At 33.5% G+C, this 69,662-nt stretch overlaps 6 protein-coding genes across 7 annotated transcripts; 4 read left to right on the top strand and 2 right to left on the bottom strand.

Moving 5' to 3' along the window:
• Nucleotides 1–9,805: 9,805 nt before the first annotated feature.
• Nucleotides 9,806–13,854, top strand: LOC120627397 (acyl-CoA Delta(11) desaturase-like). Its single transcript, XM_039895399.1, has 5 exons — nt 9,806–10,148; nt 10,330–10,460; nt 10,972–11,177; nt 11,884–12,066; nt 13,617–13,854. The coding sequence occupies exons 1-5, from the start codon at nt 9,806–9,808 to the stop codon at nt 13,852–13,854; spliced, it is 1,101 nt and encodes a 366-aa protein (XP_039751333.1).
• Nucleotides 13,855–20,607: 6,753 nt separating this feature from the next.
• On the top strand, nt 20,608–25,526 carry LOC120627396 (acyl-CoA Delta(11) desaturase-like). Its single transcript, XM_039895397.1, has 5 exons — nt 20,608–20,935; nt 22,540–22,670; nt 23,898–24,103; nt 24,319–24,501; nt 25,184–25,526. The coding sequence occupies exons 1-5, from the start codon at nt 20,608–20,610 to the stop codon at nt 25,419–25,421; spliced, it is 1,086 nt and encodes a 361-aa protein (XP_039751331.1). The 3' UTR covers nt 25,422–25,526.
• A 1,833-nt stretch (nt 25,527–27,359) lies between these two features.
• On the bottom strand, nt 27,360–30,378 carry LOC120627288. Its single transcript, XM_039895232.1, has 3 exons — nt 30,020–30,378; nt 29,502–29,608; nt 27,360–29,193 (listed from the first exon to the last, which is right to left on the bottom strand). Exons 1-3 carry the CDS (start codon nt 30,087–30,089, stop codon nt 28,681–28,683), a joined length of 690 nt encoding a protein of 229 aa, XP_039751166.1. The 5' UTR covers nt 30,090–30,378; the 3' UTR covers nt 27,360–28,680.
• Nucleotides 30,379–31,742: 1,364 nt separating this feature from the next.
• On the top strand, nt 31,743–42,250 carry LOC120627287 (E3 ubiquitin-protein ligase TRIM9). Of its 2 annotated transcripts, XM_039895229.1 has the most exons (10): nt 31,743–32,564; nt 33,562–33,657; nt 33,894–34,127; nt 34,457–34,604; nt 35,342–35,368; nt 37,207–37,349; nt 38,312–38,450; nt 39,525–39,755; nt 41,057–41,229; nt 41,827–42,250. In XM_039895229.1, exons 1-10 carry the CDS (start codon nt 31,884–31,886, stop codon nt 41,968–41,970), a joined length of 2,016 nt encoding a protein of 671 aa, XP_039751163.1. In that variant the 5' UTR covers nt 31,743–31,883; the 3' UTR covers nt 41,971–42,250. The 2 variants fall into 2 exon arrangements, with proteins under 2 accessions (XP_039751163.1, XP_039751165.1); XM_039895231.1 differs by lacking the exon at nt 35,342–35,368.
• A 7,688-nt stretch (nt 42,251–49,938) lies between these two features.
• Nucleotides 49,939–62,253, bottom strand: LOC120627224 (ATP-dependent RNA helicase me31b). Its single transcript, XM_039895102.1, has 8 exons — nt 62,174–62,253; nt 61,519–61,737; nt 61,365–61,449; nt 60,851–61,057; nt 60,142–60,313; nt 59,616–59,766; nt 58,962–59,157; nt 49,939–52,288 (listed from the first exon to the last, which is right to left on the bottom strand). The coding sequence occupies exons 2-8, from the start codon at nt 61,578–61,580 to the stop codon at nt 51,839–51,841; spliced, it is 1,323 nt and encodes a 440-aa protein (XP_039751036.1). The 5' UTR covers nt 61,581–61,737; nt 62,174–62,253; the 3' UTR covers nt 49,939–51,838.
• Nucleotides 62,254–63,451: 1,198 nt separating this feature from the next.
• Nucleotides 63,452–69,158, top strand: LOC120627625 (WW domain-binding protein 4). Its single transcript, XM_039895635.1, has 7 exons — nt 63,452–63,596; nt 64,153–64,225; nt 64,576–64,767; nt 65,978–66,122; nt 66,764–66,863; nt 67,252–67,416; nt 68,935–69,158. Coding segments are annotated over exons 1-7 (873 nt in total). The 5' UTR covers nt 63,452–63,594; the 3' UTR covers nt 69,131–69,158.
• Nucleotides 69,159–69,662: the final 504 nt, after the last annotated feature.

The following is a 69,662-nucleotide window of genomic DNA, read 5'->3' as shown; positions in this document are numbered from 1 at the left end:
AAGCAACCGGCGGTCAGGGTTCCAGAGTGAGGAACCTCCTCACTATACGTACCGTTTTTAGGACTACTGCCTTCTGTCTCCGACACTTGAACCAAAAACAAAGCGAAAGCTTCTTAAGATGTTGGTCCAAGCTTTTCGCGAGAAGACCATTGACTAAAACAATGATCGGAAAAATAAAGATCGACTCAACGGTATTATTATTTCAATACTTAACGGTCTGCTTGTTCGCGCATCACGCGGAAACTACTGAACGGATTTAAGTTCAATTTTATGCCGAAAAACAATTGGGTTCCTCAAGGCAGGGAATGAAAGATTTTTTTCGTTTCACACCAAAACAAAGATAGAGTATCTTAACCGATTTTAATAAATCTTATTTTTTTTAAAGATTATATTATCATCAATTTAGCTATGATTTAATGTTAAATATATAATTTGAGATAGAAAACAGAACCCCTCAGTACCGGGTTGGTATACTTAAGACTGAACGTCACTTAATACGTATACATGTCATATATATGAACGATGACCGCTAACACTTTATAAAAGAACTAGCTGACCCGCGCAACTTCGTCTGCACCAATTTTTTTTAATATCTTAAAAAACCCTAGAAACTAATTGCAGCGCTAGGTTTTATTGATGCCCGGACAGACAGACAGACAAAAATTAAATAAAAATCTGTTTTGGGCTCAGTGTCGATTATAAAGCATCCCCCGGTCAAAATTTTCAAAATAATAATAATAACAACTATCAAGATGTTGGTAATATAAGCAATATAGTTATTTTAGAGAGCATAACATTCTACTAAATTAATAGTGTGCAAATTTGGTTCATTGGATATTAAAAAGATCAACCTTATTTAAATGTTAAAATAATTTAAAATAAACACTACGAACACATAATAAAATTAAAAATGACAGTAAATAAATAAATAAATACCCAAATCGAAATAAATGATCCTTAATTTATATTTAAAATTATTTAGTTTATAATAAATATTCTTTTACATCATAATAACATTTTTCGAAAAGCATTTTACTTAATTTATTCTTAAACATATTAAGATTCATGTTTTTGAAATCGTTTGGTAGTTTATTATATATTTTTACCGCCATACCGCAAGCACATTTCATATATGTACTATTGCATCGTTTTGCAGAGCTTGTTGGAGTATCTGACAACTTTATACGTATTATATTCACAATTTCTTTTGAAATAATTTGGATATCTTTTAACAAATATACACATATCTCTTATATACATACAAGGCAGTGGTAGAATACCTAATTTCCTAAAAAGAGGTTTACAACTTTCTAATGGCCCTACGTTGCAAATAGCCCATATGCATTTCTTCTAAAGTGTAAATGCCCTTATAAAATCAACGGAGTTTCCCAACAGTTAAAAAAAATCATTAAATTATTAAAGCCGCACTTATTGATATCGTCTTGACTAGACGTCTTAACGCATAAATAAATTTGTCTTATTTTTCACATACATAATCAATGTGCGCTTTCCAATTACAGTTTTTGTCATGCATTATACCTAAAAAATTTAAAGCATCAACTTCTTGAACTTGCGTATCATCATATTTAATGTTCATTGGCAGAGTTTTAGCGTTATAGTAACTGAATTGTATTTTTGTTTTGCTTAAATTTATTTTTAAGCCATTATTACAAAGCCAATTAATTATATTTTCTAAAGTGTAATTGATGTCATTTTCGTGTGTCGTCTTATTGTTACATTTTATTAATACCGTCTTATCGCCCGCAAATAACACACAAGGATGGGTCGTTGCCTTTGGAATGTCATTAATATAAATTAGAAAAAGGAAAGGCCCTAATATACTTCCCTGTGGTACTCCACGCTTATTGTATTTTAATTGTGATCTATATTGTATCTTGGTATTATTTTCTATTTTAGCGAGTTCAGTGCATATTTTCCTGACTTTATCCACTGATATGCCTTCCCTCTGACACCATATTTTTCTAATTTGTCCAACAATATTTTATGATTCACAAAGTCAAAAGCTGTAGTCATATAAAAAAAATTGCGGTAATAGGTACTTTGTCATTAAAGCTATCATTAATTATTTTATTAAAATAAAAACAGGCATCTGTTGTAGACCTATTGTTCCTAAATCCAAACTGTTCTTTAACGAATAGATTTTTGGCGTCAAAAAATCTATTGAGACGTTTAAGCATAGCTTTTTCGAAAATTTTCGCTAAAACTGGTACCAGTGTTATTGGACGGTAATTATTAATGTCACAACGGTCGCCTTTTTTGAATAAGGGCTTCACAATGGAAACTGTAAGGTTGCAAGGGAACACTCCTTGTTCAAATGATTGATTTATGATATATTATTAGTGAATTCCGCATTTTTTTTGTAATGTCCTTATCTCATCGTAGCCTGCAGCCTTAGTGTTATTTAATGATTTAATTATAAGTAAAATTTCGTATGGATCAGTAGGGCTTATAAAGATCGAATGTTTATTAGTTGTGATGGAATTCATTTTATTACTTGATATGTCATTTGTATTATTGCCTAGATTACTAAAAAACTCATTAAATATGTCACATATGTCATGAGGATTATTACAATACGCCCCAGTTTCTGTCTTAATTAAAGAAATGTCTCCATATTCTTTTCAAAATATATTAAATGTACAGAAATCTTCCAGTTACAGTTTTATTTTAAGTATAGATGGTAGAATTTGCATACGAGTCAAATAGTTCGATGTTTGCTCGAAACGTATACTTACAATTCTTTGTTAGTGATGCACGCTGAAACAGCTATCCGCTAATTTCATCTTCAAACCTCCAAAGATGGTACCCAATCCATATATTGACTTTAGTCATCACAATCGTTCGATTATTAGCCGCCAGTCGTGAAAGGAAATAGAAAGAATAATAGGTAAGATGAAACTATAGAGGGTCCCCGGTACGGTCATTTGCTACCCAATGTTAATAGATCAACCTTCACCGATCTTGATGAAATTTTTCGGAGAGATAGCTTGCATCCTGAAGACGAGCATAGGAAAATCAGCTCAAACACTGATCTTGACAAAATTTTGTATAGATAAAATAGGTATAACTTACGTACGTAGAAGCCTTAGTACAAAATTTTCTCGCTCGCGATCGACGAGTCTTTTTCGAGTACGGAGTACTTAAACATCGAAGTAAAATGAATCTTATTTCCATTGCATTGAAGCTCAAATTTGTCTACAAATCCTTAGCTCGGGATTTCGACTGAAGTTTTGTAAAACAAATATAATAACATTATGTCCATTTTACTTTTACGATACAAAGTTTAATAATCGAATACGATTACTCGACTGCGAGCGAACAAATCCTGTTCAAAGGCTACTGGAGATGGGCATTGTATATTTCATAACCCGGGCAAATAAATAGCCCTTACGGGATTCTTTAAAAGCCTAAAAAAACGCGAACAAAGTTGCGGGCACCAACTAGTACATTATAATTATAAATAAGCTAAAGATAGACTTAGTTATTGACTGACTATTAATCTCTAAATCTCAGAAACAATTATCACTACAAACTTGATATTTAAAATACCTAATGTATTGGTATTGTTAAAGTTTAGACTCAATAAACACATTTTATCCATGTTCATATTGGCGGTGTTACGTTTAATCTTATGACAATTATTTATATATATGGATGTCTTCTTATGAAAACAAAAAAGCTTGTCTAACTTGCCATGTTAGGACGGGTAAAATCTTACAAATATGTTTCACTTATTATGCTATTTAGTATTTACAGTAGTAATCGACTTCCCGGCTCAGGGTTCTAGTCTAGTCTGCTTGATCATGAGGCATAACCTTCTTGCGAGGATTTTTTGTTTGATGCAAAAAGTATTTTAATATATACATTACGTTGTTTGATAATTTTGAATATACTTTTTTTTCTAGTATATTAAAATGTTTTCGTCCATTTGTTGTGAACATTAATTTATTCCTTCATGGTTTAAATATTCACATACCTAAAACAAATGAAAACAACGTCAAACAAAATTAAAACGTAGGTGTAGTCCGCTTAACATAACTTGACGCGTGGTACTCAAAGTATCTGCTAACAATATAAGCAATAATTGGCGGGAAATCTTACAACTAAGATGACGTAGTAATTTTTAATTTCATTTTTGTTTGTCAAATCTAATATGGCAGACTTACAATTAATTTAATCACCCCCAATATGATTAAATTAAAAGGTTGGCTGAGAATAGGAAAAGGTTGTTTGCAAATATCTTTTTAGTTAATTTTATATTTTGACTAACGATTGTTTAACACACTTACGATACCGTCAAAATTTAATAAAATAAACGAACCCTTTGAGTCATACAAATTGTGTTTTAATATGTAGGTACTTACTAGGTATTATAATAAGCGAATAAGTTAATTTTTTGCTTACCTACGCAAATGAGAATTTACCAAAAATACAGGTACTTATTAGCATACCTTATGCAAATTTTTGATCAATTTAGTTTTGAGGGACTATAACCGATATGGTGAAAAAAGAAACCATGTGGTAATAACTAAGTCAACGGTGGAAAAATATTAATTCGTCGTATATTAAAAAATAAAAAAAAATGTATAAAAGTATTTTTTTTAATTGGTTGGGTAAATAACACTCTTTGTCATATAAACGATAAAGGTAATCAAAATTATTAAGAAGAGCCAAATCACACAAACAGCAGTTTTGGCAACTCTGTCACCTTCCAATTAATTCCTCAGAGGATCATAAATTAAACCAGCTCAATTAGATAATATTCATTCCAAACTAAGTGCAATCAAGTCGAGAAATATTGAGAAGTAGAAGTGCGCAAAAGCCTGCACTTTCGCGAAGCACACGCAATGCATATTCTTCACCCACGCACCATTTGGCGCGCACAACACGACTAACTATCGACTCTTTAATGGAGAATGTTCGGAAGAGTTACTCGCATTAATACCTCCTTCCCAGTTTTCTGATCTCATCTTGCACCATAGAAATAAATTCCGTCCGCAGCACAACAGAATAAGCAAGGAAGGAGAGCCAGCTCTTGGAGGTCACTGCAATTCGAATTGCAGTTTGCTTTCGTAATAGTAAAAATATCTTCAGCAAAACATACCTAGTGATAAGCTTAAGTTAAGAAATAGGTAATTGCTTAAGTAATATTATTTCCACGTTTTCCTTTTCTTAGTAATTTATATTTATTTTATATTATTTTTATTTTTATTTATTTTTTAGCTGTTTACAGCCTTATGTACTCAGCGAATTTGCATGCTATGTTCACATCGAGGAGGCACAATTGTATACACGTGCCAAATAGTGATATAGTTTATATTAGAGTAAGCAGTTGATTGTCAGTTTTGCGAACTATAATAAAAAAAAAAGAATGTAATAGTAATAGTCGTAATAAGTTCCAATAAACGGTCTAATAAATTTATAATTTGAATTATAAAATATATTATTCATATAATATATATATATATATATTATTTGGTTTAAATTAAAAAAACAACATTAAATGCTTATGAATTTCTTAGGTATGGTGTCAACCCTAGCAGTACGTCTTAATTAAAATTAGTTAATTAAAATCACGGCCCAGCGGTTATTGTGTGTCGATGGGTCAAGAAGAACATTTTTTATAGGATTCTAACAAAAACTATTTATTTCCAAAAGATTCTTTTAACTTATAAAGTGGGAACTGGTACCCAACGCGGTCAATTTATCGATAAAGTGTTGCTTAATAATAAACTTAACTTTTTACTAATTTCTTTAATCCAATAACTTTAATAGTAAAAATATATCCAAAATATAGATAACAGCTTAATGGATGACAGCAGAGAAACAATAGTTTATTAGTGAGTTGATTGTGTTTTACATTTGATTAGTGATGTTGGAACCAATTAATTTTAGGCCTTCATAGTTTATTCATATAATTAAAAATTTATTAACGAAAAGGTTGAAACATGAAAATTAAATAAGGTATCGTATGAGAGGACCTTACTTGTACATTTCACGTAAATTCTAAATAGCAGTTTTTGATTTTCTTTGTCAACGTAAAGCTTCTATAAATTGCCTGGGTGTTTATCTGTATATTATAACAATTTATGTAAGTATTCATTCAAAAAAAGAACAGACTTTTTATACAAGTATAAGAAATAAATATTTTCTACAACTTTTTTAAGTCCGTGCCAAGTTAAATGTACAAAGTTGCTGCACATAGATCATATACTTCGTACCTTTTTATATAGTAGCAAGGAAAATACCATTAATTTTCTAAATTTTACTTGGCGAAAATGTTGTAGAAAATATTTATTTCTTGCTTTTTAGCTGATTTTGATTTTGTCCACATTTTGTTAAGATTTAGTCACTAATGTTGGAGATACAGCACTAAACCCCTCAGAGATCGAAATGTAAACTTCTCACTTAAGACGTAATAAGTACATGCAAACATGACAGGTGAATAATGGGGTGCGCGCTAAGAACCTGATAAAAAAAAAGTTTCTCACACATCCATTCACTCACTTAAGACAACTTGGCGTACCTAGCGCGCTTGACTAACATTTGATGCTTCTACGACCGTTGTCAATGTAATTGAAGCTCAGATAAGTATTTAATGCCCGCATCCCATAGTCGATTATAAAGTTGCATCGCTATCTTTACTATATACACTAAAACTTATCACTTTGTTTGTATGTCTGGAACAGTCGGTCGGAATGTAAAATCTGCGCTTGGTGGGCTATATTGAGGAAATCGTAGACTATGTAACACTACGCTCTGATCCGTAGGTGATGCGAGTGAAATCGCACAGGTAGTTTGAATTTCTTAATTAGATTCAGGCAGTAAGAAAATCTTTTTGAGTTTTTCCACGACTAATAAAAAAATGTGAATTTGACTTTGAAAAAGATTCTGATTCTTGGATTAGCATGGATTAGCGAAATGAGGCTTAACACCAGCTACGCCTCGGGTTGATGAATGCAATCCGGCACGATGCAGGACGTGTTCCTTGCATGACCTGTTTGATTGCTATAAAAAAACTGTGATTTCATGGATAAATTTGGTCATCCAGTAACATAAATATTTTACAGTCGTAATAATTTTCGAGGCTATATATTTTTTTGAAGAATATATTTTGAAATAGATTGGCTACGGTGTGATGGAAAGGCTGGCTTATTAAGTGCTTATTTTTCAAGGCCTATTATTATGTTGCCCACCAAAGTGGTTCAATTTAATTTCGGTTAACCGGTTTTGGTTTTGGGCCCTTTAGGCTAGTTCAGGATCATTATTTACCGCTAGTGAAACCGCAGGGAACAACTAGACTATTATATTTTTGGAATCTACACATTAAAATCTTTAAAACTATGATTTTAAATTTTTATGCAAGAGGTTAAATTTTTATGCGAGAGATGAGATCCCATTTATTAAAATTGGCCCAATAGGAGTAAGAAAAAAGATCTTTTATTTAATACCGTCATTTCCGCCATATTGGATCAATCGTCACAAAGTTTATGGGTTACAAGAACCCATTTATTAAAATCGCCCTAAACGGTAGGACAAGTAAAGTCTTTTTACCAAAACAGACCAACAGCGGTTTAACTTATTTTATACTTTTAGAATCTACACGTTGAAATCTTTCATTTGATAACAAATTCAGAACATAAAGGTATGTCATTTTATATGCGTATTTTGGTCTGTCATATCCACCTTAATTATTAGATTTATCAAGTCACCAATATGATAAAAAAACGGCTCAGTAGTTGAGTAAATCAACGAAACTGGAAAGTCAAAGTCAAAAATATCTTTATTCAAGTATGCCAATAGGTGGCACTTTTGATGCGTACATAAGAATTACACGGTAGTGAGATGATGGCGATAACCACATTCGTAATCTTAAAACTAAAGCTACGAGGGTTTCATACGCGTCCTGGTCTAAGAAGAAGCCCACAACAAACTTAGCCGGGTGTTTTTTTTTTGTTATCACCATCTCACAATGTCATTTAAAATTATTAGAAGAGCAACCTGTTTAGAGCAATAATTCACACCCGAACATTTTTATCGATTACGTAGTTCTTTATACTATAATAGGACTTTTCTATAAGCTTACGTTTAATACAAACTTTGAACTTTTTAAGAGACATCTCCTACACAGACAGAGTCTATATACCAGTGGCGTGCACTTCATACATGCACAAAAGCACTGCATACCCAAATATTTTTATATAACTCGTATTGGAGGTGATTTTTCCCAATTTATGCCATCTACCTGCTTTTTGCATACCCTGGTCGAAAACCCTATGCACGCAACTGCTATATACTTATATTGTTAACTCGGGTATAAACACACAAACCTCTTGTAGTCGTGCAACCAAATGATATGATATTTCAAGAGTTTGTTTCCCTAAAATAGCATAGTTAATTTAGACTTCAAGTGAGCTCATTGCAGTGATAGTTTGTACTTAGCACGGTCAGCTCCTAAAACAGTTATTACTTTATCGTACAACTTTTTTACTAATGAGTTTTAGTATAAATATTTATAAAATATATATAAATAAATATATAATAATAACAACTGAGTGAATAGCCTAATAATATTAAACAATTGTAATTTATATGAGTGAGTGCATAGTGATAAATTCATACTTTATAATCTTGAAGTGGTTACATCGTTGAATAGAAGTGATCTTATATATCCCAACTATTTTAATGCCAATAGTTATTTAAAAGAAGTCCTCCTTACACGCAACTTATCAGTATTTGGGTAATAAACGTTTATAAATAATTATTTTCAAAGTAAAAAAAATAATATAACTAACATAACATATAACTTAAACATAACTTAACATAACTTTGAAAATAATTATAACTAACATAAAAAAAATAAGTTGTGGCGCAATAGCAACGAAAACACACAGATATATTATTAACTTTAATTGAGAGTCTGTCTTTCTTTTTCTTCTTCTTCTTCTTTTGATTTATGGCCTTCGTAGTGCCAAAACAACACAATGTACTTTGCCAGTGTCAAGTAGCTTGGAAAAGGCACGAACTAGAGTGGTCAGTAAAGAAAAAGAAATGTCTATTTCATAACTTCATCCTGCAATAGTATTTGCTAGTAAAATGAACTAAGTACGCATGAATATAACAATCATTTGGAAATGAAATAAATGAAAAATTTTAATCCAAAATATAAAAATCATAGTTTTAATTAGTTAATTTTCGTAAATTTACATAGATATTTAACATTCCGCATATACACTGTCATTCACACACACACTCGACATTTAAGGGACGAGGAATTTTAGAAGGAAGTATACAGACAGACAAAAATTAAATAAAAATTTATTTTGGACTCTGTATCGATCGAAAAAAATGTATTCAATACTTTAAATAAATGTGCCCTACACGCTTTTGACGCCGAACGCGCAATCTAAAAATGTCCCGCGCAGAATTTCCTACTCTTTCAGAATCTTTTTTGAAAATTCTTAAATATTAATAGCTTATGAAATATTGGCAAAAAACGAAATACCATTTTTTTCATCTTTAATAACTTTTGCAAATTTTTATGTGCTAATACGTGTACGCACATAAAAATTTACTTAATTTTATATTTAGCTTTTGGCACATTTTTCTAGGCGCCATTCCGGATCCAAAGAGCTATCGCACATAATTTTAATAGCAGTATCTCTATTTTGTACCTCTTTCAACTCGACTCGACTACTATTCTTTGTAACTTTACATATGGGTGTGACTCCTGTTAATTTACCAGTTCTTAAAATAGTATAACTTCACTTTATATTTACAGGAAATGGCTCCAGCAGTCACCGTAACAAGAGTATTAGCAACACAAAAGCCGATTTATGACAACTACATTATTAGAGAACATAATATAAATAATATTTTGCGAGACAATTGCAAAAACAATGATGTTGCAGCACACAAAGTTTTAGATTATTACGATGAGGCCTTACCTAAAAATGACCCGAAATTTCTTGCACCCTTAAGAAAATGGGAAAAGCGGATGGGCTTCGTGACACCACTCCGATGGATAAACATTATTGGCGTATTGTTGTTCCACTTAATAACTTTATTATACTTATTATACCAATTTGTAATGGGAGAATGGCCTACATGGCAAAGTTATCTGCTTGGTAAGAAAATGCTGCTGGTTTTGAAACCAGTACGGTTTCACTTATTAACTATATACGCAAAAAATACATTTTTCTAAAGTATTTACGAAAATTGTTTAAAAAAATTTAATACATCATATCAAAAATCGTAGTTGTATCTTTATTTTTTCACGAGTTTTGACTTTTATTGATTTATTCACAGAATCTTTTCTTGGAGGAGTGAGCGGGTTTGGCGTAACTGCAGGTGCTCATCGGTACTGGACGCACAGATCATTTAAAGCTACTACACCACTAAGAATAATTCTCATGCTCTGTTTTTCCGTATCGGGTCAGGTATGATTTACTTATTCAACGATAATCACTATGTACGTCATTTCACTATCATCATTATCACTTCATGGTATTAAGCCTTAACGGTAAATTACATTCTAATCTAAACAAATTCATGTATGAATTTTTACAATACTTGCATTAAAGCGTCAAAATCTACGTCACACAATTCTATTCCTGGGCAAAAAATGGTACCAACTAGTTACCAGCTGAAAAAAGTCTAAAAGTAGTGTTTCACAGTGTTATGTGTATTTAGAGATTACTGTCCAATAAAATAGTATCTACCTTTATTTTGATTACATACAGATGCAGGACTCCGCTGCTTCCTCTATTTGTTTGAAATCGAGTTCCGTCATCATTTGTCTTTGTGCAGACATTTTTTAAATTAAGTGTTCTTGAAAAGTCATGTTGTATTCTTGCTTTCAAATCTACGACATGGTTACTCTTATTTCTCTAATATAAAAAATTATTTAATTTCAAATATAAATATAATGATAATCTTTGCTTATTTCAGAACCAGATATTTAATTGGGTAAGAGACCATCGCGTCCATCACAAAATGTCCGAGACGTTAGCAGATCCCCACAATGCGCAACGAGGGTTCTTCTTCGCCCATGTTGGCTGGTTTTTAATGAAAAAACATCCCATTACCGTCAATGAAGGAAATAAGCTGGATATGAGTGATATTCTCGACGACCCATTAGTCAAGTTCCATTCCAAGTAAGTCGATAGACTAACAATAATGTAAATGTCACACTGATAGTATTTGGATGAACGTTGTTAGGGAAAAATGTGCAGCGGTGGACCAAATGATTCTCATTAATGTATAAGACTATTAAGAAAAAATTGTTATAATGCGATATTTAAAGATACTAAAAGATTTCATATGCAAACCGGCTTAATCTATAGCTAATAATTGTAGTATTACCTATAACTCAATGTGGTATTTTCAAAAAGGTACTGTTATAAAAGAGGTGGAAGTCTACCAACCCAATTGGCGAATTTAATAGAATACGGCCAAAACCCCTTTAATTCGATTCGAGGATTGGAACCATTTCATTGACAGATTTAAATATCAAGTGGTTGCCCACTGGTTGGAATTTGTCCATAATTGATTTAAATTATGAGTTTGAACATTATTAAGGTTCTATTTAAAGATTATACTTCTTAAATCACAAATTTCGTCAAGTCTGTTAATATGCCTATTTTCTCAAACAAATCATAATGCAAAAAAATAATAAAAAATCTTTTATTTTGCTTCACATATTAATATTCTCATCTTTATCGCAACGTTCAGTGTATAAAATGAAAGAAATGGTTTTAGATTTGTAAATTTAGTTTTGTTAAGAGACTTGGGTACTACAAAATTGACACTAATGTTTGGCTAGCGAGGGGAACACCTTATTAATACACTTTTACCTTTCAGGTACTTCAATTTTTTTAAAATAACATTGTGTTTCATTCTACCTACTTTAACTAAAATTATATTATGGAACGAAACGTGGAAGGGCGCCATTGGTACTACGTTAATACGATATTTGTTGAGCGTCAACTTCACCTGGTCGGTGAACAGTTTTGCACATCTGTGGGGAAACAGACCCTATGACAGGTGAGTTTATAAGTTTTCAAAGTAAAACTAATTTTTCAGTAGACAGAGGAAATTGTGAATTATTGGAACAATAATTCACAATTTCCTCTGATTAATTATTGAAATGCACCTAAAAACCCTGATTGGTTGAACTATGGATCGTGTTTTTTAGACTTTAATATTAATAAAAAAATTATCAATTTAAGCCACTCAATACAATCATTATTAGTTTGTTCAAAGCCTTTTGTCAACCTTTTACACGGGATCCCTGTTGGCCAACTATACAAAGGCATCGGTCAACGCCCTACGAGTTCAGTATAATGATGGTTTCAGAATGCTGTTGGGCTTACCCCGTTATTGTAGTGCATCAGATATGTTCGCGAGGGCTCATACTGATGACTTTTTTGCCATCAGAAGAAAACGAATAGCATCCTTGATGAAAAGAACGTGGGTAAGCGGTAACGGCATTCTGAAAGCACTAATAAATCGATATGACTCTCCAATTTACAAGTTGTATATTAAACTCCACGTTGGGCTGCCTGGGCGCAGAAATTTTAATTTGTAACTTTTTTTATATTGCATATTAATATTGATTGTAAGTTTTTTTGATTTAGTTTAGTTTTTAATTATTCTATTTATGTGTAGTGTGTAGTGATGGGTCATAGATACCAAATAAATAAATAACAATTAGGTACCTACTCAAACATTCTACCCCTGACTTCCGAGTAAAAGTCAAATTTTCCTTTATTCACATAAGCCCATATGCGTGATGGCACTTTTGATGCGTACTTTACATAAAAAAATGCCAGTGATATGTGTATACAAACTATATCAATCGTGGTTACTACACGATTGGCGAATTCCTTAACGACAAAGCTGCTTGGAAGCTGGCCACAACGCTCTCATCTCTCACAAAACAGAAAAATTCTAAAGATTGTAAAACTATAAAATGATTCTATATGCTGTGTTTCTTGCCGGCTCTTCTCAGTGGAATCTGCCTTCCGAACTGGTGGTAGAGTCACTAAAAACAGACTTGACGTTTCAAAAGTGCTTATAAACTAGGCCTTGAAATAAATGAATTTATAAACTTGTATCTTGGAAGTCAGTTCCTTCCCTTATAATTTATACAGATTAGAAAAAGGTGAAAAATAAGAAAAGTTATACCTAATATTTAGGCGCCTAGCTAAATTAATACATGCATGCACATGCGTTGTGTGTAAAAAAATTTTTAAAGCGCTCTGGGAATGTACCTGTTTCAATAACCACTCAGACAGTAGGTGAATATAATAGAAAAATGAGATGAGATGAAAAGTCTTAATATATTAGTAGGCATATTATCCCTTCCAGAAGCACTACCAGACTTTCAAAATGATAATACTCAGTAGGTAGCATCACTATGGAATGTGTCTGTGTCATAAAGTGCCTTTATAGCTAAGCTAATGTTAGTTCCCTAGAGGAGAGACACATTTTTTGGCTGCCTTTTGTCTTAGGAATACGTAGAATGTTTTGTAAAATTATCAAAAGTACATTAACGGAGTATTGAAAAGTGTACATATATATTTCAATTTCAGAAATATAATGCCAGCTGAAAGTTGGAAAGTGTCATTTGTTGCAATGGGAGAAGGCTGGCACAACTATCACCACACCTTTCCATGGGACTACAAAGCGGCGGAGCTTTCTTATTTTCTGAACGTTACTACGATGTACATAGACTTGTTTGCGGCCCTGGGTTGGGCATATGACTTGAAGAAGGCGTCGCCATCCCTTATTGAAGCAATTGTAAGGAAAAGAGGACTTAAAAATAGATAGATTAAGAATGACTTATGTACATGTACTCATTTATACTGTAAAGTTTTTTATATCTATTTCGCCACTATATTATAACATTTTATTATACTGAAAACTTTTTATGTGGTGCATATTTGTTTTTGTGATGCCTTCTTTGAAAGCAAGGACGCAAACAAAAATTACACATAGCACCCGATAAAAAGAAATAATAAATCGAATATCTTCGTAATTACATATATTGTAACTTAAAATTATGTAATTAATACATCTAATTTTAGTAAATGCATCTAATTGTGAATGGTAAATTATATTTGCCAGTCTTAACCCAATTAGTTGTTACATTAAATGGTTTCGATGTTTACTACTGTTTTATTTTTTTTATTATTCGTTATCTAGCTTAAAGTTATGTACGAATTGAAAAACTGCTTAATCTTTTTTGTTTTATTTCTTATTGCAAATATCTGATTCTAGAGAAGACGCGCAAGCAAGGTCTTAAGGGTATTTCATGAGCCGGATGTAACTTTTTTAATGATTTTTATGTTATGCTGATTTAGTAGGTGTTCTTTGTTGATAATTTTGGTCGTTGGATAATCCTGTTTCAGGTTTTTTTGCTGAAATATTTTTTTTTAAGTAAATTAGAAAATTCCTTTAAAGTTGACCGAATGGTCAACCATAACATCACCTAGATAAACAAAGTAATTTTGTTGAATAGTTGAAAATTTGAAGAAGAGGTTTAGATTTAAATTATTTTAAAATCCTATAAATAAACATAAAATCATTTCAAAATGCATTAATTATAATTGAGTTTATCCATAAAATTTCAAATTGAAAATAATATTTTCGAAAACTTCGCAACGCGTTGCCCATTACAATTTACAATGGCGGCCGAACGACTAGTAACACTGGCAATTAAAACGCAATATTTATGTCTAATATATATTTATGTATAATTAATTGTATCTATATTTTTAGTATTTTAGTTTGTCTCAAAATATAGCACTTATACAAAGAAACATATAGTGGCGGGAAATCTTAATATTTACACTTAATGCTAGAAGTGGTCTACAACCGGGGCCTGGTCAACTATAGAGGGTCAAACACCCTACTCTTTGTTTATTTCATGATAAGGGGTTATGGTATGTGTGTTGCAGTATAATATTTAATAAAATGAATAAAAACTCATCAAATTTATTTCAAGCAAGCCTACTTTATAAACGTCAAGTATGTATGTTTGTAGTGACTCTACCACCGATTCGAAAAGCAGATTCTACGGAGAAGAGCCGGCAAGAAAATTTGTTAGTGATTATTAATTTATTTGTATTTCTTTGACATGTGCCCATATAAACTTAATTGTAATTTATTATTTTATTAATTGTATTGTGTTGTTATAAACATTGTAATTGCCAATATTTTAATTGGACCTAGTAGTAACAAATTAAAATTTTAAACACTACCCTGAAAACAATTTGCATGCCAATTTGGCGTGGTACAGTTAAGATCTGCATATATTTTTTTTCCTGTAACACCAATTTACCTGTATCAGCAAATAAATAAAATTGAATTGAAATTGAATTGAATTGAAATCATCAAATGTCAGAATTACCTTAGGAATCATGTTGTAAAAGCATATACTCAACCCCACAAAGGAGTTCTGCACCTTTCGCAGACGATATGCAGATTTCACTAATTTATGTCCGTTTCTGGTAAGTCGATTGTTACTTACTGATTTTGTCTCACTAAGACTTTTTTATTATAAATATATTACGAAGCTACTGTTAGTTTGAATTTTTCACAAAGCGATTCGCGTGATCCAAGTTTATATATTGGTCGTACAGCTCTTTTCTTTAGTACAAATAGACCCGCTGAGTGGGATAGAACAAGTATCTAACTGATAATTATTCAGATCTGTAAACTAAATTTTTTGGACATTTGTCGCTTGTGAACAATAAAAAATAAACGATAAGTATTTGAGACGATATCGTTATTTTCTCAGAATCTTTAGACAAACTTAAAGAGATGATAAACGAATAAAACAATGTCATCAAAAATAATACTAGAAATCCTTTTACAGTTCGAGGATCTGACATAGAGTACGTCGACAAATACATCTACGAGTACTTAGGAAAAGAAATATCTTTTAAAAAATCTAGACACGAAGACGAATATAACGTGAAATAAATTCTGGAGCCACAAAGAAGTATTAAAATCCACCCTGCCTTGCACTTTAAAATAAAGTTTTCGATTCCTGTCTACTTCCTTGCCTACATGCGGTTTCCAGACATCGTTATAGTGACCTAGAACAACCCAAGTCTCGATGGAATCGAAGACTTTTTCGTAGTCTAGTAACCCAAAATAGAATGGGAGATTGTATTCTTCGTTCTTCTGTATGCTCTGCTTTAGAGTATGAATATGGTCAAGGGGTGCTATATGTATAAGCCCAGCCTGTTCTGGAGGCTGAAACTCGTCAAATCTTCGAGCGAAGCGATTCGTTTATACCTGTATCTCTATATACTGATACTTATTTAAGATCGTTTCTAGTAAGTTTGGCTTTAAGAGTCGTAAAAAAAATTGCTTTAAAATGAAACTTGAGTAAAGCTAATTTGTATTTAACATGACGGTGATTAGTAATTTAAATAAACTTATTTGCATGCCGACGCAAGTAGTTTACCAATTGTACAGGTTCAATACTAACCATTAACCCACTAATATTATAGCAGTATAAGTATGTATGTTAAGATGTTTGTTATAAATTTTATTTTATTTAATTAAAAATATAATCCACGCCTAAAATCCGGATATATCTAACAGTCCACTGCTTACCTATCCTCTCGTACTGAGAGGTTTAGCCCATAATCACCAAGCTGGGCAGACGGGCGGTGATCCGTTATACTATTCCCTTAGTCGCCTCGTACTAGACATCGAGACAACTGTATTGCGATCTGCCGTCATCACATGACACAATACACAGTGATATTAGTTAAAGTTTATATTGCAGAAAAGATCCGTAATTTAACTCAATATAAACACTTAAATCACGCGATTCCTCCGTGAATTTTTTTAAGAAATAAGTTTTTTTTTATTCCATTACAAGTTAGCCTTTGACTGAAATCTTCGCTAGTAGTAAGTGATGATGCAGTCTAAGATAGTAGCGGGCTAACCTGTTAGGGAGTATGCTAGTCATATCAATCGGTTTCTAAGCGACATCTCACCGAAACACTAAATCGCTTAGCCGCACGTCTTTGTCGGTAGAGTGGTAACTAGCCACGGTCAAAGGCTCCCACCAGACAAAATAGTACTTACTGTAAATAGGTAGGTATAGGTACTTACAGGAGCTTCACAGTATATTTATGACAATATAGTATTTGTAAGACAGAACATTACTCTATTTATTGCTCGCGTCTCCGCCCGCGTTTGTTTTTGTTTTTGAAGCATACCGTAGGAACAGCTTATTCGAGTGCGTAAATTGTCTCCATCAGCTTCTGTTCGAAGCCATTTTGGCGATTGGATAGAAACGGTAGGACTTTTTAAACTGGTCAGCCCATCACGTTGGGGACAGTCCTCTTGGTCTTTTGCCTTCGGTGTTGCCTTTAACTATAATTTTTTCCCTTATAACATTCTGTGTTCAAAATACAAGAGCACCATGTCTACGGGTGGTATATTGGTGTTTATCAACTATCATTTTCTTGGTCTTACTCTTATTAATGCTCAGCCCAAGCTCCGAACTCCCCGCTTCCAGTCTTTGCAGGAGCTCTTTCATATCTATCATTGAGGTGGTAACGAGAACTGCATCATCAACGTATCATCAACATGGTTACAGTTCTTGAAATAAACGAATTTTTAATTTTGAGTTAGCATAATTAAAAATAAGTATTGTCTGACATAGTTTTACTGGTAGTGTGTAATGTGTAAGCTTAAAATTAAACGTGCGAATTAGTTCTGAAATATTTGATAGATAGTTGTATTGTAATGCAATACAATCAATCCAAAAAAATAACAAAGTAACACTTTTAACACAACACTAAAAAGAAAGAGTTAATTTTTTTTAATATTTTTAAGATGCTAAGTAAAAGAAACATTACTGCCTTGCTTGCTGCTAATATAACTGATTATGATCTTTTACAATTATTTTTTCCCTGGTCGTTAATCGTTGAAGAGTTCTCGTGGTTCTTCACCGTCTGCTCCTGAAGCATTTATTGCGTAGCAATCATAAGAAAGTAATAGAACGTATTATTGTGTAGTTCCGTTGGCCGTCCAAAATTTCCTCACCAGTTTGTCTATATAAAGAAAATAATTAATTAAAGAAAGATAAAAAGTTATAGCCTATAATTTTTGAAAAGTTACCTCAATTTCGATCTAAGGTCCCACCATTCGCCCAAAACATTGTCACCATGTTACCATGTCCCAAAACGATCTATTGTTCGTAACCTGAAGAAGGTTTTTTCAAAGACTGATTTGACATGACGAGTTCCAAGTTAAACAAACACAAAAAATACAATCTAACTGAGAACCGCCTTTTTTCTCACAGTCGAACATTCTTACCACTAGACCAAAACGGCATATTTTGTGTAATTTATTATTGAACAGCCCAATATTTTTTAACAAAAGTCATTAAAAATTTTCTCCAAGGCTGTATCACAGTTTATAGAATATATACAGTAGAACAACGCCTTCGCTCTCGTTATCAATGCCGTCAGCGTCAGACAGTATATGGAGGCTAATATTGTCATATAAACACTTACTTACTTACTACTATAATTAGATGAACATTGGCAATTAACAATTATAATTTTTACGAGTTCTTAAGTTCTAAATTCCAATCCCAGAACCTAGGTAAATTATGATCAAATGTTTGTATGCTCATATCTCCGGAGCGCAGGCAACAAAATTTTTACATTCAAACTTGTAATTTTCGTGGTGCTTATTATGGCCAAATGACCAGAGGTCGATTTGCCTATTAGGCCAGTTATTTATCATCATCATTGTCATGTCAACCAACGGACGTCCAGTGTTGGAAATAGATAGTGTTTGTATGGAGTTCTAAATACCGCGGTATTGTGCCGCTTGGGTCCAGCGGCTCCTTGCGACTCGCTTAATGTCATCCGTTCACCTCATGGCGGTCTACCAACGCTACGTTTACCGTAACAAGGTCGCCAATCAAACACCCTGGATCCCCAACTTCCATCTATTCTCCAAGCTGTGTGCCCCGCCCATTGGCACGTTAGCGGGAGGCACTGCACCGTATAATAATAATAACCATTCAAATTTTTTGTAATTTTTTTGAGAAATACAAATCTTTAACCGTAAGGCCAGTAGGTACAGGAAGTTACCTTCTTATCTTCGTACGCACGTTAGTTCTGTCTACTCATATAATCATACAGAGATCCGACGGCTTCGTCGGACCTCTGTATGATTATCTTCTCTCTGAAGTAAGACGGAACTTTACAGGTAATACGCACGAAGTCAGTTTATTTCCCTCATTGTTATTTATATAGGAGTAACGTATTGAGCAATAGCTTTGGTATTTAGGTAACTATTCTATCATTGGGTCATAAAAGAAAATTTTCATAAGTTTCTACAAAATAAATAATTATTAAGTGATCATTTTTACTTATAAAGTGGTAACTTGTACTAAAAGCTGCCAATTTCTAAAAAAGTGTTACATTATACCTAATACTTAACTTTTTGTTAATGCCTATTTACTAATTCTAATAATTTTAGTAGGAAATATTTGAATGGGTGACGGCAAAGGAAAAATAATTTATTGGTGAGTTTTTTTTGGACTGGTTCCAGACCTTAAAATATACGAGTAAACGTTCATCATCATCATCGTCATGTCAACCAATAGCTGTCCATTGCTGGACATAGGTCTTATGTAAGGAGTTATACGACGGTCTTGTGCCGCTTGGGTCCGTTCGTCGCATCCGTCCAACTCGTCGGGGGTATACCAACGCTGCGTTTACTGGTGATCTCCAGCACCTCTACTAACGCTTTGTTTACCGTAACGTGGTTGCCACTCCAGCACCTTCGGACGCCAACATCGATCGGTTCTCGTAGCTAAACATTCAGCTTTATAATATTAAGCAGTACAGAGAGTGAACTTCTTTCAACATATTTCAAGAATTGACCGAGGTGTGCGCTTCGCCGCGTAAACAAATTCGGAGGCAGCTTGAGTTCGAAATATTAGTAGGAGTGGTCAAAGTTCAAATATAAACTACTTGATGTTCCCGTTCGCGTTTATTACGGTTTTTATAAAATCCCGTGGGAACCGATTATTTTCCTGTGATAAGTGTGATAGACTATGTTACTCTCCGTCTTTACAACTTACTTTAAGCCAAAAATAAAGGTATTTGGTTGCATAGTTAGGGCTGTAAGGGCGTGCAGTCAAGGGCTAACTTGAAGTAGAATTTAAAAAAAAATCGTTTTTGTAACTTAAAATCGCAGAGCCTAAAATCATTTCTAATCTAATCTAATCTCTATCATTTGTATACAGTCATGTCTCCTTTTCTTATATACTTTACTTGTGGTTTTAAAAAATGTAATTTAACTTTGAAATGTAGTACTTATGGAAATAACATTGAAAGGTTGTTTATTTTTTCCTTTTGTACTAAAGAAATAACGATGGAATCATCATCATCATCATCACATAAAACCATTACTGGCCCACTACGGGGCACGTGTCGCCTCCCACAATGACCTTCTCATTATGGGAGGCGACCCGTGTCCTGTTTACTAGTTCCCAAAGTAAAAAAATATTTGCCTTTTAATTCCAGAAACATGGCACCAGCTATCACTGTCACTAAAGTGTTGACAAAACAAAAAATGCTTTATAACAACTACAGTCCTAAGGAACATGATGCAAAAGACTGCATAACCAACGGTTTTGAACCACACAAAACTATAGATTATTATGATGAAGCGCTACCGAAAAATGATCCAAAATTTCTTGCACCCGTAAGGAGATGGGAAAAGCGTGTGGGTTTCTTGACCCCACTGCGATGGATTAACATTATAGTTATATCGTTATTTCATATAATAACTTTGGCATACTGTGTACACCTATTATTATCGGGTGCACTACCTAAGTGGCAGACCGTTCTATTCGGTAAGTAGATTCTGCGGGTACTTTTACAAATAACTACTCCCTACCTCACCTTGATTATCTAATAGAAGTATGGGTGCTGCAAAAACAGACTTAAAATGTCTACAAATCATTCAAAATAAAATTATAAATTAACTATAAATTTCTAACACCAACAAAAAGTATTTATACCGAAACTAAATTAATGAACATACAACAACTATAATACATGTATTCTTATAAAAAAAATTAAATCCTACTACTAATTTACAACTAAAAAGGAGCATGGATCACAACTTCGTAGTGCTAATAACATTTGCTTAAACAAACCACGAACAAATTACGGTAAGTAAACATAAGCTTTGAAGGAGCATTAATGTATAATAAATTACCTAACGACATTAAAATAGAACAAAATTTCAATATTTTTAAGAAAAAAATTAAAACCTTTGTAATTGACAAAATCTGAGTGCGGTTCTGGCCATGTATGACAGTATAAGGTATTTATTTATAATTTTACTCTCACGTTTTTTATATAATTTCTGATTGTTTTGTACGTGCCGTTGTTTTTAGTTTTAATATTACCTACATAAAATAAGTAATCATAGAGTGAAATTGTAATTTCTTTTGAGAAAAATAAACGTCTTTAACCACAATAAGTTCTATACAATCGTTACGTTCTAATTTTTTGTTCTTACTAATCAATTAGAATTTTCTTAAATATTCACAAATCTTCTACCCATCGGCTGCGCTGTAAGAATGTATTCCTGACGTCTATTCAACCGTTGTATAATAAGGGCTATAAAATCGAATAACATGAGTGTTTTAATACCTAATTATCAACAGTTGCATACAAAACTTTATCTACACCCATAATTTGAATCCTCTGTAAAATAATCTGAAACAGTTAGCTTACTGGTAACATTAAAACAGCCAGTCTTATTAAACTAATATAGTCCATTACGTATATATATACTACTCAATGGATGAACGTGTGATTTACACTACGATATTAGCTACTGATTAATATACTTTATGACTATTCACCAATTATTATTACTCCTACCTGGGATAGGTCAGCATAGGTCATACTCTACCATCTTGCCAACACGCGTGTTACATTATAATATATACCGATGTTGGCAACACTTGTTTATTGGACGTTTAATTTAGCGCAAAATGATGAAAATCATTCGATGGGGGACGAATAAATAATAAACATATTTTTACGCGGACCAAAAACACTTACAGTGTTACAGCATACAATGAATGCGTTTATAATTTTCTAATTGTACTAGTGTTTTTAACAACACTTGAAGGAATTATCAAATTTTTATAACTTTAAAATGCATATACAAATTTACGGAAAGAAGCTACGGCTTTCTTATTATTATTTTAATTGGGAAAGCGCTCACGCCGCCATTGTCAGAGAGTCGTAAGTTCAAATCCTGTCGGTTCCCAACATTTTTATGGAGATTCTGTAGAAAATAATAATTGTGAGTAAAAGTGCCTCCGCTACGCTAGTACGTACCATCGCGTATGTCGTTAGGGTACCATTAAGTTTTAAAATCTACTCTTTTGATGTATATCAACGGTTTTGATGATGAGTTTTATCAATCTTTTGACAGAAACCTTTCTTGGAGGTGTGAGCGGGTTTGGCGTAACTGCAGGCGCTCATCGGTACTGGACGCACCGATCATTCAAAGCTACTACTCCACTTAAAATCATATTCATGCTCTGTTTTGCCTTATCGGGTCAGGTATGATTAACCACTATCTGCCTTACGTCACTTCACTAAAATCTTTAAATACAGTCAAAATTTTCCTTTAATGCTGAAAGAAATCATTTTGAAACATGTGATAAAATCGCTACTTACCGATACGGCCGCCTTTTGTATCCTGCTTCATTCTTCATCTGTTTGTTCTTTTTTTTGTCTCGTTTTTCTGAGTGGTGTTCAAATAAAGAGTAGAAATAAATAAATAAAATCGGGTTCAGTTACTGAACATGACTAAGAAGACATTTTCGCCAAGGGGAAAGGATTTTTTGTCCTTTCCCCGTTAATTTTCGTCCACTCCTAGAGCATGGACAAATGGGTAGTAAAAATAGCCTGCACGGCAGCATAGATTTTTTTCCTCTCTAGATTTTTTTTGGCACTGACGGCATAATTCCTTATAAAACCTAGGCAATGACCATATCTATAATGTCTGGTTTCCGATTGGGCAGAAATTTTAAATTCTTTCCATTTTTTTTTCTTTTTGTAAATCTAATGACAATGCATTGAACTCATAATTATAGAGCTGGTAAGTAGGCATGGGAACGCCGTAATAAAACGACACAACCCCTCTGAATAAGAACTCGTTTCAGTCGTATTGACAAGACTATATAATTCCATACTTTAAATTTTTAATTTTTTTCATGGCAAAGTCCCTTATTTTTAATTTGCAATGGTTGTATCGGACACTTACCGACTAAACCCCACGGTGTTCAAACACGTCGCCTAGTGACTGGGTGCAATGCCGGCAGATCAGAATTATCATCACCCTAAGGGAATACAACAGAGAATAGGCAGCAACGTTCTCTCTGCTACTACTACTATCTACTGCCATCACCAACCAGTCTGCCCATGTTATGGGCAAGCTTTTGTGACGGCCGACTGGCGCAGTGGGCAGCGACCCTGCTATGTGAGTCCAAGGCCGTGGGTTCGATTCCCACAACTGGAAAATGTTTGTGTGATGAAAATAAGTGTTTTTCAGTGTCTGGGTGTTTATCTGCATATTATAAGTATTTATTCATAAAAATATTCATCAGTCATCTTAGTACCCATAACCCAAGCTACGCTTACTTTGGGGCTAGATGGCGATGTGTGTATTGTCGTAGTATATTTATTTATTTAGTCCAGCAGCGAACTGTTATAGGCCATTGATTGTACCTGCTTGTTGAAGTTCACACAGAAATTGTGTGAACTGCTTACGCTTACACATTTCAGAACAATATGTTTAATTGGGTGAGAGACCATCGCGTCCATCACAAAAGGTCTGAGACGATAGCGGACCCGCACGATGCGCGACGAGGATTCTTTTTCGCCCATGTCGGCTGGCTTTTGATGAAAAAACACCCCCTTGTCGTCAAAGAAGGAAATCAACTTGACATGAGTGACATTCTCAACGATCCAGTGGTCCAGTTTCATTCTAAGTAAGTCTCCCAACTATAGACTAGATAGATAAATATTGCAGTAAATAGTATTGAAAATCATAATGTCTATGTCAGCAGCCAGTTTTTCACGACTTTACGTAACGATAAGAGTCTTGTATTTGGAACATTCGTATTTATTAGTGTATTACAAATAAGAGCGGCAGCAGAATACAAAGAAAATGCTTAATGTTAAAATGTTGTTGTTCTCGTTTCAGATACTTCTACTTTTTTAAACTAACGATGTGTATTATCCTACCTACTATACTTAAAGTGCTATTATGGAATGAAATCTGGAAGTTCGCCATAGCAACTACGTTTTTCCGATACCTATTAAGCGTCAACTTCACGTGGTCTGTGAACAGCTTTGCACATCTCTGGGGAAACAAGCCCTATGATAAGTAAGTTTACATGTGATAACCTTCATCCGCAGCCTTTTAACGGCCCACTGTTGGGCATAGGCCACCTCTCCATAGGAGAGACGGTTTTAGAGCATAGAACCACCGCTCCAATACGGTTTGTATGGGTACTTTAACGACTATTATCTAACAAGACTATTAAATAATAGTAAGTGATTATTATAAAGGGGACGTGCGGCGGAACCAGTTTCCTAACTGCGGGCTGGTACTGCTAATTCCTAGACAGGAAAACTCAAAACCTGACAATTACTGGCCCAACCTTCGAACCCAAGGCTTCGTGATCCGTATTCCGTAGTTCAGAGTGCCAACCAATAGACGGAAAATATTAGGAACTCCTGTTTAAGAATCTTAAACAGTGCATTTAATCGTAGCAGAGGACGTTGTCTAGACTTTTGTAAGACCACCTTTGTAATCGATTCCTACTATTTTTTTTTTTATTCCACAAGTTACACCTTGTACCTACTGCAATCTGACATCTGCTCGTATGTGAAGATGGTTGCGGAGTAACCTCATTTTGAAATATAAATTAAAATAAAATTCCATCTTGATATGATGATTATTTTATTTAGTTTTATTTTATTAAGTACAAAGGTTATTTTTGTTTATAAATATCAATAACTAATTTCTATTTTAATTTTTTTCATTTTATTAATTTATGTTTCAGAAATATAATGCCCGTTGAAAGTTGGAAAGTGTCATTTTTTGCAATGGGAGAAGGCTGGCACAACTATCACCACACCTTTCCATGGGACTACAAAGCGGCGGAGCTCTCTTATTTTCTGAACGTTACTACGATGTACATAGACTTGTTTGCAGCCCTGGGATGGGCATATGACTTGAAGAAGGCATCGCCATCTCTTATCGATGCTATTGTAAAGAAAAAAGGACAGAAAATTTATTAAATAAGAAATGTTTAAAATGTGAATATGGAATTGTTAATTTTCAACATTGATTTTTGTTATGTAGCTATCTTCTTTATGGGTGATATGGTTATTACCTATGGTAAAAGTCCATCAGTCGCAATCATAAGATATTCTTAAAAAAACCAAATAAAATTAGTTGTAAAAACGATGTTTTTTTTTTTAAACGGATTCAACCACTTTAAGGTTCTCTTGCTGATTTGTCAATAAATTATAAAATCAATGGATAATTACAAAAATCTAGGTACATATGTCTATAACCAAATTCTGTAGGCCCTACTGTACAGCGGATATTTTAAAATTTGTTTTTGGAGGGCACCAAATCCATAATCGATACTGAAGCCAAAACTGTAATTTTTCATTTTTCCCTGTCTGTATCTTGGCCGTAACTAAAGAGTGATTTCAAATTTTCATGCAGGTACTTATGTACTTAATGTAATTCATGTAGGTACACATTTTTTTTTAATTGGGTGAGGATTGTTAATAAATTAAAATGCGATTTTTAAATACGTAAGTATTTTTTGTGGAAATCACATACAATTTTGACATTTCATTTATCACAAAACGAAACTACATATTCTATATTTCCTAATCTAGACAACAGGCAAATCATCGAAGGACTTTTTACACATAAACGCGTAAGCGACGAGCTATGCAAGGCGCTAAAAAACGTTCATACCTCAAACAAAAACAAACTATATATACTTTTTATTTCCTAAACAGTCATAAAATTAGCTCATCTAAATTGTAAAGTATATTTTATACATAGAAAAAAATTATGTTAAAATAAATAAAAACAAATTAATAACGATTATCTTCATTTGGGTAGGTAGGTTTATATACATTTATTTCTTTTTAATATTTATAAAACACAATTTACAATAAAAATTGTTTTCATTGAAAACAGGTGAAACATAGACAAACGGTCGCAGTAAGCTTTAAATAATATGTGTTTATACTCTACTGTAACATATTGCAATTTCATTTATAATATAACTTATTCTCTAAGAAAAACATTTTTTTACACGTGGCCTTTAGTAACTATTTATTAATGACCTTTTAGAAGTAAAATGCTCTGACCTACCGTTTCCAGTGTGCGCGGGTCATTAGTCTACAGATCCTCCGCGAAACTTATCTAATTTTAATAACTTTATTCACAGAATTAAGATAATATGTTCTGTGACATTAAAATCTGTTTAGCACTTTTTTAAGAACATCACTAACTCAGGATTTCTTCCAAAATTTCAAATAGGCAGTCTTTATAAAACTTATATTTATATAAGAAAGTAAAATTTGTGCGAAAAAATACAAAATACAAAATAAAAACCATTGTAGATATTGAACGAAGAGATTGCAATATTTAACATCATAATAACACAACGTTAAAGCCTTTAATTTCTTTCAAATTATCGAAAAATCTGCCTCACTCCTCCTCACTCATCTTGCAATTAATTCGAGCAACGACAATTTTTCGATGTAAATACCTAATTAGGCAAATCGCCTACACAGTTTGGCTACCATTCAGTCTAGAATCGTGAAGCGGTCCTCGCACGGATTCCAGTCGCGCTTCGCGCATGTTTTTACAATAATACCTATGACACATACCTTCTAGAAATTCAGAGGAAATCATGTTTTTCTGGAGATAGTAATACTTGAATATAAATAAATCTAAATAGGTATCACGAAAAAAATCAGTCATCAGTTGTGTCTTTAACTGTTGATGCTTACTATAAATAGATAGGAATAATGGTTTAGAAAATATTACAGTTTACACCCTGCTTTCCGAGTCGCAGCCAAGTCGCGGTTTGATTCCCACAACTGGAAATTTTTGTGTGATGAACATGGCTGTTTTTCAGTGTCTGGGTGTTTATATGTATATTACAAGTATTTATGTATTATTCATTAAAAAATATTCATCAGTCAACTTAGTACCCATAACACAAGCTACGCTTACTTTGGTGCTAGACGGCGATGCGTATTGTCATAGTATATTTATTTATTAATTAATTATTTAACTGGTACTGTGCAAGTTAAGGGCTTTTTATGAAAATGTTAACATTTTATAACCGATCACCGAAAAGTACTTTGGCTCAATCTTTGCAATAATTAAATACTGGAATTAAATACTTTTGGCCTAATTAATTGCCATGAAGAACTTAGTTCACCTAAAATGGCACACAAGACTTTGGCACGCTAAACCCGTATTTTATGCTATAGGGCTGGATTCGATTTTATGGAAAGGAACAATCACTTCCTACACCTTTCCGGTTGTATTGATTTATTCACATTCAATTATTCAGACTTTGTTATTTAGATTAGCCAGCTTGACCCGACTCTGATCTAAGAAAGCCGTTTGAATATTTTTATATTAAGCCTTGTTTACCTACAGTCCTTCAGGTTTATTTTTTACAAAATAGGGGTAGCACGTAAAAGCTTTATTAATCAATAGCTGGCATCAATACAAATAAATATTATAAGTTAGTGTCATCATTATCATGAACACATCACGGGTTTCCTATTACAATGAGAAGGGGTTAAGGCCATAGTCCACCACGCTGGCCCAGTGCTGATTGGCGGACTCCACACACCCTTGAGAACATTATATTGGACTCTCAGGCAGCCAGGTTTTCTGACGATGTTATCCTTCACCATTGAAGCAAGAGATATTTTAATTAATAAAAACGCACATAACTTCGAAAAGTTAGCTGGGATTCGAACTCTGCCCTCTGAAAGCTGAAGTTGGGCTCCGACCCAATGTGCTATCACCGCTTGTTTTTAGGTAGTGTAGTAGACAAAAATCGTCAGGTTTCCTAGATATATGCCAATGTAGTTTAATGGTGGTATGAGCGTATGAATTGTCTTTAAAATATTGTTAGATGGTAATCCAGCATAGATCAACTAGCGATCAAAGTCAATTTTTATTGTTTATTCAAAGTAGGTGTGTCTGATTTCTTAGGTATAACTTTTCTTACCAACTTTAGGCTTTTAAGGTACCACTAACACAAAGGTACTACTAATTAGTACTATTAATTTATTATGTCAGCTGTAGATTTATAAAGGATATATATATATATATACTATATATTTTTTTTTAATTGGGGAGTTGCACCATGTTTTTCGGTCATGGTTGCTAAGATCCCAACAGATCCAAATGCTACCTTTCTCAGGAGTTTCTATTTGATTATAATAATATACACACATACACATAATATACATTAAATATCCTATACCTGGAACAGAATCAGTCATCAATTGAGTAGACATCATGAATATCTGATTCAGATTTATGTATTTCAATGATTTTGGCTTCTTTTAATGGTCTAACATTTTCATCTTTTGGAAATTTACGTTTTAAACTTAATCCTTTTTTTGTGATGGCAGCTTCATTTTGGTCATCACATGATATTTTCCTCCTCTTTGTTTTTGTAATTACTTGATCAAAATCAGAGGAATCTTCATCAAAGTCTGTATAAACTGGGACAGAGCGACCACTTCTTGTTGAGCGGAGTGGCTGCACTCTTGTTGATTCAATAATCTGTATTGGTAATGGCCAAGCGAGCAAATTGACAGACTGTCTTGCTTGTCGATAATTGTTTAATGACATTACTTTTATGTATGCTGCAAGTGTCCTCGCTTTTTCTGCTGGTGTTAGGGTGTTTGGTAAAAGACTCCAAGGCATTCGTCTATCTTTGACATTTAAATATCTTCTCTTCATTATAACCTTCGAAGGTGATTTGCAGGCACTATCATCTTCCTGTAACATTCAAATATAATGACAGTTATTTTAAGCTAGATGTAGTAAGAACCGTTCTTATTGGTTCTAAGACTGCGCCCCATACTTTTTGCTGGTTCTACTTTGGTAAATTAGCACCAGGTTTCAGATGTAATCAGAATTCTTTCATGGTAATGTATAATTTGGTTAGCAACAATTGTATTTAAAAATCTTACAAATCATATTTTGTTGTACTTAGTGTTGTAATTTATTATTTTGTTTTTCTAGATACATATTAAATTATAGCTTCCATATCATATCATACTAGAAATATATACTAAACAATTTACCAGCTTTAATGATTCATCATCTTGAACTGTTGTCTTTGAGAATTGGAGAGCTTTCAGTAAATCTACCATTTCTTGCTTACTTAAATTATCTTCGTCCAATCCATATTCTAAAAAAAATGCAATGTTAATGCATCTATAAAAACATTATAATTAAAGAGAAAACATCGAAAACACTTAATATTCTTGTATTTTGTGTTAATACCTAAATTTGACACCTTTTATTAGATTCTGATTTCAAAACTGATAATTGACTTTTCTCTAATATTTGTACACTATTTAGCATGTGTTAAATGTAAAATTATAATTAATGATAGTTATACTTGACAGCTCTTAAAATAGTGCCATCCTTTTCATTGTTTGAAAAGGGATTTAAGCACTGCTTGTGAACTACAGCATCAGCACCAATATTTTATTTACCATCCCCTAAATAAGAACAACGATTCTGACAAATAAATGAATATTTATTTATATTTATTGAGGCTGATGGGTGCCTTGACATGCAATTTAAACGTACTTACCGCCTAATTGATTTTTTAAAGTTTTGATTTCTTGATCGTAGCTATCGTCTGAAGATAATACCGATTCCATAATAGAATCAAGATTACTTTACTCTAAATAAAATTAATATACATTATTTAGGACAGACCATTAGAATTTCAAAACAAAGTAACCCAATTAATGTAATTTTAGTAGATATTTCGGAAAAATAAAAAAACAGCGAATAGAATATCTCCAATTGGATTAAATAAGTCCAACAAATAATATAAACTGAGGCCAGTACAGTATAGAAAATTTCTGATTATATTTAATACTTAAATGAAGGTAACTTATATTATTATTTTTTCTCTTTTGTAAATAATCAATTTGATTATTGACAACCTGTTAACTGTCAAACTGAGAAATTCATTTAAACAATAAACAACTTCGTGCTTTTTCCACAGATATTGCTGTAGCTCCTTTATAGAGTTTGTTTCTAAGAGCAATGAAAAATAAATAGAATCCGGACTTCATCTTATTCATTTTTTTAAGTTGTTTGACTATACATATGTGAGTGAAACAATAATTAATGTTAAAATTTTTTGAATTTGTTTGGCTAATATGAGGAACTGTTGTTTAGAATTGGATATATTTTTTTATTGGAAGTATCGCTATATAACTGTTGCAAAAAAATATTTTTTTTCACAAATTCCGATGCGTGCGTAGCGTGACCGCTAAACATTACGCCAAAACGATGCAAGTATGACGTAATAGTTTCTTAAAAGTTCTAAAAAACAGTCCGCGATAACATATGACTATTTTGTTAAGGTTGGATCATTCGCGGACGAAGTCGCGAGGGTCCACTAGTGCATTAATAAACCAATCTTAAACAGACTACATTGTACAAAACATCTTACGTACCTTCACTATTGTATATACCTACCGACATAAAATATGTTAAATAAATAAAGTGAAGTTAGAAACGCCTAATGTATTTAATTTCAGCTTTTTTTAGCTCATAGCTTCTTTTTCATCTTTAAATATTATGCATATTTAAAGATGAAAAAGAAGGAGAAAGGAAGTCTTTATTGCACATACAAATATAAAACCAGGTTAACAAAAAAATAAGCTTTTTGTAAGCTGATTAAAAATGATTACTGGTACATTATACTGTGGTATATAACAAAGGACTACCTCTACACTCCATACAAAGGACTCATCATTACTGTCAAAAAAGTTCAATTGAAAGTCAACGAAATATCTAACTAGACTTTCAATATCAAAATTGATATGTAATCTAATCTCTAATGTTTAGAAAGGTTTACTTAAAATCCTTAGTAATACTCGTGTGAATATTTGTTAATTTTGTTGAATGGAATGGTATTTTGCACAACGATAAAGCTGAACCTGGATACGACATATTTATATACTTTAATTTCGTTATCAAGATGTTAATCCCGTAGGATAATATCCAATGTAGTTTCATGTAAGGCAAACAATGTTGAGGGTGGAAGATAGGCTGGGAACTTAACACTACACCCACATAAAATGTCGTTGATATTCTTAGGTAATTGATTCCTTATTATCAATTAAAGCCATGACGGAAGTCAAAGAGGATACCAACACCTATGAGCCCTAGTGTCCAGCACAACGAATTGAAATAACACTATGTTTGACGTTGGAATAAAATTTATAAATAAAAAATAAAAATAGTCTATGGTACGGAGTTTGTCTGTGATGTGTGTATTTTGTAAATTTTTTCAATTTTTTTAATTTTTAGGAAATATGTATTTTCTGAATTAACTTTTTGTACAGGAATTTTCCTAAGACATATAAACATGACAACTACATTCAACAAATCGCCAGTATCAATAAATTAGGCTCCTAATTATTATCAAGTCCAAAATGGAAGAAGAGCTCAGGTGTATATGTAAAGAATTCTACAGGGAACCAGTTCTGCTTCCCTGTGGGCATGCATTGTGTCGCGTATGTGCCGTTTCCCTTCAGATTCATGTTAGTGATAGCGATAATGCGTCTGCATTGAATACAGACTACCAAGAAGCAGACAAAGCATCTGTGTCGAGTGAGACTGACAGTGGTGTAGTTTGTGGATCAAGGCCTAATAGTTACGCAGGGACCCCAGCCGCGGCAGTTTACCCCGCCGCAGTATTTAATATAACGTGTCCATTGTGCGGTAAGCAAGCATTTTTAGACGAGAATGGAGCTGAAGGGCTACCCCCTTTCCGTGTTATGCGAACTATCGTTGAACGCTTCGGTGGTGTTACTGTTGCCCCGGCTGCTGAGGAAGCGTGCCAAATGTGTGAAGGTGAAAAGCGAGTGGCCATAGTTCGTTGTGAGCAGTGTTCTGTGCGTTATTGTGCCAGCTGTAGAGATGCCTGGCATCCAATTAGAGGGCCGTTGGCTCAACACGAGCTTAGAGCTTTGGGGACTATATGCACTGACCATGGTTCACCGCCCGTCCTTTACTGCAACACTTGCCTACTTCCTATTTGTCAACGATGTCTAGCAGAGAGACACTCCTCACATGAAACACAACATCTATCTAGTGCAGCTAGAACACAAAAGGTATATATGACATGTTAAATTTAAGAAATGTATAAGTGTGTTAAATGGTCTATTATATTGGTAGTAAATAAAAATTAAATACATAATAATGATGATAAAATTAAATCAAAAATCAAAAAATCAAAATTGTTTATTACATTTCAAGATACTTGATACAACAGTTGTCGGAGCCCCCTTTTAAGCTTGTAATTGCCTGTACCAGGGGAAAAATTAAATAAATTTATCGAATAGTAAAATAATTACAGGGAGTTTACATCTTCCCTTTTCAACTTACATGCATAATATGAAGTTAAGTGAATATATGTAGTTAAATGAATATCTTAATGCGGGTTTATGACTTTTTCCTCTATCTAAGTCCATAAGTGGGGTGTCGATTTAGTTATATATAATCACTATCTTTGCCTATTAATGTCCTACCACTGGGCACAAGTCTCTTCTCTCTCTCTCTCCTACAGGAGTCTGGGACCTGTAGACCATATGTATAGCAGCAAGATAGACTCTAGATGCTGTTTGACGGCCGACTGGCACAGTGGGCAGCGACTGACTACTGAGTCCAAGGCTGTGGGTTCGATTCCCACAACTGGAAAATGATTCTGTGATGAACAGGAATGTTTTTCAGTGTCTGGGTGTTTTATATGTATATTACAAGTATTTATTTATATTATTCATAAAAAAAAAAACATCAGATATCTTAGTACCCATAACACAAGCTATGCTTACTTTGGGACTAGATGGCGGTGTGCGTATTGTTGTAGTATATTTATTTATTTATTTATTGTTATTCAAATTGGAAGAATTTAAAAATTATTATCACAGTTTAAGTGATCATAGCCCACCCGGCCGACAGTACATATCAATTTTGACAGCTTAACAGATTTGGTTTACACTAATTGAACAATAAAAGTGTGTTAATTAATATTCAATTATTTAAATACTCAAGATATCAGGATTTTACTTTATGTATTGTTGAATATTCATTTCTTATATACAATTGCAGACTGAATTATCACAAACCCTCCATCAACTCTCTGAAGAAGCCAAAGCAATGACTGAATGTATACAACTAGTCAAAGGATCAGGAGATAAAATTAACGTATGTACTACTTATAAAATTATATGGCTGTCCCAGGGCTATGCTAATCAAATTTAAAAAAAAAACATTAGAATTGTTACTAAATTACTATTTGGTAAAAAATTGGGTTGCAAAGTAATAAAATTTAAATTTCCTTATTTAACTGACCCAGGGCCTTTGGGGCAACAGGATGTCACTGCATCAGTGCATAAATAAGTGCAGTGTATAATCAATCTAGATCTTTATTTTACTTGCAGGAATCTTGCGAAGAATTAGAAAGGCAAATTGATCAAGCATGCTTGGAAATTACACGTGCTGTTGAAAGAAGGAGAGATGAGTTAATTAGAGCAGCACGAAACACAAAAACAGAAGCTGTAGCAAACATGAGATCATTTATGTCACAGGCTGCACAAAAAGTTCATGAAGCCACTGCATTATTACATTTTTCAATAGAAGCCTTAAAAGAATCGGACCATGCAGCATTTTTGCAGGTTGTTTTATTATACTAGTGTACTTTGTGTGATAAAAGAGTTCAATGTTACTAAAATATTAAAACCATCGCCTATGGCTCTAGCTTAATATTTACTCTTAAACCAAGCTAAAATACATTTGTTTGTCAAATTTATACCGCACAAATGTTTAAAATCAGCAGCAAAGATAAACAATTGAATTACTGTTTGTGAATAGACACTCTATATAAGTTCTTAGAATTAAAGTTCAAAAGATTCTGAATTACAATAATTCACTTATCAAGTCTGTTTTAAATTTAAACCATTTCAATAAATATTAGAATGTTTTTTAAATAAATTTTATTTTACAGGTGGGTAAAATTCTGACTGCTCGAGCACAAGACACAGCATCAGGACTAAGACTGTCGCTGGAGACACCCCCAGCTCCGCCTGCTCTAACACTTGACATTGAGCCTGTGCTACGAACCGTCAAAGTTATAAATTTTGTTGAATGCATACGTAAGTGTATTACCAATCTTACAAATCTATCACTCTCGTGTTGCTATGAACAGCAAGATAGGTTAATGGTGGTGGATATTTGGAGATGAGATGAAGATTTGTTTTGTATGAAATGTAGATACGGTAAACCAGAATACAGTTGACTAAGGGAATATAAAGGAAATGCGCAGTATCATACTCTGTACTACCAGAACCATCTATTGCAATCACCAATCTGTCTGGTCACTGTGGTGATTATGGACAGACCCTCCCCTTGAGAGAGGCCTATAATCAAGCAGTGGGCTGTTATTAACGTAACAGGGGGGGGTCACGGGTGGGCAGCCTGGAAATCTCACAGAAAATGAATCGATAAATACAGTTAAGACTTCAGTATCGATTATAGAGGGCCCTCTAAAAAAAACACAAAACAGGTCGGACAATTTGACCTAATAAAACCTCACTTACCCGACTAGACCAGAAGCTGGGTACGCCCATGTATTAGCTATTAATGATTCGTTGTCTACATACTACTGTACCTGCAGTATGCATTGTGTGTTAATAACAGCCAATGACTGTTTAGAACAATAGTTTCCCATGTGGTTTGTTCCAAAGACAAATTGATAGGACGATGGGTCAAGAAGTTTTTTTGTAAATTTACTTGGTTTTTATGAATTGATTTCTAACGTTATATGAAGAAAAACAACTTTATAAAAAATTCAATACATATATTTCTTTAATTAACCAACATTGGAATGCAGCTCCAGAAAAGGAAATGAAAACACCAGGTATACTATGGTAGATTTTTTCTTACAAAATCTTTATTGTGTAATTTATGGTCAATCCAATGACTTTTTTTATCCCATAAAATATGCATGAAAGGGTAGTTTGTTAAAATGAAGAAATATAGCATAGTGAAAAGCAAATTATTCAGATCTGTTATATAGAATTTTAGCTTATGCTTGCAACTTCAGCCGCGTTTTTAGCTCTTTTTTTACAAAGATCGCGGGAACCGTTAGTTTTCCCAGGTTACTTTAATCATGTATCACATAACTTTTATGTAGCTTTACTCAGTATTTTTGTTAAATAAAAAAGTCGAACTTAGGCCTTCTGATTTCGGGACCACCCGATTTCCCATCTGAGCAATTATAAAATTGTAATTATTATCTTGTGAAATTTACCTTTGTATTCTAATGATATTGTTTCATTGCAACACATGTTTGATAAATGAAATTTGATGTTATCTAAATGTAATAAAAGTAAAATCTAGCGAGATCAATTTATCGCCGGTTAGGATTTAAATTTAACTAGCATTATAATTTACACTTCTTTGTTATTTTTTTTAAATTAATCTTATTTTTGAACGAGACGATCGGTTGTCATTCTCCGATTGGTTAACGCCGGTAGTCGCATAACGGCGGGAACCAATCAAATTGCTTGAATTCTACCTGGACGCTATGAGTTTTGGTGGGAAATTGGGTTTTCCTCTTGGCGGGTTGGATCGTTCTTTAGAGAGTTATGAAGTGAATTGCGAGGTTGTAAAACGATAAGTTCATATTGTCATAGTTTTATAAAGTAAATTAATAAAGTGATATTTGTATGGTATGTTTATTTGCATCTTTTCGTGGCCTCATCGCTATCCTACTAAAGTTATAATACGCCTTCGAAACCCCCTAGTATAGTAAATTTCATAAGAGTCGTTTCCAAGATTCAGATTGTATATGACGAAGGTATGCGTAAAAAGATGTGCATGAGTGGTCATTCTCCATGAGCTCTTACTGCATCGTAATTATTGGAAATAAGACTATATATGCGTGATATCATTTTACAATAAATCGTTGCGTAATCACACGTGCATACACATATATGGCTAGGATGCGAGCAGATTTAATCCAGAACACGGCGGAAGTCGGGCCTAAGTTGGCAACGTCTTTCTACGCCATATCTCAAGAAAAAGAGGTTCATTTGATGTTAGTTTGATGTCTACTGCCATCTTCACGTTCTCACTGACATTCTGTCATTATTACTCTTTTTAGTGCATGTGCCAGTATTGGTGCTTCCAACGTATGTTGCCAACCTCTATACCGAATACGCCCAAGTCAACTAACTTGACGTTTTGTTCGCTTCGCGACACATATACAGTGTTAAAAAAAAAGTTCCAGAAAGCTCTCGGCCTGTAGTTATTTGAATCAAAACCAACATCGTTTGTTCTAAGACTTGTTTTTTAGATCGGTAGTTTGTGAAATATTCAATATTTTTACATAGATACTCTACTTGTTACTACTCTGTGATGTAACACCTAAACGACTCTATCGTGCGGTCACTGACCCGACTACGCGTCGTCGAATCACGTGTATTTGGTTCCACAGTGTAATGTTACTTTACAGAAATAACATGATCATATTTTTTTTTTGTATGAAATAAATTAATTCAGAGTTTAAAATAGCCGTAAAACAGTTAGTTTAATTAATAGGCACAACAAGTCCGAGAGCTTTCTGGTAATTTTTAATTAACCCTGTATATTATACAAGAATTGTTCAAGGTCCTTCATTTAAAGGTATTATATAAGTAAAGATAGCCTTGTTTAAATAGTAAGTAGTATACGTATGTTTGTGTATGAACCCAGCGCCTGGCGCTCCTGAAATGGCGGTGGAAGCGTGCGCGGCGCGTGGCTGTTCGTGTACGTTGGCGTGGCGTGCGCCGCACGTACCACGAGCCGTACGCGGATACGTCCTGGAACTCGACGACGGCCTGGGCGGACCGTTCCGGGTATACTTTCACCTCTAACTCAATTATTAATTAATTTTTAGGGTTCCGTACCCAAAGGGTAAAACGATGCCTTTATAATAAGTTATCTTTTTATGTACACTCAATTTATTAAATAGGATTATCTATTACAATTGCCATATACATTCATTATTATTAAGCCATTACCTTAGTCTCCTCTACGAATGAGAATGCGCATGGGTAGACTTTACATGCCTTTGAGAACATTGTGGAGACCACACAGGCATGCAGGTTCCTTCAAGATAATTTCTTTCGACGTTAAAGCAAGTGAAATTAATTAATTACCTGTTTAAAACACACATAATTAATAAATTATCTAATGGTGTATGAAGGATACTTCTTTATTCTATTTGTGGGCAAAGCCTCCGATTGGGACGGGTCTTTAGTTTAGGTCGTTGTATACTCCCACGTCTGGGAAGTATACAACGGGTAACAGAATAACGAAATAATGTTGAAGCATGCATAGGTATATTTCATAAGGAATCAAAAATATTGTAAAAATTTAAATTACAAGAAGCATATAAATTTTTTTGTACAAACAAATTCAAAACATTCTTAGTGTTTACTTATGACAACCCTATTAGAAGACAAAAGACCGATACGCGCATAGTACCTACGCGACGATGATTTTAATCATCAATATTAGGGATGTATCAGATTTGTTTCAGTAAAAACTATGGCAGTTGTTTACTCAAAAACGATTAGGTTTTCGTTTTCACAGGTAAGGCTCAGAGACCGTACACAACGTACCTCTAAAGCCGTGCTGGGATCCGAACTCGGCCTCCCGAAATTGAAGTCGAAGTACTACCCACTTTCAGCTTTAATGTAGTCTCTACGTTAAAATACTCACGAGTTTTTTAATTTTAATAGGAGTTTTGGACAATTTTGGTTATCGTTTAACCCTCCGCTGCAGCTTATATAACTGAGTTATCCTTTTATTGCAGGAAGTGTACTGCGGGCGTGAAACTGTGTGCACCATCGACGGATTACACTACGCCTCGCTTTACAGTGCCCGTGTTAAAGCCTTCAACGGCGCGGGAGAAGGGCCCTACAGTGAAGTCATCGGTCTACAGACATCACCGGGTACGGGAAATATAGCACGCAATATAGACAAAACTAAAACGTTATGAGAAATTACCTTTTTTTTTCTTAACTGTCTACTAAAGTAAAAAAAATGTTTCAACACTCTTTAAGGTAATGCGTGTTTATAAATATTGATAAATAATGAAAACGTGCATACATAAAGATAAACTCTTTCTATGTATTCTTTTTCTTTTTTATTTCATAACAAAATATATATAAGGCAATTTTTTTCCAAAACATTTATACGTACTTACCTACTTTCTGTAATTATACGTATTTTTTAATACTTAACCCTTTAATCAAATGGATTCAGACACTGGAAATATATGTAAGTTATTTTTAATCAATAAATAAGTAATATAGGGCTTCGATGATTTAAATACAATAAGTTTTATTGCTACGAGTATAAGCGTGGAGAAGGACAATATATAACTGCGAAACTCTACATTTTAGCAGAGTATAATTTGCATACATAATTAGCAGAAAATAAAACAAAAATATTTTATATATTCTCAAGTAAATCTCAACTCTTATTTGCCTTGCCAATTGATTATTTTGCTAAACGAGGAATACTGAAAATAGCGGTTCAAGTTATCACATATTTTGGACCCTCATTATTTTAACGGTAGTGTTTGATACTCAAAATACCAAAACAACAAATAAAAATATTTTTTTGATAAGTAATCTCCTTGGTTGGCATTTTTCTCGCATGTGTTCGCCCAGTACCGCAATTTCGATTTATCTCGAAGAAGGTTGTCGATACATGGATATATTTAGTGCAATGCCACGTTGAGCTAGTAACTATAAGCTCGCTCACAATAGACAAGTCGATTTCGAATATCAAACTCCATGTTGTCTAAGTAAAATGGGCCTAATGCCACTCGTTTTTGAGTCGCAAATCCTGTATGTACCTACTTCTGATAATAATTTTACCAACGTTCTGTTAAAAGCCCAAGCTAGAGAATTGTAGGCAAATTTGAGCTTTAAAACAATGCAGGCATTTTCATACTTGAATCCTCCTCCTCCTCGACGGCGTCCTAGCAAATCCTTTACTAAGGCTACTGGTGTGTGCAGTGGCGTGGTTCACGTGGGACGCGCGGTGCGCGGGCGCCGAGGGTGGGCTGAGCGTGGACGCGGAGGGGCTCCGTGCGCGTGCGTCCGGCTGGCAGCCGCGCGTGGCACTGGCAGACCAGCCGCTGGCACGCGGCGTGCACTACTGGCGCCTACGCCTCGACCACTACGACGGCAACGCCGACCCCGCCTTCGGCATCGCGAGAGCCGACGTCGCGCGGGACAAGATGCTGGGTATGCGATGCACTTCCTACTTATTCATTACAAGCTACTAATTCACTGGTACTAGCCTCCCTTACAAGTTCCCAAGGTGCTGGAAAAGCAACCGCGCACGTGTTAACGCAGCGCCTGACAGTGGCTAGACGATAGGCGACAGTGCTGGATGTGTAACAAGTTCGGGTGTTGAGTGTGTCCATGAGCTCGATATAAGATATCAGCAGGAGTTGACTGTAACTGCGTGAAGCTAACTTAGGGCTAAATGCCGCGACAACGATCGTTTTGATCGGAATTCACTTTACTCCCGGACGTACACCCCTCATCTACTAAACAATGCAACAAAGTACCATACACATTTATCTATACATAACCAGCCAGCGGGGCAGACGGGTTTCGTAATCGATTTTGAATCGAACTATAACGTGACGAACGACTAAGACACCGGGAGGTATCCTTGCATCGTTCGAGTCCATGTAGGCTTGGGTGTAAATTATTGCCCTAACCAGGTTGCTTCTTTAATAGTTTTAAGTGACAGTTTGAGATGGTGATAAAAATAAAAAACAACCGGCTAAGTTTGTTGTGGGCTTCTTCTTAGACCAGGGCGCGTTTGGAACCCTCGTAGCTTTAGTTGAAGAATGTTAAATTCTATGTTAAATTTAACATGTAATGTACGCATCAAAAGTGCCATATATTTGCCTATTTGAATAAAGAAATATTTGACTTTGACTTTGAAATCGAAAATGCACCAATTTTAAATCAAAATACCTACCAACTCAATGTCATGAACATTGGGTTTTTAATCAAATTTGTAAAAATCCTACTCAATTTATAAAATACTAGCGTACCCAGCCCGCTTCGCCGGGCTAGATTTTGCTTTATTTTATTTAAACAATAAACTTACATCATTAAATTTTTAATTTGTCTAATTATATTATTAGACATAATTAAATCATTTCTTCTCTCCGTATTCATTATCTTCTATTCTCTTCTCGAGCGGGTGAAGATTATTATCTACACCCATGTATACCCAACAATAGAATATCATCATAGTAAATAAAAGCTGTATTTGACAGTTTGACAGTTTAAAAATAGGAGTGCTTCGTCACCAAAGTGTACAGGATTACTCGCCAGGTCAATCCGGAGATTCCCTGAAAGTTTCATTGAAATCGGTGCAGCCGTTTCGGAGCCTATACGGAACATACGCACACACTTTCTCTTTTATATATATATAGGATAGATCTGGTAAATATGATTTGATAGTTATCAAAAGTTTAATTGTGTACCCACTTTATAAATTTACTGTAACAAACGTTTTGTAGGGAGTGACGCGTTGGGGTGGGCGATGTACATCGACGGGTCGCGCTCTTGGTTCGTGCATGGCGGGGCTCATGGAGGGCGCGCGGCGGGCGGAGTGGCGGCCGGCTGTACAGTGGGCGTGCTCCTCGACCTCACACGCGGCACGTTGCGCTTCACCGTCGACGACCAACCGCAGGTGCGTACAGCGACGTGCAGCACGGGTGCACTCTGCGTACAGGTTGCTCTTCTAATAATTTTAAATGACTTTGAGAGATGGTGATAACAAAAACAAAACCACCCGGCTAAGTTTGTTGCGGGCTTCTTTTTAGACCAGGAAGCGTTTGGAACCCTCTTTAGTTTTAAGTTTACGAATGTGGTTAACGCCATCGTCTCACTACCGTGTAACTCTTATGTACGCATCAAAAGTGCCATCTATCAAATATCATCAAGTAGGCCCTACTTGAATAAAGATATTTTTGACTTTGACTTCGACTACACATATACCTACTCTACAAGACGATTCCGCCTATCCACATTACATTCGCCTTGAAATTTACTGTCGACATGGTGTCACACATACCAAATACTTCAATTACAACGTGCGAAGACAAAAACAATAATTCACAAATCCGTCTGAATGACTAGGTACACTCCGCACAGCTGATCGCATTGTGGGCTACAAAAGGTAAAATACGCCAAAGTTTGAGAACTACATACAAGTTGCACAAAATTTGCATCATATCTAGCTTATATAGCTCAAGGCCCGTATAAAGCAATCAAATATGTTTTCCAGGGTGACATTGCATTCACGGGGTTGCGGGGCGCGTTCTACCCCGCCGTGTCGCTCAACCGCGGTGTGGCGGTCACACTGCAGCCAGGATTGCCGCCGCCGCCACCCCCTCCCGACCTTGACCTTTCGAACCTCTCAATAGAATAAAATACATATAACATTGTTCCCCAACCATGTTCGTCATACACTTGCCTGAACACTATTTTGAGACTAAGCTCGGAATGATAAACTATGTCACACAAATTTCATGATTTATTCATATTTTAAGGCCTACGTCATTTCTGGTACGATTAATTTTGGAAATTATAACATTAAAACAGCACTATGAATAAGTATGTAATAAATTGTGTAGATATTTAAAAAGACAGGACATCTAACATGTAAAAAAATGTCATAAAAATATATGTATATGTATACAATCTGTAACAGAATCACGAAATAATATTAAAGGATGCATAAGTATATTTCAAAAGGAATAATATTTAAAAATATTAAATCAAAAGAAGCATATTTATTTTTCCAAACAAACGAATTCAGAACATACTAAGTGTTTACTTTTGCCAACCCTATTGAAGGCAAAAGACCGACACGCGCATAGTACCTTTGCTACGCGACGCGTACATAAAGTGACCGGAGTTACATGGATTTTAATTTTGCATGTGATGTTAAGGCTGCATCTGATTTCTTTCAGTAAAAACTATGGCAATGGCTTACTCAAAAACTATTAAGTTTTCGATTTCACAGATAAGTCTCAAAATAGTATATAATGTACCTCTAAAGCGTGTGAAGTATTATTTCGGTTTTCATTTACACGTTGTATTAGAAGAATGTGAAGTTATTTAACAGTTATTCGTTTACAGTATTAATACTTTAGATTTATGCTTGTGACATCTGCTACCATGACGTTTTCTCCCATGACGTGGCCTCGCTTCTCATTAATGTTTGCCGTAATTTATGGATGGGCCCCAAAAGTGTACCATAAATTGTTTTAAAAGCTATCAGAACGTATTTACGTTACACTGTAATTTTAATAAAACCATACTCAACTTACGTTCCATTTATAATTATTATGTTTCACGAATTGTTAATTATTAAAAATCACGACTAATTGTTGTGAAACAAAATAAATCAAAATGTCTCTGCTTATTTTGTTTAACTAATAATGTATGAGTTAAAGAAAGTAAGTAGAGACTGTTTGATACACCAATGATGAAGATTATATTTAAAATTATTGCCAAGAAAATCACTAGTTTTTATGATAAAAGAAAATAACCTATAATTTTACAATTCTTCTAATAATTAAAGAAGAGTTACTAAAAGAAAAGAGCAACTCAAACTATTTAAAAAACGCAATATCAGTAGTAACAGTGTCTACTTTATTTTTTACTATTATTAAATTTTCGAACGTTTAATCATGACCATCCAATTGTATGATATGGGTTTACATTTTAGTAAAAATTTGAAAATTAATGGCTATAACCTAATGTTTTAGAATAATACATGTGCCATTTATATTTGTGCGATGAAACGTATTCAATAAAATAAATATACGCATTAAATAATGTCCTATACGCCGTTGTATACTAATTAGGTATTAGGGTACTTAACTCTGAGACTCTTACTAACCTTGAGATTTATCTTTCAAACTTAATTCGATAAGTACTTAAAATTAACTAAATATTTAACTAAATTATTATTAAGAATAAAAACAGGGCTATGTGTTGTAAGTTAATTGTATCTATCGCTAACGAGCCGTAAATAAATTTGGAAATAAGGAAATAATAATGCCTTTCTACATTTTTTACAATAGTGTCTACACCTACAATCGGCTCAAATCTAAATAATAATTAGTTATAACTCCGCTCATAAAAATATTATTAAAAATTAAAATCGGAGCAGTAATTCTTTATTACATTAAAAAAAAAAACTTATTTTGTGTTTTAAATATTGTTAAGGGTAATACACACAAAGTGCGTGTGCGTTGCGTGTGCAGCACGTGTGCGTAACGAATAATTATCAATAATGTCATACCGGATGGTGAACAGTTTCGTTTACGACGCTTTAGGTATGCGTTGCTAGGAATGCAATCATTAATCAATCTTTACTCCATAAGACAGTCTTATAACATGTATTTTTGTTTTCCTTGTGGCTCTGATCAAATATACAATTATATATTCTAAATCGAAACTTAGAATATTGCGAATAATCCTGAATACAAATAAATCTTAAACTAAACATTTTGTGACAATCGCCACCAAATTGCTCATCAACTTTCATTGCCGATATGCTCAGAGGTTTATAATAATAGAGTTAAAAATATGCATAAAAAGTATATTCAGTTCATACGGTACGGGCAACAGGCCCTTAAAGAGGTAACCAATTACATAATTTTGGACGCAATTATGTTTAAAAAATGCCGTAAATTCCTAATACCCACACTTAATATGGATATTTTTTTTCTTTACTCTTTCCCATAGGGAATAGGCAAAAGTATATCGCCGTACAGCCATGTCTTCAGACACTCGATATATTCATTGTTGCCTTGACTTTTTATGGTATTTTGATTTAAAGCATATACTATATAATCGATTTTATTGATCTAATGTAAATAATACAAAGCGAAGCTATATTAATAATAATAAGTTGAACACATAATCATAATATATTTAAGAATAATAAATATTTTTAATTGTGCTAATTTTTTATACAAAAATCTATGAAATGAACAGAAAGGTCCTTTGCACGTTTTCGGCTATCCTAGGAAATGCCTAAACTATGCATGATGGATGCATACTATTTTAGGTGTTGCCTTGAGAAAAAAACGGTTTTAACTAGATGAATGTAACGACGTTAAACTGTAACATAACGATAAATGAAAATACTAGTGATTGGTGAAAGGTGACGTTTATTTAAAAGTATTGTCGTGCTTTTCCCAAAATTTAATGCGGTAAAAAGTGATACTACTTTTATAAAGAAAAAAAATAAATTTATTGTGACAATATTGCACAAAACTGTATGTATTATAACTATTAGACATGTACAATTAGTTGATAGATTTGTGTATTAATCGATTAGCACTGTTAACAATTTAGTTAATCCATTGTCAACGATAACACTACGGGTGTTTTAAAAATAATGTGGTAACAGAACCACTGGTTTTACATATTTGCAGTTGTTACAAGCATTGGTATTAAAGATAAAGACTTTTTAAAAACATAAACACTTAAAGCTTTATCGTCCAATGCATTATTCTATAGCAGATAAAAAAAGGTCAATAAAGCATAGGTACGTTTTTATCAAGCATTGATATAATTGTTATATCGAGTTAAGATAAACTAGCTTTATATATACTTAAACAATTGTGTTATCCAAAAATACGGTGGGGTGAACCAATTTTTTCGACTGGAGTGCCTTGTGGTGGTCTCGATGGCAATGAATAGTTTATAATTAAATGATTAAGTTGTCATGGACCTAATTTTATTTTCGTACTGCCATTAGAATGTAATAAACTTACATAGTGTTAAATGAGTAAATAACTAATCGTGTTCCATTTTGTGACGTATGGTGATGTATGAAATCGTATTCATACCCGTATTTGAGGTTTTGGGCACTTTTGAAATGTTAGCATTATGTTTATGTCACAATAATATAAAACTAACGTTTCAATGATATAATTTGAGTGTTGTCTTTTTTTGAAGGTCATGACGCTCCCGCACTTAGAGTTGTATTGCGTTGCGAAAATCTTACGAAAAACAGTCAGTCGCGTGCACTGCGTACATGCGTAAAAGCCCGTACCTGGCAATGCGTAAAAGGCAGTACCTGCCCTCATGGTTTTGAAGCTACTATTGGATTAATCCATTATTGATAATTTACCTAACTTATGCCTGAATATTGCCTGATAATCTGCATTTTGTATCGACCAATGCATACGGGTTTTAACAGGTGGTGCAAAGCCAAGAAAAATAAATAAAACTGGCCAAATGTGAGTCAGACTCGCGCGCATATAATTCCGTACCTACACAAATGCGTAGCTGTAGGGCGCGTGGGAACGTATAATACGATTTGTTATACAAATATTTATCATTAAGTATAGCAATGTAATTATATTTATTATTAATGATTTGTGTACAATATAGTAGATTCTTCTTGAACGCAGCTTAAATAAAATAGATTATATTGTTATTTCCTTGGTTGAAAGGATGTGACATAGTATACATTATTTTTTTTAGACATTTTTAAATTAAATTATTGTATAGTGTACTGCCAAATCTGGCTAAGCGAAACTATAAGCGACCGCGACTTTGTCTCATTTATATAGATGTATAATAGTAGATTGTACTACAAGGGTTTTAAACGACCCTCCTCAATCCTCGACTTAATTATCAAAAAACCATTTCGTATTACATAAAACAATTACTACTTTCTCACGTTAAGAAGGTTCGATTATGACCGGCCGTACTCAGCGTCTCATTGCTTCTCGCTTATCCAGATTCGACCGTATTTGATTCCGTTCGGACGTAATAAACCGTCGATATCATTATAGACAATATTACTAGTTATTTTAGTTAATGTAATTCTTAAAAATGTTATAACGTTTAAGTATATCTAAAATACATATAGCATAAGTCTTGTCATGTTTATGATGAATTATTATTACCTACTGTAATTGAGGTTAGATAGGCGCTAGCAACAAATTTTAATGTTATCCAAGACAATAGAATCCACAGGTTGTTTTTCATGATTTTTATACGAGCTCTATGATATTATAATTGTTTCCCTTTTTCTTTAACTTAAATATAAGATTGGTAATCAAAGTTAGCGTTTCGGTTATCAACATTCATATCGGAATATGATGTTTTTTATTGCGTGTTTTAATTTATGGCAACTTCCGATGCAGGCATGCGCGATAGATTGATGAATTTAGAGTCATAAGCTAGAGTGCTGAGTGTGTGAATAATTAATTAACAGTTGATATTAATCATTAATTAAGTATCAATTTGTTTTCGAGGATTATTAAGTTATGAATTTACTTTAAATAGTTTATGAAACATAGCATAACCGGATATTTAAACACCTATGTTATCGACATCAGTAAGTGTTAATTTTTTTTCAGAGATGGCAGCACTAGTGAATTGAAGGTTAAAGAGAGATGTCTTGTTACCGAATTTGCAAACAGCAGTTTATTATTTAAATCGGTAGATCTATTATGAAAACAGCGTAATAGGACGCGAGTCCAATCGTTGGTCTTAAAAAAATCTTGATTCAGCTTGACACGAGAATATCTTTATCTTATAGAAATCTAGTGTTGCACTATTAATTTCTTTTAAAGTCGCGTCGTTTGTTTCACGCAGTAACTAAATGATCTCTTACATATTCTATTGATATCCGGCTCGGGTTTTAGAACCCCTATTATGCTAAAGTTTCATAAACTACTATTTGTTATTGACACCATCCCTGTCAAGTGTCAACCTCGATTGTGGTCTCTCGTTACGGTAACATGATACTTTTTAGTCATTTATTACTACTATGCACGAAAATAAGCAATAAATTGAACTATTTTGTATTACTATGGGGCAACTTTCAATCATTTTCTTCTTTCCTCCAATGGGATCTTTGTGGTTTCTAGTTGCTTACATTTTTACTTTTATATCCTTTGATCAATAACGTACTACAATATGCATTCGCAACAATGTAGTAGAAAAAGTCCGGTTGTTTATTCCGTACTTATGGTTAGCTGTTGAATATTTAAAAATAAAATTAATATAACTTATAATCTGTATGTCACTACTTAAAATAAGATATTCCGTAGACTAGCGAAACTAGACTCCCAATTCAAACTCAAAGTCAAAAATATCTTTATTCAAGTAGGCCCACAGGTGGCACTTTTGATGCGTACATAAGAATTACACGGTAGTTGAGAATTCGTGATTGAGATCTTATTTTTCACGGACACTTTTGACAGACAGCTGGTCTCTTATGAATCTAGTAGGAATATAATTGATCGAAGACTTTTATCTATTTATTCACATATTATTTTTATTTTGTTTATTTCGTAACTTTATGGGGACCTGATATGCCAATAAAATATTCCATTTCCCACCAAATGCAAATTCCTACTTTATTTTGTATTCGACTCTGCAAAATATACCGAATACTCTAGTTTTTAAATATTTTTATATTTATTTTTAATGAAAGCACTTATTGTTACTTATTTCATACTTACACTTACTTAAAACTTATAATTTTATCGACATCAGTCAAGTAGGATCGTTAACTTAGACTATGAGGATAAGAGGGCTGTCAGTTACTTTAGTTGCATGGACAAGATCATTTGGGTGCATACTTATTTTAGAATTTAAACTATCGAAGAAAAGTTCTTTTTAAATGTGAACCCTTAAGTGAAGAGTTTAGCCATCAATTACACATTCAAAAGTTGCATAGTACTTATTCCTAATGAATGCGAGTGAAATATTGTTTTCAATATTCCTTAGATCTTAATATATGTGCATAGTATACGATTACCCATTTGATCTTGAATGTAAACACATCTGTCGCTATGGTTGTCATTGGGTATTTGTTATCATCTTCTAATTGATCCCAGGAAAAAGTTGTGTAACACAAGTATACCATTGTATTGGATCTTCACATAAATACACCGTGGTAAGCGCCACCCTTTTCAACTCGTAGATCTCACTTTCGTTCGAATTGCAAGTTTTAAATTAGTTAATACTTTTAATGAAATTAATGAGCTGTTAAGAAAGCTGCAATAAATATTTTTTTTATGTACTCCCATCGTGTCCATTAACCGCTTTCGCCCGCTAACGGGGAAAGTGGGATTTGAATATTATTAATCATTGCCATGCCCACGGGTCATTATCTTGAGGCTGAACTCTTATGCTGTGCTTTTATGACGGGACTATTTTTTTTATAATTGTATTCAAATCCCACACGACGCAGACTTTTCGTATTTTTGATATTAAACCACCGGTCCTTTTAAGCATTACAGTTGGTAATGTTAGTTGCGAAGGTAAAATATACAGTTTTAATAACGTATTCCTGTCGTGCTGTCACGTTGTGATTTGATGAAAAATAGGTATCATGTTCTAATTGATTTATGCAACTAGATAGCTTCCTATTGATAATTTATTTTTAATAATGTGTGGCTTTATTTTATTTAATTACTATCAAATTGTATACTTTAAATTCGGTAAGTTTTCTGTAAATTATTAGGTACCTGATTTAATGTACTTAAATATCTAATTTGAGTGGATGGCTAATAGCTATTAATAAACATCATTATATTTATTACAGAGCAGTTTTTTATTTTTCCTTTCCTGAGAGCAAAGTATGTACAATAAAGCTATGTTCACCGCAAATCCGCCCGCGTTTTTTTATTAAGCTCCACTGGAACCTGTTTGTTTTATTGGCGTAAATAGTCTATATATTATCATATCAATCCATTACCGGCCAACTACAGGGCACAGGTCTCCTTCAACAATGTGAAGGGGTCCATCACGCTGGCCCAGTGCATATTGGTGGACTCTATACACCTTTAAGAACATTATGGCATCATGCATCCTCAGGCATGCAGGTTTCCTCACGATGTTTTCCTTCACCGTTGAAGCTGGTGATATTTTGTGTGCCTAAAAACGCACATGACTTAGAAAAGTCGAAGAGGTACGTGCCGGGATTCGAACGCCTTCTCGAAAGTAATCAATAAAAAAAAATATTTGTGTGAAGAGTTTATTCTTGGCCCATTTTTCAACAATATATTTTTGTAATACAGGAAAAAAAAACAAAACATACATAGTAATATAGACTATTTGTCAGAAATTTATCTATTATGGTTATTTAGCACATCTTTTTGGTCTCGCTACAAAATAAATAATCATCTTCATTTGAAAAACTTTGTTATCACCATTCACAAATAATTCAAAGTATTGGTTAATACCTTATTCATCATTACTATTTTATATTTTGATAATCGTGTGTTACAATTAGCGAAAGGAGAAGCGAATATGACCCTCAAGTAAGGGAACACAATTCCAACAAAAAAATGTCTCCATAAAACTATCACAAAGTAATTCGTAGACATATCTGTCGTAAGTTATCCTATAAACAGTGCTTTTTAAAATTCGCCTCAACTCGTAAATCTCTATACAATTCCAGAGATAAATAGTTTAATAGATTAAAAAAAGTTTCAATTTACTGATGTGCCAAATACATATATTAATATATAAAAGGGATTGATTTATATGTATAATAGAGCATGATTTGTTGAAACTATTACATTTTTACAAAAATATCTATGATATGCTGACTTTTAAATTTATGGCCTGGTTAGGAGATGAATGTAAAACTAATGTGGCAAAGTTCCGAGTTAATCTTTTTTATATAAGCCCAAAACACTTTGTACCAATGAATTATCACTGTCAAGATAAACAATAAGTATTATGTCATTCGTAGCAAGGTTCACATGTCTTTTTATAGATCTAAAGCTAATTGGAAGACAAAATTATTAAACATATTTTTTTATCTCTTTGCACACATCTTACCAGGCAAGTGCATAATGAAATATATCACAGATACAGATATTTGAATGTTAAAATGTGTCACTATAGGAAATTATTTCCCATTTCGTTTAAAGAAAGAGTAACTGAAAATTTTCAACAGTGCATTATTAATTTTAAAAAAAAACATTTCATCTCAAATTTGTGTTGACTGTGACCAAATCATATAACTCTTCACAAGATATCCCAAATATCTAAGACCCCCAAAGAGCTCAACATTTTATGCTAAATTGAACACAAATGCTCTTTATCTTTTACACCCCTAAGCAGAGCAATGTTCACAATACAAGCCGTAACAAAATGATTTCATTGCTCCACTTTGTTAAATTAGTCACAGTTCCATATTATGACCAGCTGAGACCCTAGCGTGAGTTTTCAAGTGACCAAATGTGACAGCAACATTACATACTGTATCAAATTAGTATGGAGTCGTCAAACCATGACCTCCAATATAAAACGCCAGGTTAACACTAACACTGTTGTGACATTAGTTTCCTTAAAAACTTACCTGGGATCTGGACTATCCTTTTTCACAATTCTGGTGGGTTGACATTGTTTTATAAATACCTATTTTAAGCATTCATGCTCAAAAAGGAACCATGATGATTAATTATCTTTGGATGGTTGAACAACCCCACTATGTGGTACCCAAAGTTTAATTTTCATTTAACTTTTTCTTGTACTGTGACTCCTGCCGCTTCAAAAACAAAAAAAAAACGAAGTTACTGAAAATCAGGTTAAGACAACATTTGACTTTGCTTGAGAAATATTAAAAGAGGTCACTTTAGTATATATTTTTTTTTTCATTTCGATAAGACCTACTTACTTAAAACCTTTAAGTTGCCATTTAATTGCTTTAACCTGATTTCAATATAGGACGGCTTGGTATTAAAATTAATATTGTTTCAAGCGGCCAGAAACAACACCATTTATGCTGATTTGCCAATAATATCGATTTCTTTCAATATGTTCAACTTGAACTAGACTTTCTGCCTACCCAATATACAGACTAATGTTAATGTTAAGTTTTGAGGAAAAGTAAACCAGCGCTAGCTCAAGTTATTTACATGGGTAGGGTTCGCAAAGTTGCACATTTCAAAAGTCTACCACAATTTATGTTAAGATCACTGACAAATTTAGATAGACTCTCACAAGTAGGATACTCAAGATAAATATTTTACTTTTTTAACAATCTTAGGAAACCACGCACAGAATCCAATATGGACAAAGAACGCAAGGTGCCTTTCGCAAGTCCCGATGTTTATTATATACACTTTAAAAAATTAACCCTTTTCAGGTTCAAGTCTTATATCACGATAAACTATATACACTCACATTTTGTTATAATAAATTCATTACACTTTTTACAAATAAGTTTTTGTTTTTGTGTTATTTTATCCTAGTTCCATTCACCAGTGAGCAGCGACGCGAGACGAGGCACTGCGTTACTTGTCGCCATCGTCATCGTCGGCGCGCGACACATATAGCGCAGGGTCGATGACCTTCGGGATCGGCTTGATCTCAGTGCCCAGCTCCTGCTCAATGCGGTGCAGCGCGAAGCGGTCCTCGTACGTAATCAGATTGATGGCAATTCCAAGGTGCCCAAAACGGCCCGAGCGCCCGATTCGGTGCAGATATGTCTCGGCCATGCGCGGGAAGTCGAAGTTTATGACCACGTTGACGGCCTGCACGTCGATACCGCGCGTGAACAGGTCGGAGCACACGAGGTTGCGGCACAAGCCGGCGCGGAAGTCGTGGAACACGCGGTTGCGGTGCGCCTGCGCCATGCGCGCATGTATGTAGTAGCAGCAGTAACCCAATTCCGTTATTTTCTTAGCCAGAAGCTCTACCCGTTGGGTTGAGTTGCAGAATATAATGGACTGATTGATTTGCAACTGAAACAAAAAAGTAATTTAATAAATTTAACATTAGTAATTTAGATGTGACTGACGCACAATCATCACCTCAGATACATAGAAAGTTTTTAATCAGGCTGCACTCAAAAAGGAACAATTTGCTGTAACTTTGCTGACGAAATGCCAGGAGGAGTCTCATCTAATTGCCTTGGCTACAGCAATTGTCGATTTTAGAGACAGCATTATATCTTTTTTACTAATCTGCATTAATTTCTTTATTGCTTTTTGCAGTGGCCCATAACTGGTCAGAACTCTGCTTAAAGTCCTTTCCCTTCTAAAGTCTTCATCAAATCATCCTTTAGCCAAGTATTACTAAGAACTAGTTTATGTGGATAGCAAAGGATTGGTGATAATAAAAGAACTTATCTGCATAAAATAAATAAATTAAAAGTTATTGTGCACAAACACTGATAAAATTTCTGTATGTATATTTAACAAGTTTATTGGGTTATCAAACAAATTATCAAAGTCTTAAAATATAAATATGTTTTAAAGTTATATCTTATCATATTTTATGTTGCCAGTCTCAGAAAAACAATGATAGCTTGTGATTGGTAAATAATAAAGCGTGATAGTAATATACTATATTAAAAAAAAAAAAAAAAAATATACTATATTGTATTACAAGAAATGGTCATAAATTAGTGACATCTGCATATCGTCTGCAAAAGGTGCAGTAGTCATTTGTGGGATTGAGTATACGCTTTTATAATATGATTCCTAAGGTAATTTTGGACCTACCAATGCATAAGTTTAAAGAATGTGTTAAAACACATTTATTACAGTGTGGTTATATTGGTTATGGTTCGTATACAATTGATGAGTTTCTTAATGACAAGGTTGCTTGGAAGCATCCGGCTCTGCTTTCATCTCTCACAAGATAGAAAAATGAATGTTAAAATGTAAATTTTTGATGTTGGAAAAGAGCAACTGTTGCGTTTCTTGCCGGCTTCTTCTCGGTAGAATCTGCCTTCCGAACCGGTGGTAGAGTCACTACACATGGACAGACTCGACGTTTCAAAAGTGCTTGTTTAGGCCTACTTGAAATAAATGAATTTTGAATTTTATAAGACATACTTTTACCACCTCTGTAAGAAACTTAGGGGTCATAACACATAGGTGGGTCTGAACCAGTCATCCATCCCTCAATCTATAATCAGAAACATTTTGATAGCTTAATGCTTCTAGTTGGACGGGCACTAGAAGATACTCCACTGAGTATTAGCTAAGTTTATTATAGAGAAGTAATATCCAGCCCCCCGAATTTGAGACTAAGCATATTGCACCATTTTAAATGCAAGCTGGCCATTTTTGTCACCCCAGAACTCACACCTTCCAACACGTTGACTGCTGCCTAACATTAACAAATACGGTACACGAGTGCGGCAGGATTACACGCTAGGCGTGTTTTCAGCACTGGTGAAGCGTATTCGAAACAGGCGCTACGAGCATGCGGCCCCACACGCCTGGCGTGTTTAAATACCTACTTACATACGAATGCGGATTGCCGACAAAGAAGCGAATTTGAAAATAATATGCATTTTAAATATAATAATCCTTCCAGTAAATATACAGAACCATTGTTAAATTTACTTTTAAATTCGAAACAATAGTAACTCATTCCTGGTACCGCTGGCCGCACCGATAACGTTTATTTAAGACGATAAGAAAAAATAAGGATGCGGATGCATCGTTTTGTAATTCTGTCGGTATAATGGAATGCAAACCGATATTTATAAAATATTTTATTGACGATACCGATACCAATGAAAATAGTGCAGGCGAACTCAGGCGTACAAATATTAAAAAATATACAAATAGACGTCAAACTTATGTTGCGGATACCTTTATTGCAGAAAAACATTGTATAGTATGCTAAAATATAGGACGACGATCCTATATCGATATCAATATCTATTTCGCGTCCCTATAAAATATTTAAAAACAATGCAATTATCTAGGTGGGTATTATTTAGTGATCGATGGTATTATACTATTGTTGCAAATATTTGGTCGAAAACATGTTTTTTATATGAACTTGTTAGTTATACGTGTGATGGTCGATACTCTCGATGGCATGGGAATTATTAAGAAAAACACTCATGTATAATGATTAGATAACTCACAAAACAACGAATTTTAAGTAGGTATACTGTCTAATATATAATAAAACGTAATTGCGTTACAGTTAAACTAATATTTAATAAAACGTACTTGCGGTAACATATAACACACTTGTTGCGTAAAGGCCGCTCTAACAGTATATTTAAACAACACAGCGTTTGTGTTTGCCGCACTCGCAGAACGCCGGAAAAACACGCCTAGCGTGTTCGGCCGCATCCTTGTAGGTACATTTATTTTAACACGCCTAGCGTGTTCGAGCCGCACACGCGTTACGTAGTTTTCAAACACAAACGTTGTGTTTTCAGCAGCCAACGTGTTAAGGTATTCTCCTCCAAAGAGGGAAGAAGTAGAAATATTATCTCAGACTGGTAGAATGTACTGGGTTCTCTTTAATGTTACAAAATAAAAAAAAAAACATCTTATAAATAAATTATTATTATTATTATTACGAAAATTTGGCTTGATTAGTTTTATATGTTAGATTTATTTATTACTAAGTTATTGAGACTTTTATCAATAACATTCATGTAGATTTTTTTTAGTTTTTTCCACGTGTTTTCATTATCTAAATCTCAGGAACTATAAATTCTACAAACTTGAAATTAGAAAGATATGTTTCTTCTAGGTATTAGTTAAGAAATAGTATTGAGAAATCGCCAACCCCTTTATCAACCCCCTCTAACGGGGGTGAAATAGGGGTTAACGGCTTGTATGAAAGTTTTTTAATTTAGATACGTAAAAATCGCCGTTAATGTTATCGGCTTTAAATAATAAAAAATGTGAAATTATTTTGGAAAGCCCCTAGTTAAGGGTGGTAAAATAGGGGATGACAGTTTTTATTTTATTTTTATTTTTTCTTTAATTGGAAAACCAACAGTTGTAGATACTAACTAGTTAACAGATTGATTGACTTAAAACTAATAACAGGTTTCCACAGATAAGTCTTATATAAACAAGGGTACCTGATAGAACCCAGCAAAAACGCAGCAAACTAAAACAAAGTGTTAAGTTTACCTAGCATGCAACAGTTTATCTACTAAGTTGCGACGTACACTATTCATATTACCATAAAATAAGTCAATTTCGGGGTCATTGTAAACAGAATTAAGAAGGCGAGAGACACGGATTATAAAGTAATTAAATCTATTCTTAGTTTTAGTTAAGGGTACGTGCAGAATCTTTTTATGCCTAGGTAATCGCGAGGGTACAAATAAATCTAACTTAGTAAGTAATTGACCCTCTAACAATGTTAAGTAAGAGACAAACGTCGGCAATGTTTCTACGTGTATGAAGGGGTACAAGGTGTAAATCCGAACATGATATTTCGTAGGAAGTTTTAGGAAGGTGAAATTTGTGCTTAAGGAATCTAATAAATTTCTTTTGAATACTTTCTAATTTATTGATATAAATGTGATACGCAGGATTCCATATTTGGCAAGCATACTCTAGTTGACTACGGACCAGTGAACAGTAGAGGATTTTGATGGTTTTCATTTTTTTGAATGGTTTACTAACACGTATAATAAAACCTAAAGCTTTAAATGCTTTGGTCACAATAGCATCTATATGATAATCAAAAATTAGTTTAGTGTCGAGGAGTACCCCGAGATCTCTTATAATATCAGTTCTGTTAAGGTTTTGATGTTTTAAAATGTAGTCATAGAGAAAAGGTTCCCTTTTCCTAGTAAAAGATATAGAGTTACACTTAAAGACATTAAGATCAAGTTTATTTTGAATGCAGTAATTATCTAATCTAAACAAGTCAGCTTGTAAAAGTTCCGCATCTTTAACATTATTGACTGTACGAAATACCTTCAAGTCATCAGCAAAAAGTAAAAATTTTGAATGTATAAAGCAGAGATCGATATCATGAATAAAAATAGTGAATAAAAAGGGTCCCAACAAGGACCCTTGGGGCACACCCGACGGTACTGCCATCCAATTTGATTTAAAACCATTTAACACAACTGTTTGAAGTCTGTTATTAATATAAGAAGAAAACCAGCGAAACAAATCTCCTCTGATCCCAAGGGAGGCCAGTTTTTTTAGAAGCAAGATGTGGTCAATCCTGTCAAAAGCTTTGCTATAGTCAGTATATACAGCATCAACTTGGTCACGACTATCTAACTTATCAGTAAGAAAATCTAAGAATAGTGCCAAGTTTGTGACCGTAGATCTACTCTTTAAGAAACCATGTTGGTTCTGACTAAATTGCGACTTTAGGACATTATAGCATTGATTATATACAATACGTTCCAAAACTTTGGCCACAAGGCAAAGTTTAGAGATTGGGCGATAATTCTCTACCATATTTCTTGGGCCATTCTTATGAATAGGGGTAATATAAGCAGATTTCCAAAGAGAAGGCATATATCCTTCAGATATAGACCTCCGAAAAAGAATAGAAAGGGGAACTGATAAACTATGCGCACAACTAATCAGAAAAATGGCAGGAATTTCATCTGGGCCAGCTGATTTATTAGGTTTTAAAGATTTTAGGGCTTTTTCTATAACTTGGGGAATGAATTCAATTGTATAAATGTCAGTTGTAATAGAATCTCCTGGCTGCACATGCGAAGATGAAGAAGTTACTTGTTGATAGGTTGAATGAAAGTATGATGAAAAGAGTTCACATATACCTGTTCCAGTGTCAGATTTAGAATGGGAATAAGTCATAGACTTAGGATAGAAGCTAGTTGCACGTTTGGCAATACTACGCTTAACATGTGACCAGAATAATTGAGAATCTTTCGTGAGAGACTCTTCAAGTGAATTAATGTAATATGAGTAACAGTTATCTTCAAGTAGTTTGACTCTGGTTCTTAGTATATTGAATGAAAGCCTGTCTTCTAGGTTTTTAAACGTACGATATTTAACTAAATGTTTGTATTTCTCTTTAATTGCTTTAATAAGTGGAATACTATACCAGGATGGATATTTATTACTTTTATTTTTGATTAAGGGAACAAATCTATCTCGCAGTTCATACAAAATTTTATAGAACGATTTGACAACAGATTCAAGATCCCCGACATGCAATAGAGTATCCCAGTCATAATTCGATAAGGCTTCATTAATCTGAGAAAAGTTACCTCTTTTATATGCATACATAGTTCTAGATGACAATGGAAGTGTCTGGATGGAAAAGAACGGTAAATTGATACAAAGGGCCTTATGGTATGGATCTTCAGGTACTAGAGGGTCATCACAATGTAAAACAGTCACTGAATCATTCGATAAGACTAAGTCCAATATGCGACCGAAGTTATTTTTAATATTGTTAAATTGATTAAGGTTACATAAACTTAATGTATCAATAAAGTTCCTTGAATTATTATCATCTAAATTATAAGCTTGAAGGCCCTCTTCAGTTTCATTCCATCGAATGGAACTCATGTTAAAATCACCTAAAATTAAGAACATATCATTAGGATGTTCATTAGTTAATTTATCAAGATTGATCAAAAAGTTATCCAATTGTTGATCAAATGAATTACCTACTGTAATATAACATGAACACCAAAGTTACCTATTTTACTGTAATATAACATGAACACCAAAGTGTGTACTTCTGTCTGTTTGTAGACATCTAGCATATAAACTTTTGAGCTGATCTTGAGTAATTAATAATAAAGCTTCGTTCTAGCAGAAAGGACATAGGCAGCTTGGGGAATCTTCTCAAGCTTGCCGGAAATTAAGAATTCTACTCGAATTCTAATATCACCTTAAGTCACCCTGAGGTGCACACTACTACTATTTTTTTTTAAGTACGCTTTTATAAATCAAGATGTAAAATATAAACTTGAGCTATGTATTTCTCCTGACTGTGTCCTGACAACATATAAATAATGGAACTGATTTTGAGGTTATGCTGGAGATAGGTACATCTCTCTTAATTTCAGGGCAAATCTAAATTTCATCGAGACAAAGTCGCAGGCAACAGCTAATACAATATATGGTAAACTTAGAAACACATTTAGTTATATGTTTACTCAATAAAACTTTCTTCCTTGCAGATATCAAAATGTTAAACGTAAAGTTGACTTTTAAAAAATTTGGTTTCCTAATAATTGATCAAGGGGTGTGTGTGGCTGGACTGATGGACAATAATAACTCACTTTTTTCTTTACAGTATCATATTATACCAATACTTTGATAACATAATATTGATAATTTAGGTATACGTTTATAGAATTTATATTTGTTATATACACAATCACCTCATCATCATCATCGTTACTATACAATTTATTACTTTGAACTGCTGTACAAAAATTAGATTATTTTACCATTGTTTACTGTAAGACTGCTATTTTATAAAGAAAATTTTTGGTAGTGTTTACCCATTATAATGTTTAATAAATTGCTTATTATTTCAACCTAAGGGCGATGATACTTATTTTATTATTCCCTTCAGAAACTGTGACTAGAACTAGTAGGACTAATAACATCATGCAGGCAGTATATTAGATATTGAGTATTGTAAAATAGGAGTAAAAATAATAAAAAGCATAGATATGAAATATACCTTTGAAAAGAGTGTATTTAGGCAATGCACTTTCTGTCTCTCCTGCACAAATGCGTAGTACTGTGTAACACCCTTCAGTGTAAGCTCTTCCATGAGGTTAATCTCATAAGGTTCTTTTAAATGTTTCTCCATAAACTGTTTCACACTCAATGGGAAAGTGGCAGAGAATAGAAGAATCTGGCGCTCTTTTGGTAGTCTGTAATCAAATATTTTCATCAAAAAAGAAATCTTAAACAACAACATATAACTTTTTAACGCCAAAATCACTTTGTTTTATTAATTGTGCAAACCTGTGCTTTATTTTATTTCTAAACATATTGAGGTTTAAATATTAAGAAAGTTTTAAAAAATAGATTAGATATATAGTATTTTAATTACTCAATTTCTTTTTATTTTCAGATTATTATTTAATATTTTGTAATGTTGTGCCCTTGGGTTTGAGGGCCTGGTTCAAGATCCCAATCAAACTTTAGTGATAATAACTGGCACCATTAAACCTAGGATCTTACAAATAAAGATGTTTTGTCACATTTAAAATGAAACAACCTTTTAAATGACAGTTTGACAAAACACTGAGTAACTATTTAAAAATTACTTTACATTTATTTGTAAGGCCTTTAATGTGGACCATTAGACTAATAAGATTAAACTTACCGTGATATAACTGTGTCCAGCATGCCCTTAAAGTCCTGAGAAAGAAGTTTGTCTGCTTCATCAAGAACCAGCATCCGGCACTGGTCCATCTTTGCTACTTGTTTATCCATGAGATCAATTATACGTCCTGGTGTTGCAATTATAACTTGGACTAGAACAATAAAACAGTTTTAAGAAAAATATTTTAGAATTAGTGTTGTCTATTTATTTTTTGTTACGCAAATGTATGCATATATATTTTAGCAAAAATTTTCTCAATTCAGAGTTGGTTTTATCACTTATCAACAAGTGAAGGGGAATCCAAACATTATCATCATGTTATTCATTCATACATTATTATGTGATTAGCATCAAATAAGATTGGCTAAAAGTTCCTCCGTGTGTGCTTTAAAAAATAATAAAAAACTATTCCACACACTAATTCTATAATAGAAATCCATCCATAAGTGCGAAAACAATAGTCGTAGATTATATGCTTAAAGTATGCCTTTACCTTGGTTTCATCAAATAATATGTCAACACTTACCATTTTGGTAAATACGCATTATGTCATCTCGCAAATTTGTGCCTCCCGTAGTGACCATAACACGAATGTCTGTGTGCTTGGCAAGCTCAATGCATATTTGTGATGTTTGTAACGCCAACTCTCTAGTCGGTACCACAATTAAAGCTTGTATAACATCTTTTTTAGGATCAACCTTAAAGAAATAAAAACATAAGAGATGTGTTCTTTTGTACAACATGGTAATAATTAAATTAAATAATAATTCAGAATTGGTATTATCACTTATCAACAAGTGAAGGGGAATCCAAACATTATCATCATGTTATTTATATGTACCCATGTTAACTATATGTGCTCCCATAGTATAAAGGCAACCTAGACCAATTATTCAATCGCAAACAGTAGTCGTTAGTTTTTAGTTTATAAATGCAATTTATTTCACTACTACTAACCTAACTATATTACAAGTTACAATGTACTTAAATATGTATTTTTCGAAAAATAAAATAAATGTTTATATGGAATAGATTCCTAGTGTGCAGTATCTACAGAATCTCTAAAACAGTTCAAACAGAAAGAGTAGAATAATAGATATTGGCACTTAGACAAAGTAGCAGAATGTATCTGTTATCTATGGGGCATGCTGTAAATACATTGAAGCCGCGGGTAATAATCTTAATGGAAAACCTACAAATCAGGTTTTAGTACCTTCTTTCTTACAGAAACATACCTGTTCTAAGACTGGAATACAATAAGCGCCTGTCTTGCCAGTTCCATTCTTGGCTCTTGCTAGTACATCTTTACCACTAAGTGCTATAGGAATAGAAGCCTCTTGAATAGGGGATGGCTTTTCCCATCCCTTTTCAAAAATTCCCATCAATATTTCTCTTTTAAGACAAAATTCTTCAAACTCATTACCTCTTGTGTCAGTGACATCCTAAATTGAAAGTAAATAAATTAATGGTACCCATAAGTTTATAATACAGAACATAAGTGTTGAGTAAGCATAGTCAGTTGAACAGTGTTCCAACTCTGCCCTTCTTGACTACACAATGACTAAAATAAATTACATTTAAAATTTTGCACAGTACAATATCTGCACTAAAGTTATTTTTTAATTATAGATATTTTAGACCCCTTAAAATTGGGTACTGCAGTCTTGTGCCCATAGATTAAAGCAGCCATCAAGATAGCTGGACACTATTATATTTCTATTATTGTAAGTAGGTACTTCATAAACTTACACTGGTTTTCATCCTTCTGTCTTTGGGGGGTAGTTTTAATTTCGCTTTCCACCCAATGTCGTCTACAGTTTTATCATTTACATCTCTGCAAGGGAAAAATTATAATTAGGAGAAAGTCGATACACCACAACAAAGGACACATAGTAGCACTTACCCTTTTTGATTGCTCATGTTTCCGACGTGATTACTCGCACTAATTCTATTTTCCGTCATCATTTTTGCCGAAATTGCCCACTAGGGGTGACTAAAATTAGAAACTTATCACAAGTAGGTATTTTTTAAGTCCAACACTAAACAAATTTCACAATAAGTCACTTTTAAATACATAAGCTACGTTAAAGTTTATCACGTTCACCAACTTAGCAGAGAATTTCTGAAACAGAACAACAAAGAACAGTTAAATAATTTAATCAATTCCCAATAGCATATATGTATGTATACCCGAAGGAGATTACAAGACGCGTCAACAAGCAATATAAACTTACTATACACAGATATATTTTGCACTAGAAAGCAAAATAATTACCAATGTAACTGTAATGGTTTACCGTAACTAAAACTCCTAACGCTAGGCTGGAAACGTTATAATTATATATAAATAATACAAATCAGAAACAAGCTATCGATTAAGATGATTAGAAAAGATGAAATTTACAAACGAATTTATATTTTTAATATGGCCGACCTACAGTATACTTGAATGGAGACATTATACAATATCTAGGATTTACGTTTGTACTTAGATACTAGACTAATTAATAATTTAAGGTTTAATTGATATCTTAGCTAAATAAAAACAGGAAATTCACCTTGATAAAACTTTAAAAAAGACGACGACACTCGATACTCGAAGACGACATCACAAAAGTAAGCAGCGGTGTTGCCATATCCATTGTCATAATTTACAAAACACTATTTATTTTGTTTTGTTTTAGTAGTTTATTGTAAATCAAAACAATGTTTACCGATGTGATTTTAATATTATTGTAGTGGTATCAAATTTTATTATATTTTTAATATATTAGAATTAAAATATTTTATCAAATACATATTATTGAGGTACTTAGGTAAAATTCATTTTGCCATTTTACACCGACCTTAAAAAAAGGAGGAGGTTCTCAATTTGATTGTATACAACGTGTATTTAAAATTTTTAAAATGACTTCACAGGTTTAATTGGTAATTGTGAAACCTAAACGCTAATAGCTGTTGAGTAAACTGCTGCCATAATGATAGTTATTACTGAAAGAAATCATATACAGCCATAACATCATATGCAAAATCAAAATCAAGTGATCAAGTCACTAATCGAATATAAGAAATATAACACACATATGCACACTATAATGCCGTGAAAGCCCAGTGGTTCAGACCTCTCGTAAGTATGTCTCAGGTTCAAATTCCGGACACAGCTCGGACTTAGAGTTATGTGCACTTTAAGAAACTAAAATATTACTGGCGTATCGGCAAAGGAAAATATTTTGAGGAAACTTGTATGCCCGCGGGTTCCCCAAAATGTTCTCAAAGGTTTGTAAAGCCCGCAAACCCGAACTTACCCAGAGCATATGACCAAACCACTCTTATTCAGAGGAGAACTGTACAATGGGTTATAAAAGGGGTTGAAGCCTATACAGCACAACTGGTACAGTTCAACATTCACAGATGTTCGCCCTCGATTCACAGTGTAGCGTTACGAACCCTTGGACAGGATAAAACACCAACCAATCAATCAGGATAGTAATAGACACCCAAAAATTTCGTTACCTCAAAAAATAATAATTATGATACATATCGTAACATCAATGTCTTTTTTGCAACTTCTCCGTACGTAAGATTAATCTCCTAATCTGTGTTCATATATTTATCAAAGTACAATTGTTTTTTGTCGGAGTCATTGATATTTATGGATATATTTTGTCATTTTGATGTGTTACATAGCCGTACGGTGATATACCTCTGCCTTTTCCTTATGAAAAAGAAAAGAAAAAAAAATATGTGTGACTTATGTCATTCATATTGATGTCTGTGTTATTGTGACAAACCAAAAGCCGTAAACAAGAATTGATATTTAATTCATATTTAATTGATATTTAATTGATATTTAATTGATATTTAATTGATATTTAATTGACTGATGTTGTTATTTGGTTAGGAAGTTATAACTTAAATTGTTTGTAATACCTTTAGCCTTTTTTTGACTTTACGTAATAATCATAATAAATCCTGTAAGATGTAAGTTAGAGAACATTTATTTCTTTACGTACGCACCCTGAGAGATTCCATTAGAATAGAAAAAGTAGGAATCTTTTCCAATTTATCATCAACTGATGGTCATCCAACGATGGACATGGGTCTTTTTAAGGATAACCACAATCCATTAATTTGTGTTGCTTGTACCCAGCGATTTGCTTCATGGTTTATGTCGTCTGTCCACCTAGTGCAAGGGGTCTACTAACACCGCGCATTTTTCGGTGTGGGATTGCCACTTCATCACATCGGTATTACAATATCCATCATTCCTCCGGACTACTTGACCCGCCACCTAACTAACACTAACATTCAACTATCATGCTAACCATAAATGTCAACATTCCGGAATTTATCACTCCAAGCATAGTTTTCTTAGTGAAAACTTAATCTTAGGTGGCCTATAATAAACAGGGTTTCATGCAACTAGGAAGAGATTTTAGAATTAAAGATGAAGCATCCTGTAGAATAGCGTATATTCTAATGTCTTAGAATTTAAAATTGTAAAATTTATATATTTTTTGATTAATTTCCTTTAAAGGACAACTTACTGGAAGTCCCAAGATCGCAAATACTGTGAATTTTGTAAGTGCTGGTTTGCAGACAACAAAGTAGTAAGTATGGCTGAAAAATTATATTTTTAATAATCTTAAATCCATTGAAATTTTAAGGTTAATACAGTGAACATTAGTTTATATATGTCTATATGAATAATAAAGTTGAACAGTTTGTTTGTTTGAACATATATCTTTGGAATTTCCTGTTGGATTTGAATTGCTCTGCGTTTTACTTTTCATTATCAAATTCTTGAGAAAAGTTTTTAAGTTTGATATTGAAGAAAGAAATTATAATATTGATATATATTTTAACAATTGAAATCGGAAAATACATATTTTAGGATTTATACAAATTCTAGTACCACATAGCTTATAACTAAATTTTACATAAATTTCTTTGTTTTTAGTCTATATCTTTCCATGAAAATGGGAAAAGGCATAAAGAAAATGTTAAAAAACACATATCCAAGCTTAGCAAGAAAAGTGCAAAGGATTTCAAAAAACAGGAGAAGATGGAAGATGACATGAAGAAGATGGAAGCAGCAGCTATGAGTGCTTACTTGAAGGATGTTCAAAACAATGCTGATCTTACCTCTCAAGTAATTTACTTTTGAACTAAATATTTTCACTATGATCTCAACACAAAATCTTTAAAAATATGCTTTCTTTATAAATAAGAAAAGTAGTTCATGAGTTGACTTTAAAATTTAATCAATTTTGTGTTTCCTTGACAGAGTGATTTTATATACTTTTGATCCTGAACTTTGCACCATAACAGGAAAAAATATTAGACTAAGCCGTAGCGTAGTATGGCAAGTCTTAACCAGTAAACTATTGACCAAAAATAAAATGTATCGAAATAGTTGATTCATATTTCTTCTTGTCCTTATTCCATACGGGGTCAGCACACTGTACATTCAAATCATGTTTCATAAATTTAATTTTTTTACAGATTTATTTTAGTATTTTATCTAGAAATCCTTTTATAAAACTATTTGAATTTTGAAATTAAATGAAGCTGAACTGGCATAATTTGTTCTATGAAATCATTCAGTACCTATAGTGATAAAAATATATAATGGTACCAAATAATTTGTAACAAAATGGGCTAAAAATATTGAATATGCATTACGATTTACTTACTTACAGACTAAAATGATTGGGAAACAATGCTGAATAAATTTTCATTCAAAATCATTTAAAGTATCAATCTATTTGAGATTCTTTGTAAGAAGTTTTATAAGTTTATATTAGTTTTGTATTAGTCACACCACAGTACATTATGCAAAAAGTGTTCTAATAGACTCACATCATGTTGAATATACTTAAAAGCAGGATTCATTAACAAATTGCACTTGAAATGCAATTGTATAAATTGTCTACTGCACAGAAGAAGCAGTGCTGAGCGCTAGGGAAGTGGGAGAGGTTGATCCCTGGTGTAGGTTGAAAACTTGGCAATTTATAACTCCTGTGCTGTCTCTGGTCTGTGGAAGCTTTAGACGTTACCACCCTACCGAAAAAGACGTGCCACGCTGCCAACATACAGCGTAGAAACATATTTGGGGTATTTGTTAAACATAACTGCCAAACAGCTAACTGATCAGTCCGCTACCTTCTTTGACTGCATAATCACTTACCACGAGGTGGGATTGCACTGAAGGGCTATATTGTTGTGGAACTGAAAAAAAATTGCATTGCACGTGACCATGAGGCATGCTTTTTTGTGCTTGGAGCCGGCGTTCATCGATTTATAAGACGGTTGTTGACGATGTTTTTTTTATGAGACACAACATACATTCTATTTCACAGAGTATCAATGAGTTGCTGGCCAATTCTGGAAGTACTAGTAAAGATATTGTAGTGGCTTGTGACACTATTATAAAAGAAACTCCTGTTTGGCAAGAAATCAAAAGTGATGATGGCAACATTTACTACTGGAACACCGAAACAAATGGTAAGATGTTTTTCTGTATTTTTTTGGCGTTTTTTTTTTTAATATCAGCATCTTTATAACGAAAACTAACATAGGGTTGTTGAATATAGTATAATAAGTTATAACGTTCTACTAACTTATTCAATAAACAGGAATAACGAATTATTTTTCCCCACGACTTTGTTAATGTCAACATCTTATTTATTTTTTCATACAGCCTTGTCTTCTTTTAGCCTGATCGTCTTCTTCTTGTATTGCAAATACAAGCGTTTATCCATTATTCTACAGAATATACCCCGACCGACCGCGTCACGTCGTCCAACCTCGCTAGTATGGAACGTAACGTGCCTATATAGCCATATGCAAAAATGACTTTTCATCGAAATAACTTGAATATCTATAACACACTTTTAATCCCCTTTGGAAATGTGAAATTTAAAAAGTTATATACCCATCCCTGAGTATTGTGCTATCAAATGCAAAATAGATTCAGAAAATAGATTCATACATTCAGTTTTGATTCGTAGTTCCAGAGATTAACGCGCGCGATAAAAATCAAAGAAACAGAAAAATCCTGTTCAGTTTTATTATTAGTATTAATAATTCTGTTAATATTAATTCTTTGGTTTGAATAAAGTATTATGTACTTACTGTTGTTTCAGAGACAACGTGGGATCCTCCAGATAATTATTTATCTTTGGCACAACAAGAAAAAAAGAAACTAAAAGAGAAAGAAGAACAAAAAAGGGATAAGATACTAAAGTAATATCATACTCATAGTAATACCATATCTAATAAGCCAGACATTGACCCACTAAGCTTTTCCCATGCGGGATGGCGGGCCTACGATTATTATCACATATTACTGCTATAGAGCAAGGATCAGACTAAAAACAATTGTGGTGTATATAAAGCATCATCATCATCATATCAACCCATTACCCGTCCACTACAGAGAATGGGTCTCCTCCCCCATAAAATAAAGAATAAACAGAAGAACAAGAATTGTAGGCATGCAAAGGCGGCCTTATTGCTGCAAGCAATCTCTTACAGGCAACCTCATCATATATTTGAACCATTTATTTGCTGTGTGCTTTTTAGATTTTATTGTTCGGCTTCGAACTTTAAATTTAATTAATATGAATTTCAGGAAAGAGAAAGAGAAAGAAGCAATTATTGAAGTGAAAGCTCACATGGCGCGAGAGAGCATGAGAGAGTTTGCGGTAGAGAAAGAAAAACCAATCCCTTACACAGTGCCTTTCGGACCAGCACCTTTGGTCAAGCCATTTGGAACATGGAAACCGGTTGTCAAAGAGTACGTTTGTTTAACTGTTTAACTAGCTATTGCCCGCGGTTTTCTCCGCGTCTGTTATTGTTTTTTTGAGAGATTGTGTGTGGAGCAGTTTATTTGAGAGATGGTGTGTGGTAGTAGCACCAGCAAAAAAGAGTCGATAGCACTGGGTAAGCAATGTTAACTGGAGTCAGTAAATGGATGGAACGACTTTGGAGGTTTGAAGGTGAAGTTAGTGTATGTCGGTCACTAACGAGTAGTAATTGTTAAATTATGACACAACATCGTGCTCCAAGTCGACTTAATTAAAGATATATTTGACGGCCGATTGGAGTAGTGGGCAGCGACCGTTTTTTCTTAGTCCAAGGCCGTGGGTTCGATTCCCACAACTGGAAAATGTTTGTGTGATGAACAGGAATATTTTTCAGTGCCTGGGTGTTTATATTTATTTTATAAGTATTTATGTATTTGTCAATTAATATTTTGTCTTAGTTTATTTACTTATTTTATTTTATTTAGGGCGTGAATTAAGAACAAACAGACAAACACACTTTCTCATCCTATAAAATTGGTAAAGATTGGTATACAAATCTGGTTAGGAGAGTGTTCTATGCCAATGTAATTTTACAGTATATCTCTTCTCTTGGGGCCTCGGGGCCGTGACTATATATTCCAGCTTTACTTATGAAGGCTCGCCAGACGGTAAGATCCTGAACCTTTCTGAATACTGTCATAGGTACAGTGCAGTGACAGTAGGTGTATATGATAGTGAAAAAGGCTAAAAGCTTATATAGCCTTTCCCAAGAATTGGGATATCAAATCCATAAAAGATTTGAAACTCGACTGGTTCCAAAGATTAGCGAATTCAAACAAAAAACAAACTCATTATTAGGAAAGAAACGCGATGAAATTCATGCACAGACATAGATCAAAATGTAAAATGTAAACGTGATATATATTTGCATAACTGAAAATGTCCTATGTGTATGGGTTCCTTTAAATCAACGGGGGATATGTCACATCTAGGCAAACACACTCCACTTTAGGCTACACCATCATTTTCCATCACCTCTTCTTGCAGCCAAGCACTGGCGTCTATCATCTATAGATTAATTTCTCCTAACATTCCCATCTTATTTACGGCTGGCAACAATTTCAAAGTATATATTTCCAATAAATTTATTCTTCTTTTTCTTTAAATTTTATTTTTGAATTGGTTTATTTGGATAAGATTTAATTTAGTTTTTTTTTTAATTAATTTATTTTCAAAATTACAGAATCTATAATATAATAATTGTTTTATGAATATAACCTAAAATAAACTATTTAAAACTAAATAAAATCTAAAACGTCCTCGAAACCACCGCAGCATTGCCCCTTTGGATGGCCAAACTAATTAGTTGGCCTAGGTAACTGCCCGCTCTAGGATCACCGGTAGACTCGATTTATTTTTGACATGTATTTATTTTAATTGCATTTAATTTTATTTCGTAACTTAAATTTTATGGGTTAAGCCTGAAATAATAATAATTATTATTATAGGCCCGAAAAAGTTATCGACTTGCAATTGCCAAAAACGAAGAAAGAAATAATTCCACCCCCGGTTGTAATGGAGCCAGAGAAAGTTGTGTTCAAGGAGAAGCGAATGGAATCCCTCGGCGACGGACCCGTGGAGTTTAAGAAGAGAAAGTTTAATAATCCTAAACGAAATATGAGACAAAAAGTAGATGATGATTAATTAATGAATATATATTTTTTATGAATTATGCGCTTTTTTTATTCGATAAGTACCATTTACTTAAACCTATTCCATTTATATCCTTAAATCTTATTATATATATATATATACATATAGTATTTATGTATATATATGTTCATTTATATGCACCACCTACCTCTTTTCTTGATCTGTGTTTTACGCCATTGGTTGCCTGGAACAGATCGCTATGTATAAGGATGCCAAATTATATACTTTTCGTTAAATTTTTATTTACAATTTGTCTACATGTTTACAATATAAGTGTATTCATTCATTCATTCTTCTGTTCTAATAAATGTTGTAGAGCGGTTGCATAGTAACGCAATGTTTTGTCTTCTTTTTGCTTATGTCATATTACTGATGATAAGTAGAGAGCTAAAATTTTATCACATATCAACAGCTTTACCAATTTTATAAGTAACAGGCGATTTTATTGATACAAATTACAGACGTAAGAATAACAGTGATCAGTTCATTGTTTCATTATTTATTTATAATATAACGTTAGTTT

The sequence above is a fragment of the Pararge aegeria genome, chromosome 11, assembly GCF_905163445.1.
Source record: "Pararge aegeria chromosome 11, ilParAegt1.1, whole genome shotgun sequence".
In the NCBI taxonomy this organism is placed as follows: Eukaryota; Metazoa; Arthropoda; class Insecta; order Lepidoptera; family Nymphalidae; genus Pararge; species Pararge aegeria.
This window is presented reverse-complemented; position numbering and strand designations above follow the sequence as displayed.

Excerpts from the sequence above, each read along its gene's own strand:
- LOC120627397 (XM_039895399.1), top strand. The coding sequence starts at position 9,806 with ATGGCTCCAGCAGTCACCGTAACAAGAGTATTAGCAACACAAAAGCCG. Across the intron at positions 10,149-10,329 it reads ATGGCAAAGTTATCTGCTTG|AATCTTTTCTTGGAGGAGTG; the intron begins GTAAGAAAATGC and ends ATTTATTCACAG. Across the intron at positions 10,461-10,971 it reads GTTTTTCCGTATCGGGTCAG|AACCAGATATTTAATTGGGT; the intron begins GTATGATTTACT and ends TGCTTATTTCAG.
- LOC120627396 (XM_039895397.1), top strand. The coding sequence starts at position 20,608 with ATGGCACCAGCTATCACTGTCACTAAAGTGTTGACAAAACAAAAAATG. Across the intron at positions 24,104-24,318 it reads GTGGTCCAGTTTCATTCTAA|ATACTTCTACTTTTTTAAAC; the intron begins GTAAGTCTCCCA and ends TTCTCGTTTCAG. Across the intron at positions 24,502-25,183 it reads GGAAACAAGCCCTATGATAA|AAATATAATGCCCGTTGAAA; the intron begins GTAAGTTTACAT and ends TTTATGTTTCAG.
- LOC120627288 (XM_039895232.1), bottom strand. The coding sequence starts at position 30,089 with ATGGAATCGGTATTATCTTCAGACGATAGCTACGATCAAGAAATCAAA. Across the intron at positions 29,609-30,019 it reads TTTAAAAAATCAATTAGGCG|AATATGGATTGGACGAAGAT; the intron begins GTAAGTACGTTT and ends CATTTTTTTTAG. Across the intron at positions 29,194-29,501 it reads ATGATGAATCATTAAAGCTG|GAAGATGATAGTGCCTGCAA; the intron begins GTAAATTGTTTA and ends TGAATGTTACAG.
- LOC120627287 (XM_039895229.1), top strand. The coding sequence starts at position 31,884 with ATGGAAGAAGAGCTCAGGTGTATATGTAAAGAATTCTACAGGGAACCA. Across the intron at positions 34,128-34,456 it reads ACCATGCAGCATTTTTGCAG|GTGGGTAAAATTCTGACTGC; the intron begins GTTGTTTTATTA and ends TTTATTTTACAG. Across the intron at positions 35,369-37,206 it reads AAAGGAAATGAAAACACCAG|CGCCTGGCGCTCCTGAAATG; the intron begins GTATACTATGGT and ends GTATGAACCCAG.
- LOC120627224 (XM_039895102.1), bottom strand. The coding sequence starts at position 61,580 with ATGATGACGGAAAATAGAATTAGTGCGAGTAATCACGTCGGAAACATG. Across the intron at positions 61,058-61,364 it reads ACAGAAGGATGAAAACCAGT|GATGTCACTGACACAAGAGG; the intron begins GTAAGTTTATGA and ends CTTTCAATTTAG. Across the intron at positions 52,289-58,961 it reads TAAATACACTCTTTTCAAAG|TTGCAAATCAATCAGTCCAT; the intron begins GTATATTTCATA and ends TTTTTGTTTCAG.
- LOC120627625 (XM_039895635.1), top strand. Across the intron at positions 66,123-66,763 it reads CTGGAACACCGAAACAAATG|AGACAACGTGGGATCCTCCA; the intron begins GTAAGATGTTTT and ends CTGTTGTTTCAG. Across the intron at positions 67,417-68,934 it reads TGGAAACCGGTTGTCAAAGA|GCCCGAAAAAGTTATCGACT; the intron begins GTACGTTTGTTT and ends TTATTATTATAG.